The sequence below is a fragment of the Oratosquilla oratoria genome, chromosome 2 (genome assembly GCF_046742065.1).
Source record: "Oratosquilla oratoria isolate Oo_2021 chromosome 2, ASM4674206v1, whole genome shotgun sequence".
Lineage (NCBI taxonomy): Eukaryota > Metazoa > Arthropoda > Malacostraca > Stomatopoda > Squillidae > Oratosquilla > Oratosquilla oratoria.
In genome coordinates, this window is record NC_134778.1 from 87,239,866 (window position 1) to 87,311,954 (window position 72,089).

The 72,089-nt window shown below is 44.3% G+C and overlaps 2 protein-coding genes across 3 annotated transcripts; both read left to right on the plus strand.

The window, feature by feature from the left end:
• The first annotated feature begins 12,624 nt into the window (after positions 1–12,624).
• Positions 12,625–29,002, plus strand: LOC143040992 (uncharacterized). 2 transcript variants are annotated; one of them, XR_012967768.1, is made up of 3 exons: positions 12,625–13,157; positions 20,607–20,719; positions 28,405–29,002. XR_012967768.1 is itself a non-coding variant. In XM_076212495.1 (3 exons), the coding sequence occupies exons 1-3, from the start codon at positions 20,173–20,175 to the stop codon at positions 28,524–28,526; spliced, it is 480 nt and encodes a 159-aa protein (XP_076068610.1). In that variant the 5' UTR covers positions 19,996–20,172; the 3' UTR covers positions 28,527–29,002. The 2 variants fall into 2 exon arrangements, 1 of the variants encoding a protein (XP_076068610.1); XM_076212495.1 differs by lacking the exon at positions 12,625–13,157 and adding an exon at positions 19,996–20,417.
• Positions 29,003–29,550: 548 nt separating this feature from the next.
• Positions 29,551–30,609, plus strand: LOC143036611 (uncharacterized). Its single transcript, XM_076204175.1, has 2 exons — positions 29,551–30,100; positions 30,575–30,609. Exons 1-2 carry the CDS (start codon positions 29,551–29,553, stop codon positions 30,607–30,609), a joined length of 585 nt encoding a protein of 194 aa, XP_076060290.1.
• The last annotated feature ends 41,480 nt before the right edge of the window (positions 30,610–72,089 follow it).

The following is a 72,089-nucleotide window of genomic DNA, read 5'->3' on the forward strand; positions in this document are numbered from 1 at the left end:
CACGCACACACACACACACACACACACACACACACACACACACACACACACACGCACACACCACACACACACACACCACCACGCACGCACAAAAAGCACACACTACACGCGCGCACACACGCACCACACACACCACACACCACACACACACACGCACACACACGCGCACACACACACACAATAGCACACGCACACACACCACACACCACACACACACACACACACACACACACCACACACACACACACACACACACGCCCACACACGCACCCAAGACACACACACACGCACGCGCCGCACCTCACACCCCACTCACACACACACACACACAGCACAACACACACACCACACACACACACAACACACTCACACACACACACACACACGCGCGCACACCACCACATACAACACGCGCAATAATTTAATTACACATTACACACTCACACAATACAACTCCACACCACACACACACCACACGCACTCCGATAACACACACCACGCCGTGCGCCCACACCCACACACACACACACACCCCACACACTCCACCCACCTCACACCCCACACACCACACACACACACACTCACTCCCCCCCCCCCCACCCGCCACCCACACCACACCCACCCCCTCTCCCCCCCCCCCCCCCCCCCCCCCCCCCTCCCCCCCCTCATCCTCCCTCTCTTTTTTTTTTTTTTACTTTATCCCCTAGTCCCATTTTTATTTTTATGTACACGAAAATAAAAAAGATTAACACACAATACACACACCACACACACACACACGCACACACACACACACGCACGCACACACACACACACACACACACACACGCACACACACACACACACACACACGCACACACCCCACACGCACGCACACACACGCACGCACACCCCCTCGCTCCCCTTCCCCTTTTCCCTCCCCCTCCCTCCCTCTCCCCCTCCCCTTCCCTCCCTCTCCCCCTCCCCCCCCTTCCCTCCCTCTCCCCCTCTCCCTTCCCCTCCCTACCTCTCCCCCTCCCCTTCCCCTCCCTCCCTCTCCCCCTCCCCTTCCCCTCCCTCCCTCGCCCTCCCTCTCCCCTTCCCCTCCCCTCCCTCTCCCCTTCCCCTCCCTCCCTCTCCCTCTCCCCTTCCCCTCCCCTCCCTCTCCCCCTCCCCCTTCCCCTCCCTCCCTCTCCCCCTCCCTCCCTCTCCCCTTCCCCTCCCTCCCTCTCCCCCTCCCCCTTCCCCTCCCTCCCTCTCCCCCTCCCCCTTCCCCTCCCTCCCTCTCCCCCTCCCCTTCCCCTCCCTCCCTCTCCCCCTCCCCCTTCCCCTCCCTCCCTCTCCCCCACCCTCCCTCTCCCCCTCCCTCTCCCCCTCCCATTGTTTCTTGTCTGATTCTCATTCAATGTGAAAATTTGGTCACTTTTGATGTTGTCAATTCCCTTTAAAATCTTAAAGACCTGTATCAAGTCACCTCTGAGTCTACGCTTTTTTAGGGAAAACAGATTCATATGTTTTAGTCGATTTTTGTATGATTTATTTTTGATATTTGGAATCAGTTTTGTGGCTCGCCGTTGTACTTTTTCCAGTCTGTCAATGTCTTTAATGAGATTCGCTGACCATACGGAAACAGCATATTCCAAATGTGGGCGAACTAACGATTTATATAGCTTGTTAATGAGTGATGGACTTTTGAAATCAAAAGATCGCGCAATCAGTCCTAGAATCTTATTTGCTTTCTCAGAGGCTGAAATACACTGCTTGGATGATTTGAGGTCGTTACTGATCATTACGCCGAGATCTTTTTCACTATCCACTTTTGTTAACGAATTTCCAAATAACTTGTAATCGTACTTACTGTTATTTTTACCTATGTACATTACCTTGCATTTACTTGTGTTAAATTTCATTAGCCACTTTTCAGACCATTGCTGTAATTTATCTATATCTTCTTGAATATTTAATTGGTTTGAGTGATCATTTGCCACTCCGCACAGTTTTGTATCATCAGCAAATTTGGAAACAGTAGATTTTAGTCCATGGTCTATATCATTTATATATACTATGAATAGAAGTGGCCCAAGAACGGAACCCTGAGGAACTCCACTTGTAACATTTTTCCATCTAGAAGTTTTTCCATTTAAAACAACTCTGTTTTCGATCATTCAACCAATTACTAGTCCAACCTAATAGGCTACCACTTATTCCGTATAAAGCTAATTTAGTAAGTAGTCTTTCGTGTGGGACGGTATCAAAAGCTTTTGCAAAGTCTAGATATATTAAATCTATATTGTTTCTTTTGTCATAATTCGAGATAACTGTGTTGTAGAATTCGAGTTAGTCACGCAAGAACGTTTCCGTCTGAAACCATGCTGGCTATCATTTATCAAACGGTTACTTTCTAAATGATGTTCGATTGCATCTCTGATGATACTTTCCATTATTTTTCCTACGATTGAAGTCAAACTTATAGGCCTATAGTTATTTGGCTTCTTTTTGTCACCTTTTTTGAATATGGGAGTAACGTTAGCTAGCTTCCATTCTCTTGGGACATCTCCGGATATGATGGTTTCTTGAAAATAATTTCTAATGGAACAACAATCTCATTTTTCATTTCCTTTAAGATTCTTGGATGCCAACCGTCAGGCCCTGGTGTTTTATTAACTTTGAGTTTATCTATACACCTTTTCATTTTTTCTTTTGTTATATTTACCGTAGTGATTAAGTTTACCCTAGGCTTTTCACAGGTTTCAGTTTAGAGTTCACTTTGAGGTCATTTACGAATACCGAGCTAAGATAATTGTTTAAGATATTACACATTCCTTCATTTGAATTTTCAAGTTGACCGTCAGCAGATAATAGTGGACCAATGTGATTCCTAACAACCTTTTTATCTCTAATGTAACCATTAAATTCTCTTGACGACGACGACAACTCTGGTGACCCCTAGAATTACAGATTCCAAATTACTAAACGAAGGTTAGGTTAGACGAATTTATCATATTTAAATTTCTTCGAGTTTTGCATCTATAAAAAAAGATGGCATCTCAAGCAGTCGTCGTAGCTTTGTTCGTTACTGTATCGCTTTTAACAATTTTTTTCTGTTATTGATTTCCACACACAAAAAAAAGTATATTACGTTGAGGTATTAGAATACAAAAAATGAACATTTAATTTTCTACTGCTATAACGCGTAGATGTGCACTTCTAAAATTTTACCTTCTATTGCTATATCGCGTGGGTGTGCAATTCAAAAATTTTACCAGAAGTTGAACTTATTTGATGAATTTGACATCAAGCACACACACGCACGTAAAGAAAGAATAACATATGGGTGAGCTAGGTTGGAGATTGGGGTTGTTGAGTGACTGATTACACCATTGACTGGGCTACGTGACCTAGCCCAAGCTTTCAGTGAGCTCCTTTACCTAAACTATCTGCCAGACCCAAGCAGATATGGCAGACCTTGCCGTTCATTACATCGTAACCCTATATCAATCTAACTTCACTGTGGGCAGTTCACCCGACAAGAAACCTGGGAAGCACATAATTAGAACTTACCTTAGGTGAAGAGTGAAGGCTCTTGTCCAGCAGTCTGGCGAGCACAGGTCAATCTTCTCGTCCTTCAGAATTTATAACACCAGTGATGGAAATAGATTTTGGAGAAAAAGGTGGCATACGCATGAATGAAGCACCCGTGATTTTTACTCGAAGAAGTATAATAAATATTGTTCCCACTAATGCAGATTGAACATAAGAAAAATATTGAATTTGAGATATGCCGCCATGTACTCTCAAGCAATTTCCATCCCTGGCTGCATCTTGCAGATATCACATCATTTAAAATATATATATATTCTTTTGGAAGGACACCGTGGTCCTTTCCAAAGCACTCGGAACGGCACTTTTTATAAAATAAGAAAAAAAAAAACACACAAATCTTTAGACAAATCGTCCACACTCGTCACAAACCAATTCAAAACTAAGATGGCGCCTGTCCGATTTCGTTTTCGCTATGAAGGAAAGCCCTGCGATTGGCAGAAATCGGTCACGGGACTCAAAACTATTAGGCTATTGGCTGAACCCATAATGTGTTATATAAAGTCTCCGCTATTGGCTGAACCCATAATGTGTTACATAAAGTCTCCGTAAGATGTCTCACCTGAATGCCCGCGAAAACATCGTCAACAAAAGACATCCGTATTACAAAATTCTATTTTTTAATCAAGTAAGAAACATCTGACAGAAGATTTTTTTAATTTATTAGACATTGGATAGGGGAAAAAAAGATAAGTGTCGAAGATAAGCAGACAACAGAGCAAATGAAAAAAAGTGACGTTACAAAAAAAATGGCGTTAGGCAGAATAAAATCTACAAGGTTGTTACTACATCGAAGGGTTTTTCCCTCAGTCAAATAAAACGTCCATGGAGAAGCAAAAATGAAATAAATAAATAGATAAATAAGATAAAATAAGAAACCATTTAACATGAGCGTCAAAAGGTTCCATAATTGAAATTTACTTAATCCACTGACCTCTCGAGAAGCTACCCTTTCATGGGATGTGAGGGCTTGTGTATATATTTACCTCATGGACGCCAATGGGATTGAGTAAATATTCTACATTTATTTTTATCTTTGATATTGATAGATAACCCCAGGAACAAAGCACGGAAGGCAGGAGAATAAATGATCACAAAGGAGATACAAATAATATAAATAAACTTTTGGGAGAAGTGTGATGGGAAGTGTTGCTTGAACTACAAGCAACGGAAGGTAAACGAAAAATATTTTAGAGCAGTATAATAGAGTAGTCAATCTTTATGTTTCCACTAAAATAGCAGCTAAAGGAAGGACACGGTCTAAGTGGATAAATTCAAAACTTCATAGGGTGATTCTTAAGAAAGAAGAGATATGGGCAAGATATAGAGAAAGATGAAAACCACTGTGTAGACAGAAATATACAGAGGCAAGAAATAGAGCACCCAAGGAGATAACACAAGCAAAGTTCAGATTTAAAAGAGAAGTAGCGATGAATACACTGGAGAATGATCAACATTTCTGGTGATATGTCAGGTCCAAGACATGTATTAAGGAGGTCACTAGGCTAATTAACAGGGAGGAGAACCTGACGGAAGATGATACAGAAACAACCGAAGTAATGAATTCAACTTTCAATAGTATTCGTCATAGAAGAGGACAGGGAAAAATGCCTATAGTAGAAGGTGGATATCCAAGAGGAAGAAATAAATGGCATAGATACGAGCATCGGGCTTCACCAAACTCCGCTATGCGGGGTCTCGGCCTTTCGGGCGAGCTCGCCTCGCTCGCAGGTGCTTTCGGCATCCAGCCCTACGGGCTGCTTGCATTTCATGTGAGAATGATAGGATATAAAATCCTCGTTAGCGCTAAACCACCCACTCTTGGATATAAACGATCTGTATGCAGCCCAGTAGTGAGAAACAAATCGCTTCTCTTCTTCAGGGTCTATATCTCCGTCGTAATCTGCAAGATCCTCAAGACTCAGCTGTTGAGCTGGATTGTTTTTAAACTCCTCCTCCTCCTCTAGGCGCTTAATTTTTCTAAAGAACAACAAAATACTCTTCTTGATTTCTGACGCCTCATTAGCTTTCTTCTTGCCGAAAAGAGACAAAGAGGACATGAACTTCTCAGGGAATTCACTTCTATGAATGTTAACCAACTCCTGTTTTAACCTTTTATTCTTCTTCACATGACTTAGTAAACATTTCCCTTTCTTATCCAACTCCAAAAATGTTGCTTGTGTTTGTGTTTGTCTTGCGCGGCATTGGCCATGGTGTTCGACAATCTTGCAGAGACACACCGGGCCGGAGGGGACGTGTTCCCTTGTGGGATTTCCGGTTTCCGGTCCGATTACAGGAATTCTTTTATTAGTACCAAGGGATTCCCTGAAGGCTTCCAAGGGGTCCCACAGGGGCTCCCCAGGAGTTTCCAGAGTGCACCCCAGGGACTCCGCAGGTGCTCCCCTTGAAGTTCCAGCGGATTCTTAATGGGCTCCTCAGGAGTTCCTAGAGGGTTCACAGATAATCCCCACAGGGATTCTCAGAGGTTCCCTAGTGACTGTCCAAGGGCTCCCAAAGGGCTCCCCAGGTGTTTCCAAAGGCTTTCCCGTGGGTTTGCGGGTGTCTCGCTCTCAGTCAATCAGTCGTCTCTGTTGCCGTGACGTCATCGCTCTTAGTCAATCAGTCGTCTCCTTTTCCATGACGTCACCACTCTCTTAGCCAACCAGAGGTACAATTTTCCATCTGACAATGGTTTCCAATACCTTAACAGCCACGCTTGTGAGTGACATAGTTCAGTTGATTTGTTTTTCTACTTTTCTTATATATTGGAGTGATAGTTGCATTCCTCCAATGCTCTAGGACTTCACCTGTCTCTTGTGATGATTTGAATATTACTGTCAGGGAAAGCTAAGTACTCCTGCACAGGCTTGCAGTATTACTGGGAACACACCGTCTGGTGTTCGTGTTTCATCAGTTTATAAAACCTTTAGCCTGGCTACACTTCTTCCTGGCTTATCTATGTACTAAAACAAGAATTTGTTGTCGAAATGGTCGGAACGGCAGTTCCGCCGAAAAGAGGGCTTGGCCGGGTATAGTTGGCCAAATAACATGGTAACGTCTTCTAAGGATAAACGCAGGCCTCTGGCCGCCCTGGACCTGTGGGTGTGATAGTGGGTAAATCGGTGGAGGTGACCATAATGACCCAAAATGCAAAAAATCACACCCTTGGTCTCAGGCTTCTCATGTCTACCTTCATGTGCACTGTATCCGACTCTCTCTTTGTGGGACAAGTTTCGACCAAATCGGTCACCTTCGGATTTTCGCTCAAATTCATGGGGCCCTTGAGATTTTTTGGATTTTGGGTCATTATGGTCACTTCCACCGATTTACCCGCTATCACACCCACAGGTCCAGGGCGGCCAGGGCTGCCGTGGAGTCCAATTGCACATCAGTCAGGCCAACGGTATGGGTGCCACCGGCCTAAACGTCATTACTGGGTGAAAAGGCCCAACTTTGGAGGGCTGTCACCGCCACACCGATTTGGTCCAAACTTGCTACACAGGGAGAGAGTCGGTCAAAGCGCTCAGCAAGGTAAACATGAGCAGCCTCAGTCCAAAGGCGTGGCAGTGGCACCCCTCCAAATTTGGGCCTTTTCACCCAGTAATCACCTCTGTGCCTCTGGCACCCATACCGTTGGCCTGAGTGGTGTCAGATTGGACTCCACGGCAGCCCTAGCCGCCCTCGACCTGTGGCTGAGATGGCGGGTAAATCGGAGCAAGTGACCATAATGACAAAAAATAAAAAAAATCTCTAACCCCATGAATTTACCGGTAAATTCGAAGGTCACCGATTTGGTCCAAACTTGCCCCACAGGGAGAGAGTCGGTCAAAGTGCTCACCAAGGTAAACATGAGCAGCCTCAGTCCAAAGGCGTGGCAGTGGCACCCCTCCAAATTTGGGCCTTTTCACCCAGTAATCACCTCTGGGCCTCTGGCACCCATACCGTTGGCCTGAGTGGTGTCAGATTGGACTCCACGGCAGCCCTAGCCGCCCTCGACCTGTGGCTGAGATGGCGGGTAAATCGGAGCAAATGACCATAATGACAAAAAATCCAAAAAATCTCAAAGGATTAACCCCATGAATTTACCCGAAAATTCGAAGGTCACCGATTTGGTCCAAAAAATCTCTAAGGATTAACCCCATGAATTTACCGGTAAATTCAAAGGTCACCGATTTGGTCCAAACTTGCCCCACAGGGAGAGTCGGTCAAAGTGCTCAGCAAGGTAAACATGAGCAGCCTCAGTCCAAAGGCGTGGCAGTGGCACCCCTCCAAATTTGGGCCTTTTCACCCAGTAATCACCTCTGGGCCTCTGACACCCATACCGTTGGCCTAAGTGGTGTCAGATTGGACTACACGGCAGCCTTAGCCGCCCTCGACCTGTGGCAATGATGGTGGGTAAATCGGAGCAAATGACCAAAATGACCCAAAATCCAAAAAAATCTCAAAGGATTTTTTGGGTTTTGTGTCATTTTGGTCACTTGCTCCGATTTACCCTCCATGTCAGCCAAAGGTCGAGGGCGGCTAGGGTTGCCGTGGAGTCCAATTTTACACGACTCAGTCCAACAGTATGGGTGCCAGAGGCCCAAAGGTGATTACTGGGTGAAAAGGCCCAAATTTAGACGGGTGTCACTGCCACGTCCTTGGACTCAGGCTACTCATCTTTACATTGCTGTTCACTTTGACCGACTCTTTCCCTGTGGGGTAAGTTTGGAACAAATCGGTCACCTTCGAATTTTTGGTTAAATTCATCCTTTGAGATATTTTGGATTTTGGGTCATATTGGTCACTTGCTCCGATTTTCCCGCCATCTCACCCACAGGTCGAGGGCGGCTAGGGCTGCCGGTATGGATGCCAGAGACCCAAAGGTGATTAATGGGTGAAAAGGCCCAAATTTGGAGGGGTGCCACTGCCACGCCCTTGGACTCAGGCTGCTCATGTCTAACTTGCTGTGCAGTGTATCTGACTCTCTCCCTATGGGGCAAGTTTGGACCAAATCGGTCACTTACGGATTTTCGGCTAAATTCATGGGGTTAATTTTTTTAGATTTGTTGGATTTTGGGTTATTTTGGTCACCTGCACCCATTTACCTGCCATCTCGCCCTTAGACCGACATCACTTAGCCCATTCGCGGGGTACTACACCACGGTCAGCAGCGGGCTTGGGTACGTCGGCTGGAAGTTGCGGGCTAACCTCGCCCATCATGGACCAGCAGTCGTCCGACATCATTTAGTCCGTCCGCGGTGTCCTCCACTGGGTTGGGTGGGGGTGGAGGGCAACCGGTCTCTCGGCCAGGGATATCCACCCCATATACTTTATACGCGAGATTCCTGAGTTGCGGGAGTCGCATTTGGCCAAAAAACCGTCATGTCTCCGATTTGGCCTAAACTTACTCCAGAGGGAGAGAGTCGTCCACAGGGCACAGCGAGGTAGACGTGGGGAACCTGGACCCAAGGTCGAGGTTGTGGCGATTAGCCAAATTTTTTTGTCTTTGTGTAATTTTCCCCTCTCATTTCCGCCTGTTGGCGCCCGTACTTTTAGCCTGAGCAGTATATAAGTACGATCCGCAAGAGCCCTGGTGGCCCTCGACCTATAGCTGAGGTGGTGACCCAATTGGGACAAGTGCCAAAATGACCCTCAAAATTACCAAAGGAGTTAACCGTCATGTCTCCGATGTGGCCCAAACTTACTCCACAGGGAGAAAGTCTTCCGCATGGAACAGTGAGGTAGACGTGGTGAACCTGGACCCATTGGCGAGGTTGTTGCGACCAGCCAAATTTGTTTGTTTTTGTGTAATTTTCCCCTCTCGTTTCCGCTTGTTGGCGCCCGTACTTTTAGCCTGAGCAGTATCTAAGTGCAATCCAAGAGATCCCTGGTGGCCCTCGACCTGTAGCTGAGGCGCTGACTCAATCGGGACAAGTGGCCAAAATGACCCTCAAAATTACCACGGATTTGGCCAAAAACCGTCATGTCACCGATTTGGCCTAAACTTACTCCAGAGGGAGAGAGTCGTCCACAGGGCACAGCGAGGTAGACATGGGGAACCTGGACCTAAGGGCGAGGTTGTGGAGACCAGCTAAATTTGTTTGTCTTTGTGTAATTTTTCCCTCTCATTTCCGCCTGTTGGCGCCCGTACTTTTAGCTTGAGCAGTATCTAAGTGCGATCCACAAGAGCCCTGGTGGCCCTCGACCTGTAGCTGAGGTGGTGACCCAATCGGGACAAGTGGCCAAAATGACCCTAAAAAAAAAAAAAAAAAAAAAAAAAAAAAATGAATTTGAGCGAAAATCCGAAGGTGAGCGATTTGGTCGAAACTTGTCCCACAAGGAGAGAGTCTGATACAGTGCACATGAAGGTAGACATGAGAAGCCTGAGACCAAGGGTGTGATTTTTTGCATTTTGGGTCATTATGGTCACCTCCACCGATTTACCCACTATCACACCCACAGGTCCAGGGCGGCCAGAGGCCTGCGTTTATCCTTAGAAGACGTTACCATGTTATTTGGCCAACTATACCCGGCCAAGTCCTCTTTTCGGCGGAACTGCCGTTCCGACCATTTCGACAACAAATTCTTGTTTTAGTACATAGATAAGCCAGGAAGAAGTGTAGCCAGGCTAAAGGTTTTATAAACTGATGAAACACGAACACCAGACGGTGTGTTCCCAGTAATACTGCAAGCCTGTGCAGGAGTACTTAGCTTTCCCTGACAGTAATATTCAAATCATCACAAGAGACAGGTGAAGTCCTAGAGCATTGGAGGAATGCAACTATCACTCCAATATATAAGAAAAGTAGAAAAACAAATCAACTGAACTATGTCACTCACAAGCGTGGCTGTTAAGGTATTGGAAACCATTGTCAGATGGAAAATTGTACCTCTGGTTGGCTAAGAGAGTGGTGACGTCATGGAAAAGGAGACGACTGATTGACTAAGAGCGATGACGTCACGGCAACAGAGACGACTGATTGACTGAGAGCGAGACACCCGCAAACCCACGGGAAAGCCTTTGGAAACACCTGGGGAGCCCTTTGGGAGCCCTTGGACAGTCACTAGGGAACCTCTGAGAATCCCTGTGGGGATTATCTGTGAACCCTCTAGGAACTCCTGAGGAGCCCATTAAGAATCCGCTGGAACTTCAAGGGGAGCACCTGCGGAGTCCCTGGGGTGCACTCTGGAAACTCCTGGGGAGCCCCTGTGGGACCCCTTGGAAGCCTTCAGGGAATCCCTTGGTACTAATAAAAGAATTCCTGTAATCGGACCGGAAACCGGAAATCCCACAAGGGAACACGTCCCCTCCGGCCCGGTGTGTCTCTGCAAGATTGTCGAACACCATGGCCAATGCCGCGCAAGACAAACACAAACACAAGCAACATTTTTGGAGTTGGATAAGAAAGGGAAATGTTTACTAAGTCATGTGAAGAAGAATAAAAGGTTAAAACAGGAGTTGGTTAACATTCATAGAAGTGAATTCCCTGAGAAGTTCATGTCCTCTTTGTCTCTTTTCGGCAAGAAGAAAGCTAATGAGGCGTCAGAAATCAAGAAGAGTATTTTGTTGTTCTTTAGAAAAATTAAGCGCCTAGAGGAGGAGGAGTTTAAAAACAATCCAGCTCAACAGCTGAGTCTTGAGGATCTTGCAGATTACGACGGAGATATAGACCCTGAAGAAGAGAAGCGATTTGTTTCTCACTACTGGGCTGCATACAGATCGTTTATATCCAAGAGTGGGTGGTTTAGCGCTAACGAGGATTTTATATCCTATCATTCTCACATGAAATGCAAGCAGCCCGTAGGGCTGGATGCCGAAAGCACCTGCGAGCGAGGCGAGCTCGCCCGAAAGGCCGAGACCCCGCATAGCGGAGTTTGGTGAAGCCCGATGCTCGTATCTATGCCATTTATTTCTTCCTCTTGGATATCCACCTTCTACTATAGGCATTTTTCCCTGTCCTCTTCTATGACGAATACTATTGAAAGTTGAATTCATTACTTCGGTTGTTTCTGTATCATCTTCCGTCAGGTTCTCCTCCCTGTTAATTAGCCTAGTGACCTCCTTAATACATGTCTTGGACCTGACATATCACCAGAAATGTTGATCATTCTCCAGTGTATTCATCGCTACTTCTCTTTTAAATCTGAACTTTGCTTGTGTTATCTCCTTGGGTGCTCTATTTCTTGCCTCTGTATATTTCTGTCTACACAGTGGTTTTCATCTTTCTCTATATCTTGCCCATATCTCTTCTTTCTTAAGAATCACCCTATGAAGTTTTGAATTTATCCACTTAGACCGTGTCCTTCCTTTAGCTGCTATTTTAGTGGAAACATAAAGATTGACTACTCTATTATACTGCTCTAAAATATTTTTCGTTTACCTTCCGTTGCTTGTAGTTCAAGCAACACTTCCCATCACACTTCTCCCAAAAGTTTATTTATATTATTTGTATCTCCTTTGTGATCATTTATTCTCCTGCCTTCCGTGCTTTGTTCCTGGGGTTATCTATCAATATCAAAGATAAAAATAAATGTAGAATATTTACTCAATCCCATTGGCGTCCATGAGGTAAATATATACACAAGCCCTCACATCCCATGAAAGGGTAGCTTCTCGAGAGGTCAGTGGATTAAGTAAATTTCAATTATGGAACCTTTTGACGCTCATGTTAAATGGTTTCTTATTTTATCTTATTTATCTATTTATTTATTTCATTTTTGCTTCTCCATGGACGTTTTATTTGACTGAGGGAAAAACCCTTCGATGTAGTAACAACCTTGTAGATTTTATTCTGCCTAACGCCATTTTTTTTGTAACGTCACTTTTTTTCATTTGCTCTGTTGTCTGCTTATCTTCGACACTTATCTTTTTTTCCCCTATCCAATGTCTAATAAATTAAAAAAATCTTCTGTCAGATGTTTCTTACTTGATTAAAAAATAGAATTTTGTAATACGGATGTCTTTTGTTGACGATGTTTTCGCGGGCATTCAGGTGAGACATCTTACGGAGACTTTATGTAACACATTATGGGTTCAGCCAATAGCGGAGACTTTATATAACACATTATGGGTTCAGCCAATAGCCTAATAGTTTTGAGTCCCGTGACCGATTTCTGCCAATCGCAGGGCTTTCCTTCATAGCGAAAACGAAATCGGACAGGCGCCATCTTAGTTTTGAATTGGTTTGTGACGAGTGTGGACGATTTGTCTAAAGATTTGTGTGTTTTTTTTTCTTATTTTATAAAAAGTGCCGTTCCGAGTGCTTTGGAAAGGACCACGGTGTCCTTCCAAAAGAATATATATATATATTTTTTATATTATGTGATATCTGCAAGATGCAGCCAGGGATGGAAATTGCTTGAGAGTACATGGCGGCATATCTCAAATTCAATATTTTTCTTATGTTCAATCTGCATTAGTGGGAACAATATTTATTATACTTCTTCGAGTAAAAATCACGGGTGCTTCATTCATGCGTATGCCACCTTTTTCTCCAAAATCTATTTCCATCACTGGTGTTATAAATTCTGAAGGACGAGAAGATTGACCTGTGCTCGCCAGACTGCTGGACAAGAGCCTTCACTCTTCACCTAAGGTAAGTTCTAATTATGTGCTTCCCAGGTTTCTTGTCGGGTGAACTGCCCACAGTGAAGTTAGATTGATATAGGGTTACGATGTAATGAACGGCAAGGTCTGCCATATCTGCTTGGGTCTGGCAGATAGTTTAGGTAAAGGAGCTCACTGAAAGCTTGGGCTAGGTCACGTAGCCCAGTCAATGGTGTAATCAGTCACTCAACAACCCCAATCTCCAACCTAGCTCACCCATATGTTATTCTTTCTTTACGTGCGTGTGTGTGCTTGATGTCAAATTCATCAAATAAGTTCAACTTCTGGTAAAATTTTTGAATTGCACACCCACGCGATATAGCAATAGAAGGTAAAATTTTAGAAGTGCACATCTACGCGTTATAGCAGTAGAAAATTAAATGTTCATTTTTTGTATTCTAATACCTCAACGTAATATACTTTTTTTTTGTGGAAATCAATAACAGAAAAAATTGTTAAAAGCGATACATTAACGAACAAAGCTACGACGACTGCTTGAGATGCCATCTTTTTTTATAGATGCAAAACTCGAAGAAATTTAAATATGATAAATTCGTCTAACCTAACCTTCGTTTAGTAATTTGGAATCTGTAATTCTAGGGGTCACCAGAGTTGTCGTCGTCGTCAAGAGAATTTAATGGTTACATTAGAGATAAAAAGGTTGTTAGGAATCACATTGGTCCACTATTATCTGCTGACGGTCAACTTGAAAATTCAAATGAAGGAATGTGTAATATCTTAAACAATTATCTTAGCTCGGTATTCGTAAATGACCTCAAAGTGAACTCTAAACTGAAACCTGTGAAAAGCCTAGGGTAAACTTAATCACTACGGTAAATATAACAAAAGAAAAAATGAAAAGGTGTATAGATAAACTCAAAGTTAATAAAACACCAGGGCCTGACGGTTGGCATCCAAGAATCTTAAAGAAAATGAAAAATGAGATTGTTGTTCCATTAGAAATTATTTTCAAGAAACCATCATATCCGGAGATGTCCCAAGAGAATGGAAGCTAGCTAACGTTACTCCCATATTCAAAAAAGGTGACAAAAAGAAGCCAAATAACTATAGGCCTATAAGTTTGACTTCAATCGTAGGAAAAAATAATGGAAAGTATCATCAGAGATGCAATCGAACATCATTTAGAAAGTAACCGTTTGATAAATGATAGCCAGCATGGTTTCAGACGGAAACGTTCTTGCGTGACTAACTCGAATTCTACAACACAGTTATCTCGAATTATGACAAAAGAAACAATATAGATTTAATATATCTAGACTTTGCAAAAGCTTTTGATACCGTCCCACACGAAAGACTACTTACTAAATTAGCTTTATACGGAATAAGTGGTAGCCTATTAGGTTGGACTAGTAATTGGTTGAATGATCGAAAACAGAGTTGTTTTAAATGGAAAAACTTCTAGATGGAAAAATGTTACAAGTGGAGTTCCTCAGGGTTCCGTTCTTGGGCCACTTCTATTCATAGTATATATAAATGATATAGACCATGGACTAAAATCTACTGTTTCCAAATTTGCTGATGATACAAAACTGTGCGGAGTGGCAAATGATCACTCAAACCAATTAAATATTCAAGAAGATATACATAAATTACAGCAATGGTCTGAAAAGTGGCTAATGAAATTTAACACAAGTAAATGCAAGGTAATGTACATAGGTAAAAATAACACTAAGTACGATTACAAGTTATTTGGAAATTCGCTAACAAAAGTGGATAGTGAAAAAGATCTCGGCGTAATGATCAGTAACGACCTCAAATCATCCAAGCAGTGTATTTCAGCCTCTGAGAAAGCAAATAAGATTCTAGGACTGATTGCGCGATCTTTTGATTTCAAAAGTCCATCACTCATTAACAAGCTATATAAATCGTTAGTTCGCCCACATTTGGAATATGCTGTTTCCGTATGGTCAGCGAATCTCATTAAAGACATTGACAGACTGGAAAAAGTACAACGGCGAGCCACAAAACTGATTCCAAATATCAAAAATAAATCATACAAAAATCGACTAAAACATATGAATCTGTTTTCCCTAAAAAAGCGTAGACTCAGAGGTGACTTGATACAGGTCTTTAAGATTTTCAAGGGAATTGACAACATCAAAAGTGACCAAATTTTCACATTGAATGAGAATCAGACAAGAAACAATGGTCTCAAACTATCCGGAAATAGATTCAATTTGGAAGTAGGTAGAAACAACTTTGCCAACCGTGTAGTTAATGAATGGAATAAACTTCCTGCACAGGTAGTGCAATGTAGTTCAGTTCGAAGCTTTAAGAATCATTTAGATAAACACCTAAGCAAGATGCTGTAATGATTATAATTTATCTTATATTATTTGTTTTTGTTTTGTTATCATTTGTCTGTTTGATTTTCATTTATTATTAGTTATATGTCAATTTATTATTATTTGCTATTCACCTGTTTGTTTATTATTCAACTATACCTATGCATTTATTTATGTATTTTATTTGTTATTTACATTATTATAGTTTTTATTTATTATTTTATCATTGATATGATTTTTTTCGCATCCGACCTAGATATGGACCAAAAGGTCTCCTGTCGGCATGCTCCGCCTTTGTAATTCTTTGTAAGAATGTTGACGGCCGGTTTTGGCATCCGATAGGACTGCGGGGTTGCAAAGGAGTTTCATTGTTTGAAGAATAGCATGAAGCTCAGTTCCGTAGCACTGTTTTGAAAACATTTAGCGTGGTGACGTCACTTAGTGGGGAAACACACAGTACACAACGTGAACGCCATCGTCAATCTGACATTGACGGGACTGGACAAACTGGGCCTATCGTCGCAGCTCCGTTCGGTAGTGTATTTGCTTTTAGCAACGATTTTTGTTATTGATTTCCGCAAAGAAAAAAGTATATTACGTTGATTTATTATTTTCTATTGCTATATCGCGGAGGTGTGCATTTCTATAAAAAAAAAAAAAAAAAAAAAAAATGTCTATAAATCAACCATTTGAAAAATGAGAACAAGCGCTACAGAGGCGAATATTTACAGGAGACTGTAACCGTTTGACAGGTAGAATGTAAGAAAAGAGTACCACTCGGTAAGGAAGGGGTCAATCGAGAATGGCTGCATTTCTTCATCACTGCGGGAAAAGTGGTTAGGCCTAGGGGGGTTGCCACGGGGATGAATGAAATAGTCTGTCTGTAGCCGAAACACGGGAGAAAATGCCACCTGGAATGCAAGGGGGCAAGAAAGGGGCAGCAGGTCCTCAGAGACATGGCCAGTATGGGGATTCGAACCCGCTTGCCTCAGGGTTCGAGTCGACCACTTTGACCAAAGGACCACCTCACCTCCCAATCACTCCTTGGCACACTTTCTCCCGTATATACTATTCATTTTTATTATTTTGATTTAATTTCATTGATCAATTATTTTATGGTAGAGAAACTGCTGTATATTTAGATAACACAGTAGTGGGTGAAATATATATTTGCACATCTCCACTGCAGCCTGGATCAAGGAACTATATTCTTCACACGTTACGTTACGCTACGTCACATTACGTTACGCTACGTTACATTACGTTACTTTACGTTACTTTACGGAGGTATTGGGCGCAGGTCTTATTGGAGCTCTGTCTAGATCTTTTTCATCATATGATCTCGTACTTAATATATATATTCATACATTCCCTTCTAAAGTAAAATCCAAACGAAAAATATCCAAACATGAAATGTTAATTGGTGTTCAGAATACTGTTAAAAGGCTAATTTTGAGGCGCAAATGACTTAAAGTTCACCATTTAAATTTTTACTAATGTGAAACACATGCGGGACTCAAGTGAGTTCGTTTGAGAAGAAATAATTTCGATTACAGTTTCTTGTTTTTCGAATCTGAATAACAAATCACATTTGTGTCTTATATTGAATAGCTGAACGACGAACTACATCTTAAACATATACAAATATTAGACACATTGTTGAATTGTCGTCAGGAAAGTTCAGAATACTGTAAGCCAAGTTGTCTAGCAGCTTCCCAAGTTTAGGACATTTTACGAGAATAATGAATATGTGAAGGGGAGAGGGAGGGAGGGGGAAAGGGAGGGAGGGGAAGGGGGAGAGGGAGGGTGGGGGAGAGGGAGGGTGGGGGAGAGGGAGGGAGGGGAAGGGGGAGGGGGAGAGGGAGGGAGGGGAAGGGGAGGGGGAGAGGGAGGGAGGGGAAGGGGGAGGGGGAGAGGGAGGGAGGGGAAGGTAGAGAGGGGAAGGGGGAGCGGGAGAGGGAGGGAAGGGAAGGGGGAGCGGGAGAGGGAGGGAAGGGAAGGGGGAGGGGGAGAGGGAGGGAGGGGAAGGGGAGGAGGGGTGCGTGCGTGCGTGTGTGTGTGTGTGTGTGTACGTGCGTGTGCGTGTGTTTGTGTGCGTGTGTGTGTGTGTGTGTGTGTGTGTGTGTGTGTGTGTGTGTGTGTGTGTGTGTGTGTGTGTGTGAAAGACAGGGAGAGGGAGAGAGGGAGAGGGAGGGAGGGGAAGGGGGAGAGGGAGGGAGGGGGAGAGGGAGGGAGGGGAAGGGGGAATGGGAGAGGGAGGGAGGGGAAGGGGAGGGGGAGGGGGAGAGGGAGGGAGGGGGAAGGAGTGGGAGGGGGAGAGGGAGGGAGGGGGAGGGGGAGAGGTAGGGAGGGGAAGGGGGAGGGGAAGAGGGAGGGAGGGGGAGAGGGAGGGTGAGGGGAGGGGGAGGGCGAGGGGGAGTGAGAGGGTGCGCTTGTGTGCGTGCGTGCGTACGTCCGTGCGCACGCGCGCACATGTGTGTATACACTTCGGATCTGCTGCAGTCTCTGTGTGTGTGTGTGTGTGTGTGTGTGTGGGTAATAATAATAATAATAATAATAATAGAAGGTTTATTTCAATTGCAGTAGTACACTGACAATAATACATTGCAAAAGCTGATTAAGAATATAGGACTTAGAGTGTAAACACTGTAAAAGTTCACATAGAGTTGATTATGTGCACAATGGATGGGATGGTACTGTTTTTGTAGCGTTCAGTCCTTGGCACTTTCATTGGCACGAGCCTATTTCTGTGGTGTGTGTGTGTGTGTGTGTGTGTGTGTGTGTGTGTGTGTGTGTGTGTGTGTGTGTGTGTGTGTGTGTGTGTGTGTGTGTGTGTGTACGCGTGTGAGTGCGTGCGTGCCTTCGCGCGCGCGTGTGTGTGCGTGTGCGTTCGCGCGCGTGTGTGTGTGTGTGACCGCGCGCGTGTGTGTGTGTGTGCGTGCGTGTGTGCGTGTGCGTTCGCGCGCGTGTGTGTGTGTGTGAGCGCGCGTGTATGTGTGTGTGTGTGTGTGTGTGTGTGTGTGTGTGTGTGTGTGTGTGTGTGTGTGCACGTTTGCGTGCGTGTCCGCGCGCGTGTTTGCATTTGTGTGCGTGTGCGCGCGTGTGTGTGTATGTGTGTGTGTGTGTGTGTACGTGTGTGTGTGTGTGCGTGTGTGTGTGCGCGTGCGTGCGTGTGTGTGTGTGTGCGTGTGTACGCGCGCGTGTGTGCTTTTTTGTGCGTGTGTGCGCGCGCGCGCGCGCGCGCGTGTGTGTGTGTGTGTGTGTGTGTGTGTGTGTGTGTGTGTGTGTGTGTGTGTGTGTGTGTGTGTGTGTGTGTGTGTGTGTGTGTGTGTGTGTGTGCACGTTTGCGTGCGTGTCCGCGCGCGTGTGTGCATTTGTGTGCGTGTGCGCGCGTGTGTGTGTATGTGTGTGTGTGTGTGTGTGTGTGTGTATTCACTTGGTCTTTCACTTGGTCTTTGGATCACGTGTTGGACTAGTGATCGACAGCTATTTCCCTCCTGGAAGAGAGCTCAGAGCTCGTAGGTCCGATCTATGGGTAATGCTATGACCTTGCACACACACACACCCCCAACTCCCCGCCCACGAGAGTTGGAGTAACACCCCTCAGCGCTGCGATACTGATATATTTCAGCCCCGGGCGAGGGTCGTACGTGTGTGTGACTGTACGTGTGTGTGTGTGTGTGCGTGTGTGTGTGCGCGTGCGTGCGTGTGTGTGTGTGTGCGCGTGCGTGCGTGTGTGTGTGTGCGCGTGTACGCGCGCGTGTGCTTTTTTGTGCGTGTGCGCGCGTGTGCTTTTTTGTGCGTGTGCGCGCGTGTGTATGTGTGTGTGTGTGTGTGTGTGTGCGTGTGTGTGTGTGTGCGTGTGTGTGTGTGTGTGTGTGCACGTTTGCGTGCGTGTCCGCGCGCGTGTGTGCATTTGTGTGCGTGTGCGCGCGTGTGTGTGTATGTGTGTGTGTGTGTGTGTGTGTGTGTGTGTGTGTACGTGTATGTGTGTGTGCGTGTGTGTGTGCGCGTGCTTGCGTGTGTGTGTGTGTGCGCATGTGTGCGCGTGTACGCGCGCGCGTGTGCTTTTATGTGCGTGTGCGCGCGCGCGCGCGCGCGTGTGTGTGTGTGTGTGTGTGTGTGTGTGTGTGTGTGTGTGTGTGTGTGTGTGTGTGTGTGTGTGTGTACGTGTGTGTGAGTGCGTGTGTGGTCGTGCGCGCGTACGTGTGTGTGTGCGCGTGTGCGTGTGTGCATGTGCGTGCGTGTGTGCGTGTGGGCGCGCGTGTATGTATGTGTGTGTGTGCGCGCGTGTATGTATGTGTGTGTGTGCGCGCGCGCGTGTCTGTGTGTGCGTGTGTGTGCGCGTGTGTGTGTCTGTGTGTGGGAAAGAGGGAGATGGAGGGAAGGGGAAAGAAGTAGGTAGGGAGGGAGGGTGGGAGAGGGAGGGCGAGGGGGGGAGGGAGAAGGAGGGAGGGAGAGGGAGGTAAGGGGAGGGAGGGAGGGAGGGAGAGGGAGAATTTCGTAAAGGCGCCTTCAGCCGAAGAGGTAAGGAAGCTTAACAAAGCATAGTGATGATAGCACATCACTATCAAATAAGCGAGTGCTCCGGCTTAAATAAGAACCCCTCGAAAGACAAAATTTTGAGTACATAATTTCCCGAAATTTAACGGGGATGAACCAGATAAATTCTTTTCTATTTTCGAGAAGTTAGCACGTATGTACCAATGGCCTTTCAGCCAATGGATGCAGATAGTGTATGGTGCCCTCTCAGGAAAAGCTCTCGACACATTTATTGCACTTTCCGAAAGTCAGAGTAGTGATTATTATGTACTTAAATACAATATTCTACAAGCATACCAGCTTGTTCCTGAAGCCTACCGGCAACAATTCAGGAAATGTAGGAAATCCAAGCACGAGACCCACGTGGAGTACTTCCGACGAAAGCTCCGCTCGTTCACCCGGTGGGTGGAGAGCGAGAAGGCTCACGTAGACTTGGAGAAACTCCAAGAGTTAGTATTGATGGAGGATATTAGAAATAATATCCCTCCAGATGTGCGAGCCAACTTGGATCAGCGAGGTATTCGTACCTTGGTAGAGGCTGGCCCAGCGCCCGACTGTTACCATTTAACTAATCCTAGAATGCATTCCAGGTCTCACCCTGCCTTGCCCCAAAGCTTCACCCCCACTAGGGACTCCAAGCCAATCGGACCTCCACAGCCTCCTCGACCGACGGCCCACTCATCATCTGTTTCATCTACCTCAGGTAAGCCCATTGATAGTGAGACCAGGGGATCTACCCCTTACTGGAGGCAGGAGCTATTGCAAGTATTGCAAAAGGCCAGGACATCATGTTGATGACTGTTTCAAACTACAACAAAAATAGGCTCCTCTCCAAGGGTCCCCCTCTCTCTCGATCAATGTGGCCGAGCAATCGGAAAGTTTTTTGGAGCCCTGTCTCACTGCTGTTAGCCCATCAGTTGTCCCAGATAATTCTTCCCCACCTATGTTATCAACATTTGAACCATTCTGTTCTTCTGGTTCAGTGGGCCTTTATCAAGATAGCCCACCCACAATTATCAAGCTTCTGAGAGACACAGGCTCAGCCTTATCACTAATTACAAAAGATGTGGCTGCTTTGATAGATGCATATTATACTGGCAATTAGGTCCTTGTGAGCGGTTTAACAGGCGGGTCACATATCCCTATATGCCTAGTATACTTGCGGCCAGATGTTAGGACAGGTTATGCCCAGGTAGGAGTAGTCGACAAGTTACCTGTAGAAGGAGTTTCACTCCTTATAGGAAATGACCTCGCCAGGGGCACGATGTTACCTAATGCCATAGTCTCCTTGTGTCCCTCTACCGAAAATAATACTTCCCAATTAGAGGCAGACATTCCGGGCATATTCTCTGCATGTGCTGTTACTCGTAGCATGAGCCGCAGGGTGGAGGCAGAGATTAGCATGCATAAAGAGGATGCTCATGTTGGTGTAATTACCCCCCAACCTAGTGACCTTGCTGATTTAAATCTTGGTGATTTTTTTTTTAAACTTCACCACCAGGTGACCTGCAGAATAGGTTTGATAGCGAAAACGACTCAGAGGGAGACAATGTTACCACCCTGGATAGTTTTGGTTCCTCCCCAGTCACTAGGAGTAAGCTCGTTCATCTCCAAAAAGAGGACCCTGAACTAGCCAGTTGTTTCCGTAGAGCTATTAGTGAAGAGGAAGCTAAGTCTGAATGTAACTGCTATTACCTTAGCTCAGACATATTGATGCAGAAGTTCCGTCCTACTGATTCCCCTGCAAATTACCCTTGGTCTGTCCGTCACCAAACAATGGTCTCAAATCCATTACGGAAGGAGATCCTGGGTATTGCTCATGATGGGGTAGGAGGACATTTGGGAGTTAGGAAGACTAGTGCAAAAATTCTAGCTCATTTCTATTGGCCTAAAATGAAGAAAGATATTAGTTCCTACATTAGTACATGTCACCGTTGTCAGGTAGCAGGGAAACCGCACCCCAGTGTTAAACCGTTCCCTCTACAACCTATCCCTGTCATTGAGGAACTTTTTGGCAGAATTGTCATAGATTGCGTTGATCCTCTGCCAAAGACCCCCTGTCACCCCCGCGTCCGTCGTCTCCTCTCAGAGCGTTTCTATTCTCTCTAAAATTTGTCCTAAGGCCCCATGCCTTGGTCTTCTTGGGGGTGAATAAAATAGGGTGTAGTTTTTCTCTGAAGCTTGTTGGTCTAAATCAGCCCGAGAATCCCAGCCGGAATTCTCTACATCACGTCAAGCCACTTTCGTTCTGACATCACTCTTTCATTCATCCAATAGTCTTTTACTTCTCAAACAAGTGACACACCTGAAGGACGTGACTTTCCTTTCTGCAGCAATGATTTTTCTCCTCCACCTTTTTTCTCCAATTGGAGAGGCTGTTATACTCTTCTAAACTATGTCACAATGTAAGCATTATGTCGTAACAAAAAATGGCTTGTCCGCTTACAAACAATTAAAAGACAACAATGTCGCAACCCCCAGGCGACACTCCGCATTTAACTACCTCAGCACTTTTAAATATATTCAAGGCGCGAGTCTGACTCAGATATCCTTGGCGCCTGTCAGCCGTCGGCCGTTGCCTCACAAGTTTTCATAACTGACCCTGGATTAGCATTCGTTCTCCATCTACCTCTCGATCTACTCTGATCTACCTTTAATGTCTACCTCTATCTACCGACCTCTTACAGGGCTCGGCAGCTACCGTTGGTCGTCCCGACCAATTTCTTATTTCCCTCTTACAGGGCTTGCTAATATATACTTGAAATTCATTCTAATAAGCTAACCTACTATATTTTAAAGAAATAAGCAACCCTCAAAAATGCACAAAATAATTCAAGCAGATTAAATGTAAATAACATGCATGTAAACTTTATAAGGCATAGATCAAAATAAATTGCAAGGTTCCTTAAGAACACAGTTTTCAATGGTTTCATCATCTTTTCAAAGATGATAGCAGTATCCAATAATTCATGTAAATGATAGTGAATAATACATAATACATGTAATTAAGCAGATAATTTGCAAGACTCACTACTTTAGAGTTAAAAGTTGTTGCTGTCTCTTCTTGCATTTCAATATTCATTATTATTATTTTTCAACATACTTAATTCATTTTCAAAGACAGTCTGAATGCTTCATAAATTATCTGAATACTTATGTGAGAGGTCCTTAAGGTTCCAAGTCAGACCACAGTGGATCCAAGGTCTCCATGTATCTGCTTGACACCAAGTTCCAGTTGTTTAGGTCTCCCATCCCAAGTACATACATATGGCAAACAATACTATCTGTAAAATACATCAAGTTTAATATTCAACCCACAAAGAATAACATTATAATATTCCCTATACTCTTCAGGTTTCCCAACATTGATACACAGGGTATCACAACTGTCATTTTCAATTAAGTCACTGATCTGCAATTTCACTTTCTTTATGTCGTCTAAATGGCATATCACTTCTTCCATTGTGTCTAAGTGTTTAAGTGCAAATTTATTACCACCTGCAGAATCAACTACCCATATATGGACCAGTGTACCTTAGTGAAAGTTTATTATTGGGTGAATGTAGATTGACCATGACTAAATCTCCTAGTTTCAATTCTAGTTTATGTGCTATTTTGTGTTGTTTCTTCATCTCTTGTGAATATTCCTGCATATGTTTCCTAATTCTTTGGTGAATATTTTGAAAAGTATTTATTCTATTCAGTATACAATCATCTATATTATACACAGGTTTCTGGTCTGCAGTCAAAATTTTATATGGAAGAGTTTTGTCTTCCCCAAAAATTATAAAATGAGGTGTATCACCTGTTGCTACATTGATTTGATTATTCAAAGTACGCTTAACACAAGGAATCCAAGTGTCCCAAGTTATACTATGAGGACTTATCATGCTTCTAAGACATGTAATTATTTTCATATTTAATCTTTCTACTACCCCATTACTTTGTGGATGATTCACTAAGATATTGACTTTTTGATCTTAAATAAACTACATAATTTTTCCAAGATTTTGTTATTAGATTCAGTTCCATTGTCTGAAATTGGAGTCTTAGGTGTAGTGAAATTACAGATTATCTGATCATAGATTACTGAAGCAATAGTTTCAGCTCTCTTATTTGGAATGGGTTGTAAAATACAAAATCTTGAAAAATAATCAATAGCAACAAATACATATTTATATCCATTCTCAGACATAGATAGCTCTAATGTGTCCAGGTGAACTCTTTCCCAAGGTTTTTGTGGAATGGGATAGGTAAGTATAGGAGCAGGTTTTGGTGTATTTCCTCTCACCCTAACACAATTTATGCAATTTTCTATATAATCATATATACATTTCTTCATACCTGGCCAAAAGTGTTTAAGTTGTGCTTGTCTATAAGTTTTATCCTTTCCTGGATGTGAGCTACAATCACTATCATGAAGTAACTTCAATATCTCATTTACAAGAGTTTGGGGTATTACCAACTGATTTACAGGCCCTCTAGAAATATCTTTCCCACTTACAACTGTTTTTATATACAAAAGTCCATTAATCAATTGAAATTCCTCTATCTTATACCCCTTTGGTAGCTTTGGAGGATTTCCTCTTGGGTTCATCAAATACTTGATTAATGATTCACATCTTTTATCATCCCTCTGTTCTCTTATCAGCATTTCTTCATCTAAAGTTACTAATTCCTCTATACTACAAACAAAATTAATCAACCCAGTTCCAGTCATTGGTTGACTAATGTTTCTAGAAAGTGCATCTGCAGATACATTCTTTCTACCCGGAATATATTCAAATTGAACTTCATAGCACTGAAGTATTGCAGACCACCTAGCAAGTCGGCCCCTTAGATTCTTATACTTAAATAAGTTCTGAATAGCTGTATGATCAGTCCAAACTCTGATTGGATATCCTAATATCATATCCCTAAAACTTTCTAAAGAATAATTAACTGCTAAAGTTTCTTTTTCTGTTATAGAGTAGTTTCTCTCCGCACTATTACAAAGTCTTGATGTGTAAGCGATTGGCTTCAAAGTTCCATTTCTCTCTTGCATCAGTAGGCCTCCTAATCCTATGTCAGACGCATCAGTGCAAAGAATGAATTCTTTTCCATAATCAGGAATTCTTAGAATGGGGGAACTCGTGAGTTAATCTTTCAGCTTGTCAAAAGCTTGCTGCTGTGCAGGTCCCCCTATGAACTTTGAATCCTTCCTCAGCAAAGAACTTAATGGATTAGCAATGTCAGCATATCGTTGAATAAATTTTCTATAATATCCGGTCAATCCCAAAAAGCTCCTAACCTTGTCTACATTGATCGGAACCGGAAAATTCTTTACAGCGTCAATCTTTGAATTCACTATACTAGGTACATGTCTGTCTATCTTATGTCCTAAATAAATAACACTGTCTTGCAAGAACTTACAATTTTCAAGTTTTACTTTTAATCCTGCTTCTACTAGTCTTCAGAATATCAAATCTAATTTCTTAAAGTAATGCACTGCAGTCTGAGAAACTATTAAAATGCAATCTAGAAATACACTGGTAGTATTTCCTAACAATCCATCTCTCACCGCCACACCCTTGGGCTCAGGATTCTCATGTCTACCTTCATGTGCACTGTATCCGACTCTGTACTTGTGGCGCAGGTTTCGACCAAATCGCTGACCTTCGGATTTTCGCTCAAATTTCATGGGGATTTGAGATTTGAGATTTTTGGCATTTTAGGTCATTTTGGTCACCACCGATTTACCCGCTATCACACCCACAGGTCCGGGGCGGCCTGGGATGCCCTCGAGTCCAATGGCACACCAGTCAGGCACACGGTATGGCTGCCACAGGCCTAAACGTCATGAATGGGTCAAAAGGTCCAAATTTTGGAGGGCTCTCACCGCCACACCCTTAGTCTCAGCATTCTCATGTCTACCTTCATGTGCACTGTATCCGACAATCTAATTGTGGCGCAAGTTTCGACCAAATCGCTCACCTTCGGATTTATGGCATTTTGGGTCATTTTGGTCACCACCGATTTACCCGCTATCACACCCACAGGTCCGGCAAGGCCTGGGATGCCCTCCAGTCCAATGGCACACCAGTCAGGCCAAAGGTATGGCTGCCACAGGCCTAAACGTCATGAATGGGTCAAAAGGCCCAAGTTTGGAGGGCTCTCACTTCCACACCCTAGGTCTCAGGATTCTCATGTCTACCTTCCTGTGCACCTTATCCGACTCTCTACCTGTGGCGCAAGTTTCGACCAAATCGCTCACCTTCGGATTTTCACTCAAATTTCATGGGGTACCCTCTTTGAGATTTTGGCCATTTTGGCTCATTGGTCACCTCCACTGATTTACCCGCTATCACACCCACAGGTCCGGCAAGGCCTGGGATGCCCTCCAGTCCAATGGCACACCAGTCAGGCCAAAGGTATGGCTTTCCACAGGCCTAAACGTCATAAATGGGCCAAAAGGCCCAATTTGGAGGGCTCTCACCGCCACACCCTTGGTCTCACGATTCTCATGTCTACCTTCATGTGCACCCCATCCGACTCTCTACTTGTGGCGCAAGTTTCGATCAAATCGCGAACCTTCGGATTTTCACTCCAATTCCATGGGGCCCCCTTTGAGATTTTGGCCATTTTGTGCCATTTTGGTCACCTCCACCGATTTACCGGCTATCACAGCCACAGGTCCGGCAAGGCCTGGGATGCCCTCCAGTCCAATGGCACACCAGTCAGGCCAACGGTATCCCTGCCACAGGCCTAAACGTCATTACTGGCTCAAAAGCCCCAACTTTGGAGGGCTCTCACCGCCACACCCTTGGTCTCACGATTCTCATGTCTACCTTCATGTGCACCCCATCCGACTCTCTACTTGTGGCGCAAGTTTCGACCATTTTGGGCCATTTTGGTCACCTCCACCGATTTACCCGCTATCACACCCACAGGTCCGGCAAGGCCTGGGCACCCTATCCCACTTTATACTTGTGGCGCAAGTTTGGACCAAATCGCTGACCTTCGGATTTCCCCCCAAATTCCATGGGGTACCCCCTTTGAGATTTTTTTTATTTTGGGCCATTTTGGTCACCTCCACCGATTTACCCGCTATGACACCCACAGGTCCGGCAAGGCCTGGGATGCCCTGCAGTGCAATGGCACACCAGTCAGGCACACGGTATCCCTGCCACAGGCATAAACGTCAAAAGGCCCAACTTTGGAGGGCTCTCACCGCCACACCCAACAACTGTTACCCTCCTGGATGAGAACCTACAGCTCATGGTTTGATCTATGGGTAATATTGTGACCTTACACACACACACACACACACACACACACACACACACACACACACACACACACACACACACACACACACACACACACACACACACACACACAACTCCTTGCCCACCAGAGTTGGAGTGCCGGCTTGCAGTGTGTGCATGTGTTTAACATTATGAACTCTCTCATTCAGAGTGCTAGGGCAAAGGATGCAGGGCGGAGCTAGTTAATCCGACACAAAATAGGCTTGGCCACAGATTCAAACTACCCCTGATGCAATCGCCACAAAGATGCACAGAGCACCTTAAATTACAATACCCCACACTAACAGTCCGTAGACACGATATATCTACCTTGAGTGACTTGTGGACCTGTTTGTTACTGGTTACATGAAGATAGGCTTTCTGCAAGAGAGATTAGGGAGAATGGACTGATCAGTTGGTTCCATCATGGTTCAACTCTTTGCATGTGAATGTCGAATATAATTTTCAAAGTTAAGATGGCAACTGTCCATATGTATGGGTTTAAAGAACAACAAACTGATTTTACATGATGAAATACTAATGGACAGTTGCCATCTTACATATGTATGTAAGATGGCAACTGTCCATATGTATGGATTTAAAGAGTAACAAACTGGTTTTACATGATGAAATACTAATGTACTTCATACATCTGGACAGTTGCCATCTTACATATGTATGTAAGATGGCAACTGTCCATATGTATGGATTTAAAGAGTAACAAACTGGTTTTACATGATGAAATACTAATGTACTTCATACATCTGGACAGTTGCCATCTTACATATGTATGTAAGATGGCAACTGTCCATATGTATGGATTTAAAGAGTAACAAACTGGTTTTACATGATGAAATACTAATGTACTTCATACATCTGGACAGTTGCCATCTTACATATGTATGTAAGATGGCAACTATCCATATGTATGGATTTAAAGAGTAACAAACTGGTTTTACATGATGAAATACTAATGTACTTCATACATCTGGACAATTGCCATCTTATGTAAGATGGCAACTGTCCATATGTATATGGATTTAAAGATTAACAAACTGGTTTTTACATGATGAAATACTAACGTACTTCTGCAACTTTTCAGAAAGGGAAGATCAAGAACTCTCCCACAAAGTGCTCCTTCATCACGTGTATCCTCCTGATTCCGTTTGGTATTTTGCCGGGCATCATTGCCCTCTGTTGTTGTTGTCAGGAGCCCAAGTGTAACAAGAATTTATTATACTGATATACCTTCGACTCCACTCGGATGTAACTGTTATACCAAAATTAAAATGAGCAAATGACTGGTATTGTTTGTAAGTAAATACTGAAAATGTGAATTACTATTAAGTATCTAAATACTTAATAACAATTCATTTTCAGTATTTGCTTATAAACAATACCACTCGTTCAGTCATTTTAATTTGCCTTTGGCTTGGCTACCTCTCTTGATAGGGGGAAAGCCCTTGGTATATAGATAGACGAGATTATTAAGCACTAAACTGTTAATTCTTTTATCTCAAAATATCAATTAGTCTTTATATTCAAACTAAGCAGTTCTGTTATAACCTTAGGGATTCAAATATTTAGTATAACAAAAGCTTTCAAAAGAGGTAACACAAATGTATTTTTATAAATACGGTCATGATTTACATTTTCCACTATTCAATTTTGTATATCAAATATATATTTTACATCCAAAATGTGATTTCTATATACCCTTTTGTCTCGCTATGGAAAATTCTGTAGTAGATTTTTTATCCATGCACATAATTTCCTTGTTCCACCCAGAAAAGGATTTTGCAATGATGAAAGTCCCATAGTTTAAGAAAGTTCACAGAAAAGGAGTTATGAGAGTTCAAAATGAACTCCTGGTATTCCAGGGTTTTGTGTAATAATATCTCGCTGACAAGGCCCTCACGTAAGCTACTGTGCCGGAATAGTGCCAAATCACTGGCACCCTCTCTGGACTACAACATACAATGGCAAAACTCCCTTCGACGTAGTCAACCACTCTATAGTCATAGACAAACTGAGACTATTGGGAGTACACGGCCCATTGCTGTCATGGATCATAGATTTTTTATTTGGTCGCACAATGCAAGTCTCAGTTTCAGGGTTTACCAGCTCCTCCAGAAATGTCCTCAGTGGGGTCCCCCAGGGCTCAGTCTTGGGCCCCCTCTTATTCCTAGTGTACATTAACTCCCTGCCAACATATATCCACTCAAAATGCAACATATATCCACTCAAAATGCTACGAAGAGACTCCAGTTCCCCTTCAGCCGAAGACATAGGAATCTGCCAGAGGAACATAGATACAGTATACAGAGTTGCTGACTCCTGGGGCCTGCGCTTCAACCTGGACAAGTGTGCTGTACTACGTTGCCAAAGAGGCTCAACAGACATCAACCTAGGTCCCCAGCATCATTATATAATGGACACCACCGCTCTCTCTATTGAGACTGCACATAAAGACTTGGGTATCACAGTTGATTGTAACTTGAAATTTCATACTCATATTTCAAAAACTGTAAAGAAGGCAGCAGGTCTAGCAAATAATTTACTAAGATCAACACTCTGTCGTGACAAGGACTTCATGATCACCCTGTTTAAATCCCACATCAGACCACTGTTGGAGTTTGGATCCACTGTATGGAACACTGGATACCTAGGTGACCTTACGCTCCTGGAATCTACGCAACGCAGGTGGACTAAACAAATAATTGGAATGGCAGAGCTTAGCTATGCAGACCGTCTGCTAACTTTAGATCTTTATTCAATCTCAGTCTCTCTCAATCTCAGTCAGTCTCTCTCTCAATCTCAGTCAGTCTCTCTCAATCTCAGTCAGTCAGTCTCTCTCAATCTCAATCAGTCTCCCTCAATCTCAGTCAGTCTCTCTCAATCTCAGTCAGTCTCTCTCAAACTCAATCAGTCAGTCTCAATCTCAGTCAGTCTCTCCTCACCCAATCAATCTCTCCCAATGTCAATCACTTAATCACTCTCAATCACTCAATTTCTCTGTCATCCTCTATCTCTCACTGTCAATCTCAATCACTCAATCTGCCTCAATCTTTTTCTCAATCAATTTCTCGATCTCAATCCCTCAGTCAACCTATCAATCAATTTATCAGTCTCTCAATTTCAGTAAATCTCTCACTAAATGTCAGGGGGGTACAAATAAATGGTTTGTATACTCGGTATTATTGAGAATTCGGGCGAGAGAGAAAGAAACACCAAGGTAACACAACACGTGTTTTTATTTGGATATAACACAGAGCACTATCTTATCTACATCTCCACACAAATATAAAATATAATAATCACCAGCGTGATGTCTACAAGACTACAAGACTACAATATATACTACACTCCTCCTTGTGTGACGAGTCTCCGTTTGTGTCCTGCTGCGGACGGGCGCACGTCTCCTCCTTGTGTGACGAGTCCCCGTTGTTGTCCTGGTGCGGACGGGCACACGTCTCCTCCTTGTGTGACGAGTCCCCGTTGTTGTCCTGGTGCGGACGGGCGCACGTCTCCTCCTTGTGTGACGAGTCCCCGTTGTTGTCCTGGTGCGGACGGGCACACGTCTCCTCCTTGTGTGACGAGTCCCCGTTGTTGTCCTGGTGCGGACGGGCGCACGTCTCCTCCTTGTGTGACGAGTCCCCGTTGTTGTCCTGGTGCGGACGGGCGCACGTCTCCTCCTTGTGTGACGAGTCCCCGTTGTCGTCCTGGTGCGGACGGGCGCACGTCTCCTCCTTGTGTGACGAGTCCCCGTTTGTGTCCTGCTGCGGACGGGCGCACGTCTCCTCCTTGTGTCCTGTTCCTCGTGGTCTCCCTCCGTCCCGGCGCCCTCCCTCCGTGGAACTGGGAGGGGAGGGGGGGGGGGTCCGCCCTCAACGGCAGACGGCCGTAAGGTGTGTGTCCGTCCTCCTTCATTTTTTTTTTTACATTTATTGATTTACAAGAAATACATCTTGTTTGGGTCTCTACCCATATTCCTAGAAGGCATACAAGTATGCCTTTTACAATAAGTTACATGTACATTTGTTTAAATATGACAATATATGTTGCGCTGTACGGTCTCCACGATCTAGCCGACGTGGTTAGTGTCCTATGAGTCCGTCGCGTCCCATCCGGTCCAGCCGACGTAGTTCCTGCACCCGTCGCGTCCCATCCGGTCCAGTCTAAGGCATCATGCGCAGTTACCTAGGTGAAGAAAAGAAAGCATTAGTCCTTGGCTTAAGTTGAAATGTGTCATAAGTCAAAAAATCAGCAAGAGAGTACAGTCGAACAGAACCCATCCGTATCATCTGGGGGGCGGCACTTGAAGGAGGCGTCCCAGCTGATACGAGTTAAGGGACATCGTCAGTCGACGGATGAGTCCCCCAGCCGAGGTCCTGGGGCCCACACGTAGAAATCTGGTCGCTGGGCAAAGGGCCACATAATGATCTAGCCCGTTTGCGCCGGCCTCTCCACAGTGGATGCAGGCCTCCGGCTGTCCCGTCACCTCCGAGAAGCATCGATACCCGAGACGGAGTCGATGAAGGGTGACTTCCTCTATCCTGGAGAGACGGACTCCAGGGGTCAGTCGCTCATACGCTGTGGCAACTTGATACCAGCGTGCTGACGGCCTCTGGGCTGTTAGGTTCCTATGGCTTTGTAGTTCCCTCTTGGCCATCGCTCTCGTTGCAATGGCCAAGATCTCAGTTCGGCTCGGGAGGACACCGATTCCGCCTTCCATGTCCCCTGTGGCCGCTCTTCTGGCCACCCTGTCTGCCGCTTCATTTCCCTGGATGCCGATGTGTCCCGGCACCCAGTTGAGGACGACTGATCTCCCTTGCTGACGGAGGGCCTTGAGCTGAAACAACAGTGAGGTCATTAGTTTTTTCTGGTCATTGTGATAAATTTTAGATATTAATTGCAACAGAGCTAAACTATCTGTGTGCACAACTACATTACGTTGGTGGGTGTTGAGAGCATGGGTCAATGCTAGACCCACTGCAACACCCTCTGCTTGCGTCGAGCAGCGAGTGCCCAACACCCTTACTCCCTGTTCCTCGTCCTTCGTGACAAACGCTGCACCTGCCACGTTGTGTACGGGATCCACGGAGCCGTCTGTGAAATAGACGACGCAGTTTTCCTGGGCGACAGATCTCATTGTGGCCTCCGCATCCGCCCGCAGGCGCGGCAGCGGCGTACCGCGTCGTGACGCCATCACACTGATTCTGGCCGGTGGATTCTCCCAGGGGGGAGACGCACATAACCTTCCACCGGCACATCCCTCCTCTTCTGAAGGATAAGGTCATGCAGGTGAAGGTCCCTTATGCGGTGTGCAACCCTCGCTGACCACCTCTTCTGCGGGAAGAGATCCGGATCTTGCTGGAGGGCGCTGATTAGCCTTCGCCGCAGGAACGAGTCATGTTCTCTCTGAATGACTCCTATGGCGAAGGCTACCACCAATCCTGAGATCCTCACACTGATAGGCACCAGTCCCGCCTCTTGCTGCATATTGGCGACCAGAGTCCAGCGCGGCGCGCCCAATATTACGCGCAGCGCCTGGTTCTGTACTGTCTCCAAGTCAGCCATCCGTGTTGCGGATAGACCAGCCAGAGCACTGCTGGCATAGTCTATCACCGGTCGAATTGCGCTGACGTAGAATGTCCGGAGGACAGCGCAGTTGGCACCTGCCTCTCTGGTCGCCAAGGACTTCAAAACGTTAATCCGGCTGAGGACCCTTCCCCGGATGTATGCCACTTCAGTCCGGAAGGACAGCCTGGAGTCGAGCCAGACACCTAGGTACATGTGCGTGCTGACCCACTCTACCTCATGTCCCTGCAGCAGAAGCCTGTCCCTCGGTGTCACGCTAGTGCCAAAACACATGGCTTTGGTCTTTGGTGGCGAGATCTTGAGGCCAAGCTCTTCGCATTTGGAGGAAATGCGGTCGAGGCACATTTGCGTCCTTCTGGCCTTGGTCCTTCTGCCTGCTACCACCAGCGCGACATCGTCTGCGTATGATAGGAGGTGGCATCCTGTGGGTAGAGGGATGGCTATTAATTCACTCATCAGCACGTTAAACAGGGTGGGACTGAGAACCCCAACCTGGGGTGTACCATTTTCCAGGGGGTGATAGCAGGACTCCACTCCCTGTAGACGGACTCTGGCAGTTCTATTGGAGAGGTAGTCCGCTATCCACTGTAACAGTTTCCCCTGTACTCCTCTGGCAGCCAGACTGTCCAGAATTGCAGCGGGACTGGCAAGCTCGAATGCCTTCTCCAGGTCAAAGAAGACGACCATGGCGTGACGTTGCTCCACATGGCTCAGAAGCGTTGTAATGCATTGAGCCGTGCCCACCCCTTTGGTGAAGCCATAGAGGTTCTCTTGTGGTGGTCCCAGTTTCCACAAAAGTCTTTGGAGAACCATCTTTTCCATGGTCTTCCCCAGGCAGCTCGTCAGGGAGATAGGACGATACTCTCCGGGCTCCCTGGGCTTGGGGATAGGCACGATGTCGGCCCTCTTCCAGTTGGACGGAAGTCTTCCACAGGACCAACTGCTGTTTACCACCTGGAGGAGTGCTTCTTCTCCAGCATCCCCCAGGTGTGCAACCATGGAGTACGTCACTAGGTCGCTCCCTGGAGCAGTGTCGGAGGATCTCTTACGTGAGGCTTGCAGCTCATGGATGGTGAATGGCGTGTCCGTGTCACCCGGAGACCCCATGGCAGCTTGTATCCTGGTCTCTCTTGGTTCACGGAGCATGGCCTGCCTCTGTTGCAGCTCGGCGGGTAGCGTGGCTGTGTGCGTGTGTCTGGCAAATTCTTGCGCCAGATTTTCTGCCTCGCACTGTGGTGCACGGGGAGCGCGCCGTGGTGGGGTACGGCTGGTCGCTATGTGGAGTTTCCCCCAAAGTTCCTTTAGCGTGGTGGACTCACTAAAGCTTTGGCACCATTCTAGCCACTTCTCGCTACGCACACGTCGAGCTGTCTCCTTGGCCTCTTCGACGGCACTCCGGAGGTTGGCCAGGTTAGCAGGGTTGTGGTGTCTACGCAGGATCTTTCGTAGACGGTTGACCCTGTGGTTGGCATCCTTGATCTCTTGGTTGTAGTACCAACCATCTCGATGTCTCCTCCTGTTGAGGCCCTTCTTAGGTATTGCCTCCTCTGCCGCTGCATGAATAGCAGAGACCAGTGAGGCCTCCGCATCGTCCAACTCACCCATGGCCAGAGCGTCGGTGACGACCTCGCGAGCCACTCTGTCCTTGAACAACGTCCAATTGGCCTTGCGCGGGTTCCACCTTCCTATTCTCTGGACCACTGGGGGTGGCGGGGCTACGGTGAGCGACATGTCTATTCCAAAATGATCACTCGTAGCCGTGTCGTTGATGCTCCACGACATCCGATGCGGCAATGAGGAGGAGACAAATGAGAGATCGAGCCTGCCATGTCGTACATGCGTCGGCGACCCGTCGTTCAGTAGGACCACACCCGGGCTGGTGTTCAGGATTTCATCAATGTGTCGCCCGGACGAGTTTGTAGGCGACACAGAGTGAAGAATGGGGTGGTGCGCATTAAAGTCACCTGCGATGATGTACTGCTCGTCCTCCGCGACGGTGCATACTTCCCCCAGGTCCAAGTGTCCACGCACAGGGGCCTTGTAAATGTTATACACATGGACCGTTTCATGGGGGAAGTGCAGTCGAACTGCGAGCACCTCCACATCTTCCCCACACTCTATTGGTGGGTCTACTCTTGAACATGGGATGGACGCATGGACAAGGGTCATACAACCTCTGCTTGTGTCCGTTTGGGGCGACACGAACACGTGGTATCCAGAGATCCTGATCTCTTCCTCTCCCACCAGGGTCTCTTGCAAGAGGATGACCTGTTTTTCCTCCTGCCGTATGATGGCATGCAGAAGTGACTGTTTCGCTCTGAATCCAAGGATATTCCATTGGAGGAAGCGAACAGTCTGGGTGGTCGAGCGCACTGTGGACACTCTATCCATGGTGCTCGTTGTCTTCTGATGACGATGACGGGCTTGACGGCGAAGAAGAAGAGCCCTCGCTGCTACCATCAGTGTCCGTATCCGCCCCTTCGTTTCCCCTAGGTACGTCAGGGAATCCAGCCACAAACGCTGCGCCACCTGCCTTAGAGAGGGTAACCTCTCGCCTCGTCTGGTACCGCTGGACTCGAACTGGGCCCTCAGGCAGTGTAGCCTTGACCGCGGCTCCTGCTTTGCCTTTTCGGGCCGGCTCGTCAGACGTTGGCGGCTCTGCGCGTACTGGGGAGGGCGCTGGATCCTCCTCGGGTGTTCGGACACTGGTCGAGGGCACTGCGGGAGGCTGCGCAGGAGATGGGATCGTTGGAGAGCTTTCGGTCACCTGGGTGGTACCTGGTGCAGCGGATGGAGACATGGAGGGCTTGGTGGCAGGTGAGCACTTTTTGATGGAGACCATCGCCTGCGCCATGTCCTTGAGGAAGCTCGTAGCTTCCCTGACCTGGTCTTCCGAGCTCCCCAGGTGGCGGGCCAGCGCAGCCGCGGCGACCATGACGAACTGCATCAGTTCGTCATCCTGGAAGGTGAGTAGCCGCGGAAGGGCTTGCGCCGGCTGCTGCTCCCTTTGGACAGGAGGTTCTGCTGGGGGGCTGCGGTTCTTGGTTCCGTTATGGAACTGGGGCCGCTGCGTCCTCCTTCTTCCGGACGCCCTCTTATACATCCGGGAGGGTGAGGGAGAGTGGGTGGGCATGGATCTGCGCATGCGCACAGCAGTAGACTTCGTGTAGGGACAGTTGGCAACACTGAAGCCAAGATGACCTCACGCCACCTTTCGGCCGGTCAGGTGTGCTGGGTCACTACCACCACCAAGCCTCGTCTCGGCCAAATCACGTGGTCGACGTCCGCGCCGACAGCCCTCTAAGTCTCGTCACGTGACCCACGTGACACTCAATCTCTCAATATCAATCACTATCAATCTCTCTCAATATCTCAATCTCAGTCACTTTCAATATCTCAATCTCAGTCAATCTAACTCTCTCAGTCTCTCAGTCAGTCTCTCAGTCAGTCTCTCAGTCAGTCTCTCAGTCAGTCTCTCAGTCAGTCTCTCAGTCAGTCTCTCAGTCAGTCTCTCAGTCAGTCTCTCAGTCAGTCTCTCAGTCAGTCTCTCAGTCAGTCTCTCAGTCAGTCTCTCTCTCAGTCAGTCTCTCTCTCAGTCAGTCTCTCAGTCAGTCAGTCTCTCAGTCAGTCAGTCTCTCAGTCAGTCTCTCAGTCAGTCTCTCAATCAGTCAGTCTCTCAGTCAGTCAGTCTCTCAGTCAGTCTCTCAATCAGTCTCTTAATCAGTCTCTCAATCAGTCTCAATCACTCTCTCAATCAGTCTCTCTGTCTCAATCAGTCTGTCTCAATCAATCAGTCTCTCAATCAGTCTCTCTCAATCAGTCTCAATCAGTCTCTAAATCACTCAATTTCTCAATCTCAACCAATCTCTCTCTCCCACTCCAATCAATCTCTCTCCCACTCAATCAATCAAGTCTCTCCATCTCAATAAATCTCTTTACCTCTCTCTCAATCTCTCCCTCTCTCAATCTCTCCCTCTCTCAATCTCTCCCTCTCTCAATCTCTCCCTCTCTCAATCTCTCCCTCTCTCAATCTCTCCCTCTCTCAATCTCTCCCTCTCTCAATCTCTCCCTCTCTCAATCTCTCCCTCTCAATCTCTCTCTCAATCTCTCCCTCTCAATCTCTCCCCCTCTCTCAATCTCTCCCTCTCTCTCAATCTCTCCCTCTCTCTCAATCTCTCCCTCTCTCTCAATCTCTCCCTCTCTCTCAATCTCTCCCTCTCAATCTCTCCCTCTCTCTCAATCTCTCAATCAATCTCTCCCTCTCAACCAATCTCTCAATCAATCTCTCCATCTCTCAACCAATCTTCCAATCATCTTTTAATCAATCTCAACCAATATCTCTATTTCACTTTCTCTCAAACACAATCTCTCAGTCAATATTTTCCTCTCTTAATCTCTCCCTCTCACTCACTCTCCCAATCAATATCTCCCAATCTCTCTATCAATCTCGTTCTCTATCTCAATCTATCTCGCCCTCTCAGTCACTCTCCCAATATCTTCCTCTCAATCTCTATCAATCTCTCTCAATATCTCCCTTTCACTCTTCCAATCAATATATCTCTCAGTCTCGCCCTCTCAAACACAATCTCTCAACCAATATATTCATCTTTCAATCACTCTCCCAATCACTCTCTCTCAGTATCAATCCCGCTCTCTCTCAATCTCTCAATCTCACTCACTTTCCCAATCAATATATATCTCAGTTTCTCAATCTCGCTCACTAAAACACTCAATCTCTCTATCAATCTCGCTTTCAATCTTTCAATCACTCAATATCTCAATAAATCTCAACCTCGCTCTCTCAAACACTCAACCAATATCTTCGTCTCTCAATCTCTATCAATCTCTCTCTCAATCTCACTCTCTCAATCTCGCTCTCAATCTCACTCACTCTCCCAATCAATATCTCTCTCAGTCTCTCAATCTCGCTCTCTAAAACACTCAATCTCCATCAATCTCGCTTTCAATCTCTCAATCACTCAACATCTCTCAATCTCAATCTCGCTCTCTCAAACACGCAATCAATATCTTCCTCTCTCAATCTCTATCCATCTTGCTCTTTATCTCAGTCTCTCCCCCTCAATCAATCTCTCAATCTCTCAATCTCTCTCAATCAATCAATCTCTCTCAATCAATCAATCTTTCAACCAATCTATCCCTCAATCTACCTCTCTCAATCTACCTCTCTCAATCTACCTCTCTCAATCTACCTCTCTCTCAATCTACCTCTCAATCTACCTATCAACCAATCTACCTATCAACCAATCTATCTCTCAACCAATCTCTCTCAACCAATCTCTCTCTCAACCAATCTCTCTCTCAACCAATCTATCTCTCAACCAATCAATCAATCTCAACCAATCAATCATTCTCTCAATCAGTATCAATCAATCTCTCAATCAGTATCAATCAATCTCTCAATCAGTATCAATCAATCTCTCAATCAGTATCAATCAATCTCTCAATCAGTATCAATCAATCTCTCAATCAGTATCAATCAATCTCTCAATCAGTATCAATCAATCTCTCCCTCTCAGTCAATCAATCTCTCCCTCTCAGTCAATCTTTCTCAATCAATCTGTAAGTCAATCTTTCTGTCGCGTTCGTGTATTGAAGAGCGTCATAACCTACCAACGTTGAGGGTACCGAGTTCGCGTTTCTTTCGTGCTGACAGGGCGCGAAAACTTCCATTACGTAACAGCACGTCGTTACTGTTCCCCTTGTGCAAAGATGTGTATGTGTATGTGTGTGTGTGTGTGTGTGTGTGTGTGTGTGTGTGTGTGTGTGTGTGTGAGAGAGAGAGAGAGAGAGAGAGAGAGAGAGAGAGAGAGAGAGAGAGAGAGAGAGAGAGAGAGAGAGAGAGAGAGAGAGAGAGAGAGAGAGAGAGAGAGAGAGGTCAATAAAACCCCTAGATCTAGGTACACGAACTCTGAAGCTCTCATCCTGTCGATCACGAGACCAGCATGTGATCTAAGATGATTGTGAATCACAAGCACGCATGTTTACACGTGACCAAAATAGGAACGGGCTGACAGAAGCCAGAATTCGAACTCTCACTTCCTCCACTTCCTTCCTCCACTCCCTCCTCCCACTCCCTGGCAGGTGTGGGAGGTGGGCGAAAACAAAATTCCATTCAGATACTTAATCCTTAATCGACAAAAACATTTGGAGCAAAGTGTGTAGGTCTACTCACTCCGCAAGCAGTGCACGTCTCAGACATCTTTCCTGAAATTAGAAATTTGTGGCTGAATTACATTTTAATCAATTCGTCGGGGGAAAAGAAACGCACTTGGAAAAGGCGGAAGGGCTGGGAAATCTACACAAATTCTGCCCAATTTTTTTTACATTTTTCTTAGCCTAATAATGATAAAGGATAATAATAATAATGCCTATTTGGCAATGAATCAATATACTACATGAAATGCAGATAATGAAAAGAACACATATTTCGAATAATTACAATTGCTGAGGATAACATAAAAGCATAAGACTTAGTAATAAAGAAAACATTAGTTAACACTGGTGATATATACTGATGAAAAAAGTGTTAGAAGCGTTTCATAAAAGTCTAGTGTAATATTGTATAATTACATATACAAGAAAGCCTTCTTCCTCCTCATAAAGATGGTCATACAAAGCATATATTCACCTTTCACCCATCCCATCCAACCAACATACATTCGTTTTCCCTCATTTCCTTTATTGATAAAGTTCTATCCCTGACTTCCACTCCCCACACACTCCCAGTGTGTGTGTGTGTGTGTGTGTGTGTGTGTGTGTGTGTGTGTGTGTGTGTGTGTGTGGAGTTGAATATAATATCAAGCGTTAGATTCGAGTACTTTTGAATATGAACAACATCCTCTAGATCAGTGGTTCTCAAACTTTACCATGCCAAGGACCCCCCCCCCAGATATTTAAGTCCCATCCGAGGACCCCCAGCCAATCAAAAGTTATTATTACCATTACATGATTATAATGCAGTAAATTTACTATTTGCATATTCCTACACAAAGAAAGTATAAAAATAAGCATTTAAAATATTTTCAACATTTTGTCGATTTTCGGTTTAAAAACATTTCCATCTTCAGTTCACACTTTCTGTAAGCATAGAATAAAGCTTGAATGAATATAAATATTAATTAGAAAGAAACAAATGAAATATTATGACATATAAAAATGTAATAGAGAAGTGCTGGCTGATTGCACAACGAAATATCGATATCACCGACACTATAATGACAGAATCAATTTTGTATATTTTTATAATTATATAGTTTTTTCTGGATTTTTTTTTTTTTTTCATTGTATCGCGGACCCCCTAGGACCTTCTCAGGGACCCCCAGGGGTTCGGGGACCCCAGTTTGAGAACCACTGCTCTAGATGCATGAAGTGGGCACTTTGTCAAAATTCTTTAGTTTTCTTTTATGGATATTTTTAACGTTTTCTATGATGCATGATTTAGGGGTGACAATTTCATACTACATCCATTGAATGTTGCATGTGAGCGCGACACACATTCATTCCAATTTGCATACATTGCTAATACAATACTACAGCACAGCAACATACACCATTTATCTGCTGACTTTACGTAAAGTCTAGTCCCAAATACATAGTCCTCACTGATAAGCCTAATGTTCATTTATTTAGCAATACAAACAAAATATTCTTAGGGAAAGCAAGGCATACAAGGAAAGTCAAAACTAGGAAAACCCTACTTGAAAGTGTTTCTAGTTTGGTGGGGGACGCTAGATGGAGCACGTACACACACACACATGTACGTATACGTGTGTACATTAAATTCCCACGTACAAATGACACTACTATACTCCCACTCGCACACTAAACGTTTCTCTATAATTCACATTTCAGAAAATAGTTGTACAAGGCCACGATTCAGGTTATCAAAATATACGCTATATTCAATAAGAGTATCGGGAATAACACTAATACTTTTCGTTAGATTTTCACATGCAATCAACTAGATTTTGAAAAAAAGAAAATGTGATTACTGACAGCGTTGTAAGCTATCAGTGAGGCCTAGTAAGAGGAGGCCTGTCCGAGTCACTTTTATTTTCTCTAAAAATAACTCTCTAGTAACTTCTTTTCTTCTTTAATCGGTACATTTGTAGATCTATGTACAGTATCTATGGCCAGTCAGTCACTTGGTTGGAAAAAGTCCTGAAATTCTCCACACAGATGGAGTAAAAACGCGTTTCTGCCGATAAAAAGGAAAAATACAAAATGCCACAAGATCAAAACTTTCCAATGGTAGACATCCCCACATATATCGGCTTATCAAATCGTACCTTTACCATTTTCATATTACAAGCAATTAGATCCTCAGTAAAGATCTTGTATGAGTTGAAATTCGCTTTGAATAGTTTCCAGTGTAATCTTTGTATATTTCAGTAGTGCATCCCAGCTTAGTCCAGGCGCAGTCAAATAATGAACTGCATCGAGATTATATATTTTCATACATACTGCTCTAAAATTTTCAAAAACATCAGCAAGTACAAGAGTGTCTGTTTTTAAATAATGCATGTGATAATCCTGAAACTTTTTACAATCTACTTCAATCCAAACTTTCTGAGCATGTTTGTAATCTTGATCACTGATAGATTCATCATTGAGAGCACTATAGAAGCACTTTTTGTCTGGGAGGCATGTACTTTTGAATCTATTAGTTCAATCCATCCATTCATAAGGATATACCCCTTTCCTTCTCATTAAATCGAATTACTTTTCGTCGGGATAAAACTTTCGAAGATTGACTAGCTGATCATTCTTAAGATTCGATGCTAATTTTTCAAGTCAAGAAGACATCAATCTGAAACTATCAATGAACCTAATCTCTCGTTTTACTTCAATTGTATCATCACCCTTTTCAAAGCTATCTACTGTAACGTATTGACTAAAACTAATATCAGTTTCATCCGTTTGTCAGATTGCCTTTAACTTCCCCTCGACTTGTCCTAATTCCTTAACGAATAGATCAGCATCGTATCTGGACAGGTTATGCATTATTACTGCTATGTATTTAGGCTTTCTTGCCTTCAGATTGCAATCACTATGTGCTGCCCCTCTAAATTCCCCCGATAAATGGTCGTGATCTCTCACACCATTTTTAGACTGGTCCTTCTTATCATCATCTGTCAATGGTTGCTCGCAAAGGTGACAATGAGTAGCTGTATTGTATTTGTCCCAATCATCCTTGGTCAGGCGCATTGCTTTGATCTTTTTCATGATATTGTATATACGTTTCATCTCCTCAACTAAATACTCTACAAATTTCTTTCCTGTATCCTCACCTAGGGCCTCCGGTCCCAGGGCAGCTCCGCTGCTTACGTCTTCTGTATACTTTGAGTCTTTATCAACTGAGCATTTTGTGTAACATGCGAATGAGTCAGGCTCGTCTTTTTGCATATACAAGGTATAAGATCCTTCAGGATTTGGCTGTCTTCTTTTTATTCTATCAAGAGTACTTTCAAAATCGCTATATATTACAAAAGGATGTTCTATCTTTTTATAGAATGATCTAAAAACAATAGGTCCCTCTACAAGCTCCATTCGTACAGGTTTATGGACTGAACATTCAGGTTCATGTTTATCAAGTACCTCCTTCTTTCAGAAGGGATGCAGACAGTATGAACAAGGGAAAACTCGTCCATTATGACTTTTATTAATAAATGGGCTCAAATCTTCCATCAATACATAGTGCTTATTTTCTTCCTCGGATATATACAGAAGGTTTACATCTTGATCTTTTTTCACTTTTGTCATTCTTAAAGGATACAGGCTTTTATTTTCATCATTATCAAAGGCAAAGACACTGACGCTGATGGCATTCTTCTTTTCAAATATGGTCATCTTATCTAATTTGACTGGCAATTCTATTCCACTCCAATCGTAATTTTGAGCAGCAGCCTTAACTGTCTTACTAATTCTCTCTTTGTCCTTTTTATCCAAGCAATCTGACCGGGCAATGCAATGCACCATTTGAAACATTCTTGATCCTCATTTTTAATATTCATTAGTTGATATTTTGCCTTTTGATATTTATTAGGAAGTTTCATATAACTAGACCCTTTCAATGCTTCGTATTTTGCTCTTTTTATTTCTAAATTGAGAAGCTTCTCAATTATCCAACCTGAGCCCTCTCTTGTAAATTGATCAATCTTTTTTTCTAATTGACCAATCATATCTAGCACTACACTTTTTATTTCTGAAAGATCTGTCATCGGCTTCATCTCGCCAATGTTGTTCCAGGGCTCTTGAATTGATCTGCTCCCATCTCCTAACTTCTTGTAGAACCGAACTTTGAGACAAAGAGAAATTTTCAAACCTTTTTGACTCTCTTCTCTATAACATCCACCATACTCATGATCAAAAGTTTTGGATCAATTGTACTAATGTCGGAATAACAATAAACTCGTAATTGACCTCCACAACCTTCCCGACTATCATCGTATTTACATGTCATTTTAGATATGAGCTTCTGAAAATGTTTTTTTTTTTTTCACTGTGCCTTTTGAGCTTTGAGACTTCAATCTTACATATCTGACATTTTGGTTTTGATTTCTTGGGAATATCTTGGGGGTTAACCTTGAAGTAATGTTTCTTACATTTTTCATGTCTTAAACGGTCAAAAATGGTCTTGTTACAAATTTCCCAATGAAATTTTCCAACCTTATTTAACCTATTGTAATTAGGATTCAACCATTTCTGATTTCTCATGTCTTAAAGGGTTAAAAATAATTTGATCACAAATTTCGCAATGAAATTTTCTCTCTTGATTGTAATTAGGATCTAACCGTTTCTTGTGATAGACTGGTTTCTCATGTCTTCAAGGGTTCAAAATAGTCTTGTTACAAATTTGACAATGGAATTTTAGACATACTCGTTGACCTGCCTAAGATTGTTACCCATTGACTAATGAAAGAAAATGAGGAGATAATACGTCATGTTCAAGCAAGCATCCTGGGCCAGATAACAAAATCATAGTGGCAGTCATATAGAGCTCGACTCGTAATTGACAGACTTGGGTTCGATTCCCATGCTGGGTACAAATGTTTTGGATTAATCTATGAGTGGAGGGGGGAAAATAGGAGGAGGAGAAGGAGGAGATGAATAAATTGAAGGAGAAGGTTCCAAAAATTGATGTGGAGTGAAATTACAGACAACTTATTGTTAATTTTCTACCATGGTATTAAGTTCCAGATATTAACTATGTTGGGCACTCATGGCCAAGCGGACTAAAACTCGACCTACTGAGCCCAAAGGTCCGGGTTCGAATCTGCATTGAGGTGCTCCCTCGAGGGGTTATCCAAGTTTGAAAATGGTTTGGAATTGCCGAGTGCGCATTAAGTAATTCTATATAACCAGGTTCAGGCGTGGATGACTAATAATACCAACCACATGCTATCCTTCTCCCCCAATTCAATACTAGTCCGACAGGCAATGCATAAGACTATGGATTACTGTCGGGTGCCTGGGTATAACGAATTGAGGTGCACTGTGACCCCTTCTGAAGATGGAAGCGGCTTGAAGATGTGCAGTTGGAGAGGGTAGTATGGAGGCATGGGGCGCTTTTACTTGACTTTAGATTAAAGTTAGATTTGGTGGTTGAATCTAACGACGATAAATTAAAGTTAGATTTGATGGTTGAATCTAACCATGATATATTAAAAGTAGATTTTGGTGGTTGAGAGATGGTTAAAATGTGAAATGCGCTGCTACTCTCCTTTTCATACTACTTGGGTGAATAGGTCCAACTTTGGAGGGCTATCACCGCCATACCCTTGGTCTGAGACTTCTGATGTGTACGTTGATGTGCAATGTATCCGTCTCTCTCCTTGTGGGACAAGTTTAGATCAAATCGGTCGCTTTGGGATTTTGGGTGAAATTGATGTCATTATGGTCACCTACACCGAATTGTCCGCTATGACACCCACAGATCGAGGGCGACAAGAGCTGGCGTGGAGTCCAATTGCACATGGTCTCAGGCTTCTCATGTCTACCTTCATGTGCACTGTATCCGAAGTTTGGAGGAAATCGATCACCTTCGGATTTTCGGTCAAATTCCTGGGGTTAATCCTTTGAGATTTTTTAGGTTTTGGGTCATTTTGGTCACCTGCACCTGGCCTGACTGGTGTGGGATTGGACTGGAGGGCATCCCAGGCCTTGCCGGACCTGTGGGTGTGATAGCGGGTAAATCGGTGGAGGTGACCAAAATGGCCCAAAATCTCCCCATGGATTTTTGGGTGAAATCCGAGGGTGAGCGATTTGGTCCAAAGTTGCGCCACTTGTAGAGTGTGGGATAGGGTGCACATGGGCGTAGACAGCAGAATCGTGAGACGAAGGGTGTGGCGGTGAGAGCCCTCGAAAGTAGGGCCTTTTGACGTTTATGCCTGTGGCAGGGATAGGGTGTGGGTGACTGGTGTGGGATTGGACTGGAGGGCATCCCAGGCCTTGCCGGACCTGTGGGTGTGATAGCGGGTAAATCGGTGTCGGTGAGCAAAATGGCCCAAAATCCCCAAAATCTCCAAGGGGGTACCCCATGGATTTTTGGGTGAAATCCGAGGGTGAGCGATTTGGTCCAAAGGTGCGCCACTTGTAGAGTGTGGGATAGGGTGCACATGGGCGTAGACAGCAGAATCGTGAGACCAAGGGTGTGGCGGTGAGAGCCCTCGAAAGTAGGGCCTTTTGACGTTTATGCCTGTGGCAGGGATAGGGTGTGGGTGACTGGTGTGGGATTGGACTGGAGGGCATCCCAGGCCTTGCCGGACCTGTGGGTGTGATAGCGGGTAAATCGGTGTCGGTGAGCAAAATGGCCCAAAATCCCCAAAATCTCCAAGGGGATTTATGGGTGAAATCCGAGGGTGAGCGATTTGGTCCAAAGGTGCGCCACTTGTAGAGTGTGGGATAGGGTGCACATGGGCGTAGACAGCAGAATCGTGAGACCAAGGGTGTGGCGGTGAGAGCCCTCGAAAGTAGGGCCTTTTGACGTTTATGCCTGTGGCAGGGATAGGGTGTGGGTGACTGGTGTGGGATTGGACTGGAGGGCATCCCAGGCCTTGCCGGACCTGTGGGTGTGATAGCGGGTAAATCGGTGGAGGTGACCAAAATGGCCCAAAATCCCCAAAATCTCCAAGGGGGTACCCCATGGATTTTTGGGTGAAATCCGAGGGTGAGCGATTTGGTCCAAACTTGCGCCACGCGTAGAGTGTGGGATAGGGTGCACATGGGCGTAGACAGCAGAATCGTGAGACCAAGGGTGTGGCGGTGAGAGCCCTCGAAAGTAGGGCCTTTTGACGTTTATGCCTGTGGCAGGGATAGGGTGTGGGTGACTGGTGTGGGATTGGACTGGAGGGCATCCCAGGCCTTGCCGGACCTGTGGGTGTGATAGCGGGTAAATCGGTGGTGACCAAAATGGCCCAAAATCCCCAAAATCTCCAAGGGGGTACCCCATGGATTTTTGGGTGAAATCCGAGGGTGAGCGATTTGGTCCAAAGTTGCGCCACTTGTAGAGTGTGGGATAGGGTGCACATGGGCGTAGACAGCAGAATCGTGAGACCAAGGGTGTGGCGGTGAGAGCCCTCCAAATTAGGGCCTTTTGACGTTTATGCCTGTGGCAGGGATAGGGTGTGGGTGACTGGTGTGGGATTGGACTGGAGGGCATCCCAGGCCTTGCCGGACCTGTGGGTGTGATAGCGGGTAAATCGGTGTCGGTGAGCAAAATGGCCCAAAATCCCCAAAATCTCCAAGGGGGTACCCCATGGATTTATGGGTGAAATCCGAGGGTGAGCGATTTGGTCCAAAGTTGCGCCACTTGTAGAGTGTGGGATAGGGTGCACATGGGCGTAGACAGCAGAATCGTGAGACCAAGGGTGTGGCGGTGAGAGCCCTCGAAAGTAGGGCCTTTTGACGTTTATGCCTGTGGCAGGGATAGGGTGTGGGTGACTGGTGTGGGATTGGACTGGAGGGCATCCCAGGCCTTGCCGGACCTGTGGGTGTGATAGCGGGTAAATCGGTGTCGGTGAGCACAATGGCCCAAAATCCAAAAAATCTCCATGGATTTGCGGGGGAAATCCGAAGGTCAGCGATTTGGTCCAAACTTGCGCCACTTGTAGAGTGTGGGATAGGGTGCACATGGGCGTAGACAGCAGAATCGTGAGACGAAGGGTGTGGCGGTGAGAGCCCTCGAAAGTAGGGCCTTTTGACGTTTATGCCTGTGGCAGGGATAGGGTGTGGGTGACTGGTGTGGGATTGGACTGGAGGGCATCCCAGGCCTTGCCGGACGTGTGGGTGTGATAGCGGGTAAATCGGTGGAGGTGACCAAAATGGCCCAAAATCCCCAAAATCTCCAAGGGGGTACCCCATGGATTTTGGGGGGAAATCCGAAGGTCAGCGATTTGGTCCAAACTTGCGCCACTTGTAGAGTGTGGGATAGGGTGCACATGGGCGTAGACAGCAGAATCGTGAGACGAAGGGTGTGGCGGTGAGAGCCCTCGAAAGTAGGGCCTTTTGACGTTTATGCCTGTGGCAGGGATAGGGTGTGGGTGACTGGTGTGGGATTGGACTGGAGGGCATCCCAGGCCTTGCCGGACCTGTGGGTGTGATAGCGGGTAAATCGGTGGAGGTGAGCAAAATGGCCCAAAATCCCCAAAATCTCCAAGGGGGTACCCCATGGATTTTGGGGGGAAATCCGAAGGTCAGCGATTTGGTCCAAACTTGCGCCACTTGTAGAGTGTGGGATAGGGTGCACATGGGCGTAGACAGCAGAATCGTGAGACGAAGGGTGTGGCGGTGAGAGCCCTCGAAAGTAGGGCCTTTTGACGTTTATGCCTGTGGCAGGGATAGGGTGTGGGTGACTGGTGTGGGATTGGACTGGAGGGCATCCCAGGCCTTGCCGGACCTGTGGGTGTGATAGCGGGTAAATCGGTGTCGGTGACCAAAATGGCCCAAAATCCAAAAAATCTCCAAGGGGGTACCCCATGGATTTTGGGGGGAAATCCGAAGGTCAGCGATTTGGTCCAAACTTGCGCCACTTGTAGAGTGTGGGATAGGGTGCACATGGGCGTAGACAGCAGAATCGTGAGACCAAGGGTGTGGCGATGAGAGCCCTCGAAAGTAGGGCCTTTTGACGTTTATGCCAGTGGCAGGGATTACACAATGTTGAATGAAATTAATAACAATCATCTATGCCCCAAAGTTGAGTGAATACAGTATATTATAGTGATATAGTCATTACCCATATTTAGAAGTAATGAAGTTGAAGTATCATCTCTTTAGGCTTTCACATTTTTATTGCACATGCTCTCCATTGTTCACCAAATTTATATAGCTGCGTATGAAAAGGGAGAAATGCACACAATATAAGTAAAATTATTTACCTGGGTCATCAATTTCTTCTTCTGAATGCTGTGGCTGACCTTGGCATTTATCTCTGTGAGATTTTAATATTGACACAGTGCTCTGTAGTTCCTGGCTGCAGTCTTTGCATTTAGCTTGGTACCCTTTGCCAGAAGTTGTTGGTAGTTTTTCAAAATAATTCCAGAGAGGATCATTTTTTCTGCCTGAAGGAACCACTCTGCCAGGTCCAGAACACATCATCCTGGTTCATTCCAAAGCAGCAACTGACTGAATGAGAAGCTGCTTACCTAGAACAAGTTTCAACAAGAATCTTGTTGAAACTTGTTGTGGGCTGCACAGTGATATATACATGTAGGCTTATACCGTTCCTTGTATACTTGTGACAAGTCTATATAACACTGCTCCTTATATTGATATGCTAAAGATGTCCTTTAGCAATCGGATCGCATATCAGATAGTAATCCCATAATATTTAGAATCTATAAAAAATCGATTTAAATCAAATAAATCTGATTTAAATAAAACAAAATCTATTTTTATATATTAAAAAAAAAAAAAAAAAAATCGCCAACCCTGGTGTCCACTAAAATCATATAATAATAACTGTTAAGTCCGGCTAAAATTGGCATTTCAAAGCATAACAGTGTCTTTAAAATAGTTTCTTATTTCACTATAAAAGTCTATAGTACCTTATACTGCATTGGATAAGTCAATAATTGATATATTTGTCCTACATACAATGTTAGGTTTCAATTTTTGATGTATTTGTCCAATATAAAATGTTAGGTTACAAAGAAAGCAATGGCCTCCGCTAGCGGACCCAGGGATCTGGGTGCGCACGTCCTGTCTAATAGTCCTTGATATATATATATATATATATATATATATAAAATATATATATATATATATATATATATATATATACATAATATATATATATATATATATATATATATATATATATACATATACATATATATATGTATATATATATATATATACATATATACACATATACATATATATATATGTATATATATATATACGTATATATATATATATATATATGTATATATATATAATATATATATATATATATATGTGTGTATATACATGTATATATACATATATGTATATATATATATATATATATATATATATATATATATATATATATATACACATATGTATGTGTATATGTATATATATATATATATATATACTTGTATATATATATATGTGTATATATATATACATATATATATACATATATATATATACATATATATATATATATATATATATATATATGTGTATATATATATATTATTGCAGAGTTTTTTATCTGCCTTTTCTCTTTCTCTGAGAACCTTTTTCGCTTCCACTGGAAGTTGTCTTATAATGTCACCATATGACATTGTTTTTTCAGTTACTTTGGGCATGGCTGTACCAAATTGAAAAACTGGCCACAACGCGTTTTCACACTACTTAGTGCTTCATCAGTGGCTAGACTAAGTAGTGTGAAAACGCATTCTGGCCAGTTTTTCACTTTGGTAAAGCCATGCCCAAAGTAACTTACAAAACAATGTCATATGGTGACATTATAAGACAACTTCCCGTGGAAGGGAAAAAGGTTCTGAGAGAAAAAGAAAAGGCAGATAAAAAACTCTGCAATAATAATCTTGCCATTCAATTTAACCAAACATGCTTGAGAGAAAATCTCCTGCCCATATATACAATGAATATATATATGTATATATATATACATACATACATATACCAAGGCTTTTTCCCCCTTCCAAGGGAGGTAGCCAAAAAGGGAAAGGCATAAAAACACTCCCACCCATTTCATTCCTAAATACACTCCACACCCCTCCCACCCTCCCTCTCATCTGAGCACATATATATATATGTATATATATATATATATATATATATATATATATATATATATATATATATATATATATATATATATATATATATATATATATATATATATATATATATATAATATATGTATATATATATATATATATATATATATATATACAGTGCTCAACAAAGATGTACGAACGGTTAGCGAGAATGAGTGATGAGGACAATTTTATTTTAAAAAATTAGCATATTGTTGCATTATTTGACCTATTTTCTTTAAAATGTGTGATTTCCATGTAATTTGATCAAAGAAAAGTAACGTTTTTATCCTCTGCAAAATTACCGACAACAGCTATGGATACCGTCCGGTTTTTTGCTGAAATGCACAATTCATATATAAAAAAAAAAAAAATAGCATATGGTTGCATTATTTGACATATTGTCTTTAAGATGTATGATTTTCATGCAATTTGATCAAAGAGAAGTTACGTTTTTATCCTCTGCAATATTGCCGACCGACTCGCTCATAGGCGACCGAACTCGAACAAGAACGATTTTTGCTGAAATGCACAATTTTATATAAAAGATTAGCATATGGTTGCATTTTTTGACCTATTTTCTTTGAAATGTGTGATTTCCATGCTATTTGATCAAAGGAAAGTTACGTTTTTATCCTCTGCAAAATTACCGACAACAGCTATGAATACCGTCCGACTCACTCATAGCCGACCAAACACGAACAAGGACAGTTTTTGCTGAAATGCACTATTTTATATAAAAAATAGCATACGATTGCATTATTTGACCTATTTTCTTTAAAATGTGTGATTTTCATGTAATTTGATAAAAAAGAAGTTACGTTTTTATCCTCTGCAAACTTACCGACCACAGTTACGATATCGTCCGACTCATTAATAGCCGACCAAACTCGAACAAGAACGGTTTTTGCTAAAATGCACGATTGTATTGTGGCGAAATTGCATGTATGAATGTTGCATAGTGTGCCTGGATGGTTGGTATGCGTGTAAGTGATGCGTGATGTCGGAGAGTCGAAGCATAAGCAAGGGGGTATGTAGCGAGGGTATGCATGGGGGGACGCCAGGGGGGGTTCCCGGCGTCGCTCGCCATACCTCGCATAGAGAGAGTAAGCCTAGCATTGGTGTTGAACACACGTGTAAAAACCTCATGTTCGCCAAGCAGAATAAACAAGAGAAGACTGAACTCCTGCCTTTCCCTGATCCGGACAATTGTAGGCGTGAACTTGTCTTTAACTCGTGATTCCATGATCACGGCCCACGAGAAAGAGAAAAAGGTGAGTTAATGTACATGCGAATACGTAACAAATGGCGCCAGAAGCGGGATCAGGTTGAAGTGATAAGTGACTTGATATCGAAATGATAAGTGGTTTGATATTGAAGTGATAAGAGACTCAAGTGATCATGGATGTCACCGGTGATAATAAAGACAGAAATTGAGGGTAAAGACATAGAAATTGAGGGAAAGCAGGAGTCGAGTGTCATGGCGTCGATTGAATGTGAGGACACGGTGTTGCACCGAGAGGCTACTGAACATGTATCTCCTCAGTCAGTGTTGCACTTGGCACAACACTCAGTGGCCGAGATGTTGAAACACCAACAACAGGTCATGGCAGATATGCTTGCGATCCAAATGGATAAACAAAAACAGATCATGACTGAAGTGAAAGAGGAACTGAGGGCTATTATGGGGGAGAACATGGGATCGTTAGAAACACGTGCTAACCAGTATACTGACGACGTGTACCACCGTGTGAAGGAAGAGGTTAAGGAGGAGGTGGTGGCAGTGAAAGAAGAGGTTAAAGAGGAGATGAAAGCAATAGAAGAGCGGTACCGTGAGCACATGCAGACGTGTCTTGACAGGGTATCGACACTGGAGGCGGTTTTGGTGAGACAGGAGAATGGGGATATTGCAGCCAATCTCGATACCGTGACATGGTGCAATTTTGCTGAGCGTCGCGTAGCGGTGAGCACAATCACCCCACCACCCTCACCTCCTCGTAGCCTCTCGCCGCCACCGGCGTCTCTACAGCCGAGGGGCGATTGTTGCCACGTGAACCCAGGGGACGACCTCACAGGGAGACGTCTGGGGAGTCGTTCAGTTGATCTGCAACCCCGGGGGACCTGTGGAGGTGGTGAGGTCACGCGGTATGAGAAAGAGAGGAAGGTGATTGAATATGACGGGAAGGTGTCTTGGGACGCGTACCAGGCACAGTGCGATGTGGTTGCAGCTCGTCATAGGTGGTCACAGGAAGAGAAGGCCTTTCAGCTGGTGAGTGTGCTGAAAGGGCAGGCGTTGGAAGTACTGGAGCACTTAACCCCCGCTCAACTGCGATGTTACGACAGTGTGGCTGGGGCTCTCCGGCGTCGTTTCGGCAGGAGGCGGCAACCGGAGGTGTTCCTGGCTCAACTGAAGACGAGGAGGCGAGGGAAGGCCGAGGCCCTTCCCTTACTAGCGCAGGACGTGGAAACGCTAGTGAGGGGCGCTTACCCCATGGCCACGGAGGACACCGTGGACATGTTGGCCAAGGACTGCTTCGTGGACGCTCTTCACGATAGGCAGTTACAGATCCACGTGAAGCAGGCTGCGCCCAAGAACGTGAGAGAGGCTTTGGCAAGGGCAGCGGAGTTTGAAGCCTTTCTCATGAGCGTCAGCCCTGCTGCTCCCCCTCCCAGCGACGCGTGGAAGCGTCCGAGCCGTGCTTGGGCCAGGCGTGCGCAGGCAAGTAGCAAACCATCTCAACCTGGTGGGAAGGTGAGCTCCAAGCCTTTCAAAGGATCGTGCTTCAACTGTGGTCAGGTAGGTCACAAAAAGCACGACTGCAAGAGGAGGGCACGGTCGCTGGAGGACGGAATGCGACCGGTGTTCGAGCCCTGCTGCTGGAATTGTGGAATACGAGGACACAGTTCCCCTGAGTGCCGCCAGCCCAAGGGGGTGACGCCGTCGGCGGGAAACTTGAAGCAGCTGGGGGCCGGGGCACCTTCCCAGCAGAGCACTCGGGCGCCCCAAGCCAACTAAGGTGTCGTCAGGTGGCGGCGTCCCACGCCATCAAGGTGACAGGGAGTATCAATGGACGCCAAGTGGAGATGGTAGTGGATACGGGGGCAGAGAGGACCTTCGTGCGAGAGGGAGTCCTACCAGAACGTGGTGTGAAGTGCGTGGGTCAGCAACTGTGCGGAGTTACAGGAGACTGTGTACCGGTGAAGGGACCGGTGTGGGTGAATTTGGCCGTAGGCAGGGTGACTGAACGCCTGCCTGTGCTTGTGGCGGAGATGGAAGATGAATGCCTGTTGGGGTTGGATTTTCTTAATCGCGTGGGGGCGTGTGTTGATCTCCAGGAGGGTAGGATGTCAGTGAGAGGCTATGAAGTGCCTTTGAATCCTAATGGAGAGCTCGCCACGAAGAATGAGGTAAGGGAACCCAGAGGGCAGAGATCTCAGGCCGTCAAGTCACCCAGCAAAGGTAAAGCACGGAAAGGAAGAGTGGCCCGCACCTCTGCTACTACGAACATGCACCACACCGCGTCCACCACTATCGCTACCGCTAACAGCAAGATGGAGTCACCGAAGGATGAGAAGAAACAGAAGGACCTACCAGAGGGCCTGCCTGAGTACTTGGAAGACTTGGCGGAGAGGAGTATCACGCAGCTGACGGCTGAGCAGGCGAGTAGAGTGAAGGCATTACTCGCACAGTACCGTGACGTGTTCAGCAGTGGAGACATGGACTTGGGTCGCACGTCATTGGTTCAGCACAGCATCTATACCAGAGATAGTCCTCCCATCAAGCAGGCGCCTCGTCGGGTCCCACCAGCAAAGAGAGAAGAAATGGAGAAGCTTGTCCAAGAGTTGGCAGCAACGGGAGTGATTGAGCGGTCAGACAGCCCGTGGTGCTCGCCAGTAGTCCTAGTGACGAAGAAGGACGGAAGCCGTAGGTTCTGCGTAGATTACCGGGCGCTGAACGCCGTCACTGTCCCTGATGCTTATCCTCTCCCCCGCATCGACGAGACGTTAGACGCTCTCAGTGGGGTCCAGTGGTTCTCCACGCTGGACTTGAAGTCAGGCTATCATCAAGTCGAGATGGCGCCTGAGGATAAAAAGAAGACAGCCTTCTCGATTGGGCAAGGCCTGTGGCACTGGAACGTGATGCCCTTTGGCCTCATGAACGCCCCTGGAGTCTTTGAGCGTCTTATGGAACGTGTACTCGACGGTATGCAATGGAAGGCGGCAGTCGTCTACCTAGACGACGTGCTGGTGTTTGGAAACAGCTTCGAGGAGGAGCTGGCTAGGCTCACAGAAGTGTTCAGCCGAATGAGGAAGGCTGGCCTGAAGCTGAATCCAAAGAGGTGCACTCTATTCAAGTCAGAAGTGCCGTTTTTGGGACATGTCGTCGGAAGGGAAGGTGTGAGGACGGACTCACTCAAGGTCACCGCTGTGGAAGGATGGCCAGTCCCTCAGAATGTCTCGGAGCTGCGCAGTTTCCTGGGCTTGTGCACGTACTACCGGAGGTTTGTGGCAGGGTTCGCCACTATCGCCGCCCCACTCCACCATCTGACGAGGAAGGGAGCAGCTTTTGTGTGGAGCGAGGAGTGCCAGCAAGCTTCCGTGGCACTGAAGCGAGCGTTGGTGGAAGCGCCAGTGCTTCCCTACCCACAAATGGGCTTGCCGTACATTGTGGACACGGACGCGAGCCAAGAGGGTGTGGGAGCCGTGCTGTCACAGCTTCGTGATGGAACGGAGTATGTGGTGAGTTACTACAGTGCTAAGTTTAACAAGGCGGAAAGGAACTACTGCGTCACACGGAAGGAGTTGGCAGCGGTGATGAAAGCACTCGCTCACTTCCATCACTACCTGTATGGTACGCGCTTCACCATTCGAACGGATCATGCCGCCTTGAGATGGTTGAAGACGATGAAGGAACCGGAAGGACAGCTGGCCAGGTGGATTGGACGTGCAGGAGTGGTGCAAGACTTGTCGTGTGTGCGCCGCAAAGAGAGGCCCCGCCCACAAGACTCGTGCCTCCCTGCAGTTATACCACACCGGGGCGCCGATGGAACGCCTGGCTGTGGATATAGCCGGCCCTTTTCCGTGCACAGAGAGAGGAAACAAGTACCTGTGTGTGGTAATGGACTACTTCACGAAGTGGCCGGAAGTCTGTGCTCTACCTAACCACGAGGCAGAGACTGTAGCTCAGTTCCTTGTGGAGGAGGTGTTCGTGCTCTATGGAGTCCCAGGGGAACTGCACTCAGACCAAGGACGAGAGTTTGAGTCGCGGGTCTTTAAGGAATGCTGCAGTCTGCTTGGCATCAATAAGACTCGTACTTCTCCCCTGAGGCCCCAGAGTGATGGTATGGTGGAGAGGTTTAACGCGACGATTGTCCAGCAGCTGGCCAAGTACTGTCAGGAGGACCAGCGCGACTGGGATTTGTGGGTTCCGTACGTACTTATGGCCTATCGTTCAGCTGAGCATGAGGCCACGGGATTCACGCCAGCCAAGTTAATGTTTGGCAGGGAAATTCGTCTGCCAGTCGACCTCTCTACCGGTCGACCACCGGGAGCAGAACATCCACATACGTACAGTGATTACGTGAGGACGATGCAGCGGCGCCTGGAGGAGGCTTCCCGCTGGGCGAGGCAGCATCTGCGAGTGTCAGGTCAGGCTATGTGGAGGCAGTACCAAGGTCGCGCCAGAAATGCAGAGCATCAGCCCGGCGATATGGTCTGGCTGCATAATCCACAGAGAAAGCCTGGCAAGTCACCGAAACTCCAGTCTGACTGGGAAGGACCATATAAAGTGACGGAAGTGATATCCGCAGTGAATTACCGACTAGAAATACCTGGCAGAAAACGGGCGAGTAAAGTAGTGCATGTCGATCGGTTATGGAAACACCCAGGCGAGGGAGAATTTACCTGGGGTGAACGTGATGTAGGTTCGAGAGACAGTGATAGTGGTAGTAGTAGTTGTGATGATGGTGATCATAGTCCTGATGTTGAACGTGAATGTGAAAGTGATAGTGACACTGAAAGTGACGAAGGTGTAGTATATGAAGACTCGGAGAAAGAAAGTGAAGATGGAGTAGAGAGAGACCAGAGACCTGGTCGACTTCCCAGAAATAGGAAGTTACCAGCGTGGTTAACGGACTATGTGATTGACATTTGATGTTATTAATGTGTTAGGATATGCCATTTGATGTTATTTGATATTTGGATATGTCATTGTATGTGATTAAGTGTTCTTAGTATATGTACTGTTTTCCAAATGTAGAAGTGATGTTTTAATTTCTTTTTGATACAGAATGTTTGTTTAAGTTCTTTTGTAAGTTTGTAGGTGAAAGCTGACGGGTCGTCAAGCTTTGTAGAGGGGGATAATGTGGCGAAATTGCATGTATGAATGTTGCATAGTGTGCCTGGATGGTTGGTATGCGTGTAAGTGATGCGTGATGTCGGAGAGTCGAAGCATAAGCAAGGGGGTATGTAGCGAGGGTATGCATGGGGGGACGCCAGGGGGGGTTCCCGGCGTCGCTCGCCATACCTCGCATAGAGAGAGTAAGCCCAAGGTCTATAAAGTATATAGACCTTGAGTAAGCCTAGCATTGGTGTTGAACACACGTGTAAAAACCTCATGTTCGCCAAGCAGAATAAACAAGAGAAGACTGAACTCCTGCCTTTCCCTGATCCGGACAATTGTAGGCGTGAACTTGTCCTTAACTCGTGATTCCATGATCACGGCCCACGAGAAAGAGAAAAAGGTGAGTTAATGTACATGCGAATACGTAACAGTATATAAAAAATTAGCATATGGTTGCATTATTTGACCTATTTTCTTTAAAATGTGTGATTTCCATGTAATTTGATCAAAGAGAAGTTACGTTTTTATCCTCTGCAATATTGCCGACCACAACTATGAATACCGTCCGACGGTTTTTGCTGAAATGCACCATTGGTCAAATTACATGAAAATCACACATTTTAAAGAAAATAGCCGAAATAAGTTAACTATATGCAATCTATTACACTAATAACACAATAGTAAGAAACTTAATAGAGTGTAGTTTGATCCATACCACCAGTGATCATAGATGGCGGTCTGGACGAATCGTAGCTGTGGTCGGTTAAAGTGTGCATTTCAGCAAAAACCGTCATTGTTTGGTTGAGGTCGGCAATTAGTGAATCGGACGGCATGTGGTTGGTAATTTTGTAGAGGATAAAAACGAATTCCTCTTTGATCAAATTACATGGAAATCGCCCATTTTAAAGAAAATAGGTCAAATAATGCAACCATATGCTATTTTTTATATAAAAGTGCATTTCACCAAAAACAGTCCTCAACACTCATCACTCATTCTCGCTAACCGTTCGTACATCCTTGTCGAGCACTGTATATATATCTATATATATATATATATATATATATATGTATATATATATATGTATTATATATATATGTATATATATATATATATATATATATATATATGTATATATATATATATATAATGTATATATATATATGTGTATAAGTATATATATATATATCTATATATATATATATATATATATATATGTATATATATATATGTATTATATATATATGTATGTATTATATATATATGTATATATATATATATATATATGTATGTATATATATATATATGCATTTTTTTTTTTACTGAATCTATGCCCTATGCCTTGAGTGTAACAGGCAAGTTGGATCACTGGTTGCACAGCTTCCTCAATGACAGACTGCAGTGAGTAACCATCAACGGGACAGCCTCAGACCTGTTTTCAATGATAAGTGGCATCCCACATGGCACTGTGTTGGGTCCATCCCTGTTCCTTGTACTCATCAGTTATATCGACAGCACTGTTCAACACTCAAAAATATCCTCGTTCACAGATGACACAAGAATCACCCAAGAAATGATGAAAATTGAAGACACCAACCTCCTTCAGAATGGCCTGAAAATGTATACACCTTGGCTATTGACAACATGAAATTCAGCGAAAACAAATTTGAGCTAATGAGGTATGATAATGGCTACACAAATACTATCCAACCCACCACAGCTCACGACCAAAGCGAATATAAAAAACCTGGGAGTAATGCTGAAAACAAGATGGCAAGTTCACCACACACATTGACAACATTGCTGACAGTGCCAGAAAACTATTGGGAAGGATCCTCAGAATATTTACATCAAGAAGCAAGGATTACATGATCATATTGTGGATGACCCAGGTACTACCTAAACTTGAATACTGATGCCAACTGTAGAAACTAGATAGTATATGTGAACTAGAGAAACTTGAGAGCATCCAAAGAACCTTCACCAGCAAGATTGAGAGTATAAAGACATAAATTACTGGGACAGACTCAAGTGGCTCAAACTGTATTCACTCCAAAGGTACAGCTAATTTACACATGGAAAATGCTGGATGGTCACTTCTCCAATATTGGAATGACACTCAGCCAGGAAAGAACAAGAGGGAAATCTTGTTATGTTGAAGAAATTGCCAGCAGCAATAACTCTGAGTAAACTCCTCCACCAGAGCAGCCCCCAAGCCCTTCAAGTCTCCCCAACTACCTGAACACCACATCCTGCACATTTGAAGTATTTAAGCGATGGCAGGATGGCTTCCTTCATGAAATTGAAGACACACCTCCCATATCATCCAAGTAACACGTGGCTCCACTAAAGTAAGCTGGTACATCATATTCCACTTCACAAGAGGCAGTTCCTGTAGCTGAGGTGTATTCACTGAAACTTTTGCAAGGTAAAGTACCAAGGTTATGGTCCTATGATGGCATACACAACTTCCTTTATATGTCCACAATAGTAATCATTCATCTGTGGCCAGGTCTGGCTGTGCAGGGTCATTCTTTTCAAAGATATGTCAAGTGAAAATCCTTAATTGACTTCCTATATTCTGATCACAAGCATTAATTCTATTTTTTTAATAGGCTCTTTAATAATTTGCGATATTGAGAATGAATTTTCAAAATACCAATTAATGTCGCTTCTTGAGCTACCTAGTCAGCCTGTTCATTGCTGGGGATGCCAACATGGGATGGCACCCAGCAAAAGGATACCGATTTGCAGCAGGAAAAGTCTTGGACGATTTGTGGGTGAATTTTGTACACCAATGAGTGGTAGGGATGAAGAGCATTTTCAAGATGCTTTGTGAGTCAAACATGTTTATATAGGGTGAGGGAAGGCTTCGACCAAGAAGCTGTCACTTTTGCCCTATTATTTGCTTGGACTGTTGAGGTAACAAACAATCACTGCTGGGAATCAGAGATGTAGGATTTGAACCCTCAACTTGATTTGCCACCAGCAGAAATTTTATTTTGTAGATGGAATACCCTTGTTTGACTAGTAACCCTTCACTACTTGGACCTGGGGGTTGATAGGTCTACGGGACTTTGATGTTTTTGTGAATCTGAGGTGTGGAGTTGTCAGGTCTGGAGTAGTTTGGACCTTGTTGATTTGAGGGAGTACAAGCTCCAACAATCATGGAGGGTAGGGAGTGATATATTCAGATTTGGGAGGGACTTGCCGTGGTGGATTTTTTTAACTCAGGAGTACACTGTCATGGTGTTTGTATTTGGCTACTAGTTCTGCTGTTTCTCTTGGGGAAATAGGGTCTTCTTTTAAGATAACATGAAGACAAGGGATTATGGGGTGGGTCTGTTGTGGGTATGCTGGTATGGAGTGGGAGATTGTGGAGGTGAGGTGTCATTTCAAGGCGGCAGGGCAGTGCATTTTTGTACATGTGGTTCTAGGCTCATCCATCATGAATCTTATTTGGAAGCTGATATGGTCAGGTTCTTGAAGGTAGAGGGCTTCTTGTTTGTAGCAGTATACTGTGGACTGAAGATGTTACTGGGTGGTTTTGGCAGTAGTTTGTGTACTTAATTAGGTGGAAAACTGAGTGTGGGCCAGTGGCCAGTTATCATCATTACTTAATGTGTCCCAAGCATTGGTAGTCTCAATGGCAACATGAGCATGAGTATTATCTTTTTACACATCTTAAGTATCTCGTCTATAAGAATTGGGAGTTTGGGGACATGGAGGTTCATGCAACTCAAACATCTATAACCTGACACCAGTACCTCATAACATACATATACATCTCTTTTTATATGGGGTAGGGGAATGACCATGCAGACACCCACCCTTCACCTGTCACACAGTAATGCAAATTCTGTCAGTTGTCTTCCACCTTACCTCCTTGTGGATGGTCATCCTGCCCAATACTTGGATTAGTGGCAATGCAGCAAGACAGAATATTCATAGCAAGGCTCAACAGCTGATGGCAATATACCACCAGTCACTTCAATACATGACCCCCCCCCAAAAAAAAAAAAAAAAAAAAATTGGGCCATGTCAGTTTCTCATCCATTCAACACTCACCATCTCTTGCTCTTTCCCTCCCCATTCAACACATTGCCTTTGTACCCAAGGCCCCATTCCACCTGTCTTCTGAAGCTCGCTTCATGTGCCTGTCTTCAACACTTTTTTTTTAGCCTTTCTCCATTCTTTCAAGTCCTCAAGCTATCCCACTATTCTTTAGTCAACCCTACCTGCCTGTTCTCTGCTTCACCTCTTCACTTCTATTCATCCTCATAACTCCCAACATACTTTTCAATTACATTTAGGCTCTTCCTTCCTGCCTGCTCAATTTCCAAGTCTCTACTCCATACAGTCATGGGCAAAATCAATCCTTCATACTGTCTTCTTTGTATTCGTCCTCCATATACCTATTCCTCATGATACTATTGATTCCTCCCTGATATTGACTTCCTTCCCTTACTCTATAATTTAGCTCCACTCCTTCACTCCCTACTATAGTTCATGTGATCTTAATTACTAAGCTCTTCACTTCCTCCAGCCTTTCCTATTAAACACCTCAAACTCATTGCCATCCTTTTTCCTTTCAAACACCTCCAACTTGCTGCAGTTGTCTCCCCCATCCATGTACATGTTGAATAACCAAGGAGACATTACACAACCTTGGCAGTCTCACCTTTACCTCAAACTCTTTCGATTCTTCTTATAATAGCTCAATAATGTAGAAACTTAACTGCTCCCAACAAAATTTCACTTGTACGTCCGCATATGCCTTTGGTATATGTACGTCTGCAACACGTCCACAAACTACTTACTTACATTTTGTCAAGAAATCACACATCTGCCTTACAAGACAATTTTATCTAGACACCTTTCTTTCTTGAACCCACACTGCTCCTCAATTACTCCCTCTGTTCACGTCCTAATCTTACCCTCCCATGTGACTTTCCAACACTTAACAGACTGATCCCTCTAAAGCTACTACATTCATGGTTGTCCTTTCCCTTGAAGAAATCTACATAAAACTTCTCACTCCACTGTCACAATTTTACTAGCTTCATTAGTGATTGGAGTCTGTATGCATTTTTGTGTGGACATGTTGCAAGACTCCTTGTGTATTCATAAGAGAAACTGATCATAAAGCCAGCACTTTAAGACTGACCCCCTAACATCATACTCCTTTTGACTGTACCCTTACCAAACATCTGAAATGAAATCTTTTACATGGCTGGCTGGGACTACTTCAACATAAGTGAGTTTTGACCAGTGGTTCTCATCCTAGTCTATGACTTGGTTTTGACAAATTATAGATTTCTATGTGCAAGGAAAAGAAAGAAAAACTTCCCTACTCTGTCCTGGCAGAATGAATAAATATAACTAAATTTGTTAACTTTGTAATAAGGCAATAAAGCAAAATGTTTGTTCAACCCTTTTTTGGCAGGGTGGGATCTGGAAGAAAAATGAAGGGGAGCCATACAAATGTTGTGTATTCATTAAGGGGGTATGGAGCTAAAAAAAAAAAAAAAAAAGTTGAGAACCACTGGTATAGACCATTACCCTATACTGAAACCCAACCATTACAGAATAAGCCTAGCAATCACCAATCAGGGTAGAGACCAGCTGGGAGCTGTGGGTCTCCTACAGGACAGACCTGGGTTAACATTGATTTCATTGTAGTTTCTGCTGCAGTACGGGCAACTTTACTGGGGGCAGCTCCCTAGCCAAGGGAGAGTGGGCAGAAGAATAATATACACGTACTTCACCTTCAATTGATCCGGAACTTACCCAATTTTTTTTCTTTTTAACCACTGGTATAATGATGCCTATGTACAGTAGGTGTAATGAAGTGCAAGTTGGCACATGAGGATCCCAACATCGGCATCTTAATTGTATAATTTTTTGTAGTTGTAAACGAGTTACCCCCGGATTCCAAGAACTGGTTTGATCACATTTTCAGTTTTATTATTGCTCAGAGTAAAAGAGTAATACAGCAGTGACTTATATTCGATAATGCATATAGCTTGATGCATCATATATATGGCAGCTGATGCTGCACGCGACAATTTGACTCGCTGAAATGGTTAAAGATCCCTGCCAAAGTCTGCATTGAAAAATTCATTCTGATCTTTATGAAAATAACAAACACAGACATCTTTTGGAAACTGAGAATAAAATTAAAAGTATACATATTTTCCAAGTTTATTTGACCAGAAGAACCTTGTACAGTACTGAAAAGTTACAAATGAAAAAGGACAATAGAGTAGTCTCACTGAAACAAGGACAAGAGCAAATGTCCTTCCCAATCAACTGCTGTTCACACAAAAGCTATGTAAATGATGTCAGTCTTACAATATCAAGTTGGAAATGAGAAGAGAAAAGAAAATATTGGCCATGAGATCAATTAAAACTGTCACCAAAGTCATTATAATCAGTAAATTCTAAAAAAGAATCTGTTGGCTAATACAGATATGAAAACTTTGGGGTTGTACTGAACAATTACAAAAACATCTTTTTGTATGTATAATGGCATTGCAATCGCACTGGGAGGTTAGGAAATCACCAGCATTAAAATGTACAATAAACATGGCATAGAGAAATGGGAGGTTGCAATGTAGTACATTGGTAAGGTTCCCTGCAGTAACATTTAATTGGCGACAATGTCTGCACAAATGGACAACTAGTTTGTCCCTGCTTGACCTAATCTTCAATACATTTACAGTTCAACACATACTGTTGGTACTAATCATGAAGCACGTGTGACACGTTGCACCCTTCTCAAAGGTTAGCAACCATGTATTTACATGCTAGATTGGAGGCGCAAATTCCTACACAATGGCCCTTGACACTCTATTGGCAATGCTGCATCCATACATAGTTAAGCTGGCAGTTTATGTGGCCTGAAATGCTTTGAATATCACAAAAATGGAAATGACTCCGTCCGCTTGGCTGAAACCCTTCCATTTTCACGATAATCTTCAAAACTACAGCAGGATCATTGGGGAAGGGGGGAGGTTATCGGACACTAGTGAAATCTATCATCGGTATATACTGCAAAGCAATATCTTTCCTCCATACAATCGCTCATGTAAATAAAAGCGTGATGCTTAAGAGTACATTTTGTATTATTACAGTTGTGTGGTTCATTAAACATAGTACCCTGAATACATGAGCTATGGGAATATCCATCAAGAGAAAAGCTGAAATCCTAAGAAAGGAGTTTGCATATGATATAATGCCTGGATGCCTAAAATATGGAAAACATATTTCATGTGCATATATTGGCTTTTCAGAACCCACATTACCTTCAATAAATGCTCTTCTGATGACAACTTAAGAGCAAACTCGCTTAAGTGTCCCCAAGCGTACAAGTGTATAAAAGTATGCTAGATACTAGGACTTGAAAATAAGTCAGAACTTCCAAGTTCACATTCAGAATCCCCACCCATTGTTCAGATTGAAATAACCTATTTTGTACTAGGATAAAGGAAAGGACTAACAAATGACACAATCGTTCATACAAAATTGAAGGAGGAAATGAAGGAACATGACAACAGACAGGGCCATTCCTGGTGTGGGCTTATGTGCTCTTCATGAAGCACATTGCTTAAGGATCAACAGAAATAAGTTCCACGTCAAATATGAGGACAGAATTCGGGGGGATCAGGCCGGGGAAACCTCGAGATCCATAAGCGTAATCAGGGGAGCAAGTCAACTTGGCTTGCTGTCCAACAGACATCTGAAAACAATAAAAACATAATTCAAATCATCCATTACACTAGCACAATGTGCCTATGGCAGTGTGATTATAATTGGACTATATTAACCTTAATGAATGAGAAGACCGATAACATGTGCCTCCTTGTCATGGCCCTACAAAATGAATGTCATAAGAGAATCATCTCTTTGCTGCCTATCTTCAAAAGCTATAAATACCCTCACCACCATATATTAGCTTCAACTATATTTCCTTCACATTCATGCAAAATTCTGATTTGACAACTGACAACTGCCCACCTCCCTCCTGCTAAATGGTGACATAAAAAATGTCCAACACTAATAAAACACAGGCAAGTCCAAAGTTAAGATCTAGAGATGGGTCTGTGGCTTTTCAGTTAGTGAAACTTGGGGCAACACTGGTGATTAACAAATGAATTTGGGGGGAAATCCGAAGGTCAGCGATTTGGTCCAAACTTGCGCCACAAGTAGAGAGTGGGATAGGGTGCACATCAGCGTAGACAGCAGAATCCTGAGACGAAGGGTGTGGCGGTGAGAGCCCTCGAAAGTTGGGCCTTTTGACGTTTATGCCTGTGGCAGGGATACCGTGTGCCTGACTGGTGTGCCATTGCACTGCAGGGCATCCCAGGCCGCCCCGAACCTGTGGGTGTCATAGCGGGTAAATCGGTGGAGGTGACCAAAATGCCCCCAAATGCCCAAAATCTCAAAGGGTACCCCATGGAATTTGTGGTGAAATCCGAAGGTCAGCGATTTGGTCCAAACTTGCGCCATAAGTAGAGAGTGGGATAGGGTGCACATCAGTGTAGACAGCAGAATCCTGAGACGAAGGGTGTGGCGGTGAGAGCCCTCCAAATTTGGCCTTTTGACGTTTATGCCTGTGGCAGGGATACCGTGTGCCTGACTGGTGTGCCATTACACTGCAGGGCATCCCAGGTCGCCCCGGACCTGTGGGTGTCATAGCGGGTAAATCGGTGGAGGTGACCAAAATGCCCCAAAATGCCCAAAATCTCAAAGGGTGACCGATTTGGTCCAAACCTGCCCCACAGGGAGAGAATCGGTCAAAGTGCATAGCAAGGTAAACATGAGCAGCCCTAGTCCAAGGGCGTGGCAGTGGCACCCCTCCAAATTTGGGCCTTTTCACCCAGTAATCACCTTTTGGCCTCTGGCACCCATACCGTTGGCCTGAGTGGTGTCAAATTGGACTCCACGGCAGCCCTAGCCACCCTCGACCTGTGGGTGAGATGGCGGGTAAATCGGAGCAAGTGACCAGAAGGACCCAAAATCAAAATAATCTCAAAGGATTAATAAACCCTATGAATTTAGCCGAAAATTCGAAGGTGAACGATTTGGTCCAAACTTGCCCCACAGGGAGAGAGTCGATCAAAGTGCACAGCAAGGTAAATATGAGCAGCCTGAGTCCAAGAGCGTGGCAGTGGCACCCCTTCAAATTTGGGCCTTTTCACCCAGTAATCACCTTTTGGCCCCTGGCACCCATACCGTTGGCCTGAGTGGTGTCAAATTGGACTCCACGGCAGCCATAGCCGCCCTCGACCTGTGGGTGAGATGTCTGGTAAATCGGAGCAAGTGACCACAATGACCCAAAATCCAAAAAAATCCCATGAATTTAGCCGAAAATTCGAAGGTCACCGATTTGGTCCAAACTTGCCCCACAGGGAGACAGTCGGTCAAAGTGCACAGCAAGGTAAACATGAGCAGCCTGAATCCAAGGGCGTGGCAGTGGCACCCCTCTAAATTTTGGTCTTTTCACCCAGTAATCAATTTTGGCCTCTGGCACCCATACCGTTGGCCTGAGTGGTGTCAAATTGGACTCCACGGCAGCCCTAGCCGCCCACGACCTGTGGGTGAGATGGTGGGTAAATCGGAGCAAGTGACCAGAAGGACCCAAAATCCAAATAATCTCAAAGGATTAACCCCATGAATTTAGCCGAAAATTCAAAGGGGACCGATTTGGTCCAAACTTGCCCCACAGGGAGAGAGTCTGTCAAAGTGCACAGCAAGGTAAACATGAGCAGCCTGAGTCCAAGGTAATGGCAGTGGCACCCCTCCAAATTTGGGCCTTTTCAACCATTAATCACCTGTTGGCCTCCAGCACCCATACCGTTGGCCTGAGTGTTGTCAAATTGGACTCCACGGCAGCCCTAGCCGCCCTCGACCTGTGGGTGAGATGGCGGGTAAATCGGAGCAAGTGACCAGAAGGACCCAAAATCGAAGGTGACTGATTTGGTCCAAACTTGCCCAACAGGGAGACAGTCGGTCAAAGTGCACAGCAACGTAAGCATGAGCAGCCTGAGTCTAAGGGCGTGGCAGTGGCACCCCTCCAAATTTGGGCCTTTTCACCCACTAATCACCTTTTGGCCTCTGGCACCCATACCGTTGGCCTGAGTGGTGTCAAATTGGACTCCACGGCAGCCCTAGCCACCCTCGACCTGTGGGTTGTGATGGCGGGTAAATCGGAGTATGTGACCAAAATGACCCAAAATCCAATAAATCTCAAAGGATGAATTTAGCCGAAAATTCGAAGGTCACCGATTTGGTTCAAACTTGCCCCACAGGGAGAGAATCGGTCAAAGTGCACAGCAAGGTAAGCATGAGGAGCCTAAGTTCATGGGCGTGGCAGTGGCACCCCTCCAAATTTGGTCCCTTTCAACCAGTAATCACCTTTTGGCCTCTGGCACCCATACCGTTGGCCTGAGTGGTGTCAAACTGGATTCCACGGCAGCCGTAGCCGCCATCGAACTGTGGGTGAGATGGCGGGTAAATCGGAGCAAATGACCAAAATGACCCAAAATCCAAAATGACCCAAAATCCAAAAAATGAATTTAGCCGAATATTCGAAGGTGACCGATTTGGTCCAAACTTGCCCAACAGGGAGAGAATCGGTCAAAGTGCACAGCAAGGTAAGCATGAGCAGCCTGAGTTTAAGGGCGTGGCAGTGGCACCCCTCCAAATTTGGGACTTTTCACCCAGTAATCAAGTTTTGGCCTCTGGCACCCATACCGTTGGCCTGAGTGGTTTCAAATTGGACTTCACCGCAGCCCTAGCCACCCTCGACCTGTGGGTGAGATGGCGGGTAAATCGGAGCATGTGACCAGAATGACCCAAAATCCAAAAAAATCTCAAAGGACCCCATGAATTAAGCCCAAAATTCGAAGGTGACCAATTTGGTTCAAACTTACCCCACAGGGAGAGAGTCGGTCAAAGTGCACAGCAGGTTAATATGAGCAGCATGAGCTCAAGGGCGTGACAGTGGCACCCCTCCAAATTTGGATCTTTTCACCCAGTAATCAAGTTTTATCCTCTGGCACCCATACCGTTGCCCTGAGTGGTGTCAAATTGGACTCCACGGCAGCCCTAGCCGCCCTCGACCTGTGGGTGAGATGACAGGTAGATCGGAGCAAGTGACCAAAATTACCCAAAATCCAAAAAATCTCAAATCCCATGAATTTAGCCGAAAATTCGAAGGTCACCGATTTGGTCCAAACCAGCCCCACAGGTTGAGAGTCGATCAAAGTGCACAGCAAGGTAAACATGAGCGGCCTGAGTCCAAGAGCGTGGCAGTGGCACCCCTCGAAATTTGGGCCTTTTCACCCAGTAATCACCTTTTGGCCTCTGGCACCCATACCGTTGGCCTGAGTGGTGTCAAATATGACTCCACGGCAGCCCTAGCCGCCCTCGACCTGTGGGTGAGATGGAGGGTAAATCGGAGCAAGTGACCAAAATTACCCAAAATAAAAATAATCTCATGTTCATTTCGTCCTGAGTCACATTGAGCGTCGAAAATGATTTTAACATGGTAAAATTCTCGACCACCATGACTGTAGATTAGCTTAAATTGAATAGGAAAAGTCATGTTCATTTCGTCCTGAGTCACAGTGAGCGTCGAAAATAGTTTTAACATGGTAAAATTCTCGAACACCATGACTGTAGATTAGCCTAAGTTGAATAGGAAACGTCATGTTCATTTTGTCCTGAGTCACAATGAGCTGTTGAGACAATTTTAACATGGTAAAATTCTCGAATACCATGACTGTAGATTAGCTTAAGTTGAATAGGAAAAGTCATGTTCATTTCGTACTGAGTCACAGTGACTGTCGAAAATTATTTTAACATGGTAAAATTCTCGACGACCATGACTGTAGATTAGCTTAAGTTGAATAGGAAAAGTCATGTTCATTTCGTCCTGAGTCACAGTCACCATGACTGTAAATTAGCTTAAGTTGAATAGGAAAAGTCATGTTCATTTCGTCCTGAGTCACAGTCACCATGACTGTAGATTAGCTTAAGTTGAATAGGAAAAGTCATGTTCATTTCGTACTGAGTCACAGTGAGCGTCGAAAATAATTTTAACATGGTAAAATTCTCGACCACCATGACTGTAGATTAGCTTAAATTGAATAGGAAAAGTCATTTTCATTTCGTCCTGAGTCACAGTGAGCGTCGAAAATAATTTTAACATGGTAAAATTCTCGTCCACCATGACTGTAGATTAGCTTATGTTGAATAGGAAAAGTCATGTTCATTTCGTCCTGAGTCACAGTCAGCGTCGAAAGTAATTTTACCATGGTAAAATTCTCGACCACCAAAACTGTAGATTAGCTTCAGTTGAACAGGAAAAGTAATGTTCATTTCGTCGTCAGTTACAGTGAGCTGTTGAGACAATTTTAACATGGTAAAATTCTCGATCACCATGACTGTAGATTAGCGTAAGTTGAATAGGAAAAGTTATGTTCATTTCGTCCTGAGTCACAGTGAGCGTCGAAAATAATTTTAACATGGTAAAGTTCTTGACAACCATGACTGTAGATTAGCTTCAGTTGAATATTAAAAGTCATGTTCATTTCGTCCTGATTCACAGTGAGCTGTTGAGACAATTTTAACATGGTAAAATTCTTGACCACCATGACTGTAGATTAGCTTAAGTTGAATAGGAAAAGTCATTTTCATTTCGTCGTGAGTCACAGTGAGCGTCGAAAATAATTTTAACATGGTAAAATTGTCGACCACCATGACTGTAGATTAGCTTAAGTTGAATAGGAAAAGTCATGTTCATTTTGTCCTGAGTCACAGTGAGCGTCGAAATAAATTTTAACATGGTAAAATTCTCGACCACCATGACTGTAGATTAGCTTAAGTTGAATAGGAAAAGTCATGTTCATTTCGTGACATGATTGGAAATGTGCTGTTCTTGCATTCACTTAGTTGTGGGTTTAAGTCCTGCACTTCTCTCTGATTCCCAGAAGCGACTGTTACTTGCTTCAACTATCCAAGCACACAAGGCAAAGGGGATAGCTTTGGCTGCAACTATATGCCTACTGGTATAGGCTCCTCACCACCTGTCTTCTGTGTGGTGATTGCATCCTGAGCACCTAGTGTCTGTTGGCATAGAGTACCATTATAAGGTTTAGTATTTGTGCAAATTTCCAGATGCTTACTTAAATGCCCAGATAGAATGAAGATTCACATATAGAAGGCACACAATGGAAATAAGCATTGAGGAAAACAATGGAAATAAGCTTACATGCTTTTGTGTTATCCTCGGCAATTGTATATACTTTTGTGTGTTATCCTCGGCAATTGTAATTGTTATTTCGAACTATGTGTTCTCTCCATTATCCGCACTTCATGTATATTGATTCAGTGCCAAAATAAAAGATTATTATTATCTTATTATCACCTGAGTGGGTACTCACATGGCAATTCAAATCTCCAAATCGAAAAAATGAAGATACACAAGTGTATTTGTGAGTCTTTTCACTAGTGTGACTTTTTCATATGAAGATTCAGATCACCATCTTGAGAAAATGAAGTCACATGAGATACATTTATGAGACTTATAACCAATGTGATCTCTTGTATGCATCTTCATATTCTTAGGGAAAACCAATGAAGATCATTTGTGCAAGTTCTCTTCAAAGTTGGGGGCCAAGTACTATAACTGGAGACTTAAGAACATAATAAAAACTTACCACCCATGTGAATTCTTGTATGACAATTCAGTTCTTCAGATTGAAAAAATAAGATTCACATAAAGTACACTTATGAGACATATCATCAAAATGGTAGTGAAAGACAAAGAGAAGGCAACACAACCAGCAACCAAACTGGTCCTCAGTCTGGTAGATAAGCCATGAGGAATGATTTAAAGTACTGGGCCTACCAACTTTGAAAGATCAAAGAGAAAGAGATGACATGATTATAGTGTTCAGGTCATTAAAGGGGATAGATTGCATTGATATAAGAGATCTGATTAAAGATGAGAGGGCTTTAAGAGGTCATGGAAGTAAATTGATAAAAGATGTGAAGAGAGATGTATATATATGTGGAATAGCTTAGAAGGTGATATAGCCCAAGCTCAAACAGTACATGAATTCAAAGCTAAATATAATTGGAAATCAAAGATATAGATTAAATTGGAACTACATGAATTTGAGTCTAGGGATGTTAGAAAATTAGAAAATAGGAGATGGGACTCAATGAGCATTGCTCCTTTCCTGTATACTACAATTAAATAAATACAAGACTCTCCCTTATGTTTCCCCCCCACACCTCCACAGAGGCTGGGGTAGACTCCAAAGAACAGACATGTTTGGGTTATGGGAAAAGGAGTGTCCAGATAAATGGTTTGCAATCTTAATGAATATCAACATCACTGGAATCACATGAAACAGTATAGGACCAGGGATACCCCCAGGAAAACACATTAGACTTAAAAGCATTCGCTGTATTTTACCTAGTTGTATTTACCTAGTTGTATTTTGCGGGAAGGGGAGCTATGCTCGTGATGTCCCGCCATTGTATCTTGCAGTGTCTAGTTTGTTTTTAAACTCATGAATGGTTTTTGCGCATACTATTCCATTGTCCAGTTTGTTCCAAGTGTCCAAAACTCTATGAGGAAAACTGTTTTTCTTCAGTTCTCTTCTATAGCTATGTTTTTTTATTTTCTTTCCATGTCCTCTTGTGTTTCTTTTGTCCCAGTTAAGTAAGTTCTATCTATCGAGTACCTCTGTGCCTTTCATGATTCTGTAGATGGTCAATAGGTCACCTCTCTCTCTTCTTTGCTCCAGTGTCGGTAACTCCAGTTTAGCCAATCTCTCCTCGTATGATAGGTTTGCAAGTGCAGGTGCCATTTTTGTAGCTGCTCTTTGGATTCTTTCTATTTTCTTTATATTCTTTTTGGTACTGGGGGACCACAATGTCGCTGCATACTCTAATCTAGGCCTTATCAATGTAACCAATATTTTTTTCATCATGTCTTCGTCCAAGTATGTAAACGCCACTTTTATTGATCTTAGCAAGTTGTAAGTCTCCCCGACAATTTTGTTAATCTGTATATCATAGGACAAGTCGTTCGTGATAATTACTCCCAAATCTTTTTCGGATCCTACTTTTTTTACTTCTTTGGTTCCAATTGTATATTTTCCTGATATTCTGTTTTTGCTTTTTCCAAACTCCATTATGCTACACTTCTTCGTATTAAAGTCCACTTCCCATTTCTGACTCCAGTTCCATACCCTATTTAGGTCTTCTTGCAGTGCTTCACAGTCCTCATCAGTTTCTATTTTCCTTAGCAGTTTGGCGTCATCGGCAAAGAAGCTCATGTAGCAGTTCACGTCCTCATCCATGTCATTCATATAGATAGCAAACATTATTGGTGCCAGCACAGATCCTTGCGGTACTCCACTGATCACCTCTTTCCATTATGAATATTTTTCTCTGAGCACTACTCTCATCTTTCTACCAGTCAGAAAGTCCTCTATCCATTTTAGTAGGTTTCCCTGTATTCCTCCTATGTG

Coding starts and splice junctions, on each gene's coding strand:
- LOC143040992 (XM_076212495.1), top strand. CDS start 20,173: ATGTACCAATGGCCTTTCAGCCAATGGATGCAGATAGTGTATGGTGCC. Junction 20,418..20,606: donor AAGCTCCGCTCGTTCACCCG/GTGGGTGGAGAG, acceptor AATGCATTCCAG/GTCTCACCCTGCCTTGCCCC. Junction 20,720..28,404: donor ATCTGTTTCATCTACCTCAG/GTAAGCCCATTG, acceptor GCAACTTTTCAG/AAAGGGAAGATCAAGAACTC.
- LOC143036611 (XM_076204175.1), top strand. CDS start 29,551: ATGCTACGAAGAGACTCCAGTTCCCCTTCAGCCGAAGACATAGGAATC. Junction 30,101..30,574: donor CTCAGTCTCTCTCAATCTCA/GTCAGTCTCTCT, acceptor GATATAACACAG/AGCACTATCTTATCTACATC.